Here is a 61,083-nt window from a genome sequence, read left to right on the forward strand (position 1 = left end):
CTTTGTTTTCTTATCTCTTATCTTGTGTTTTCCTTAGTTTTATCCTGTTTTTCCTTTTCCCATCTCTTAAGATGGACAATTAATTCATTAATTTTGAAGCTTTCAATTTTTTCCCTCAATAGTCCTGTTTAAGGCTATAAATTTCCCTCCAATCAATGCTTTTCTTGCATCACATAAATTTTTATATATATTTAAAAAATATTAAATCAGTTCTCTCATTGAACACCACATCAAAAACTAATGATGTACTATATGTTGTTAATTGAACTTAATAAAAAAATAATTAAAAAGTAGACTTATCATGGATAGAACTAGACAGTATTATGCTGAGTGAATTCAGTCAATCAGAGAAAGACAAATACCATATTTCACTCATATGTGGAATTTAAGAAACAATATGATGAACATAGCAGAAAGAAAAAGAGACAAAACAGAAAACAGACTCTTAACTATAGAGAACAAACTGATGGTTATCAGAGGGAGGTGGTTGGGGGGATGGGTTAAATAGGGGATGGGGATTAAGGAGAGCACTTGTGATGAGTACTGGGTGTTGTATATAAGTGATGAATCACCAAATCCTACACCATAAACTAATATTACACTGTATGTTACCTAAATAGATTTTAATAAAAACTTGGAAGAAAAAAAAAAAGATGAAAAAAATAAAAAAAACCTCTATTCAATAAAATGTGTTTGAGATTATTCTGCTAAAAAAAGATAATAAATAAAATAAAATAAAATAAATTTTTTTAAATCAGTTCTAGATATTTTAAAATTTCCATTATGACCTTATTTTAATCCATGAGCCATTTATTAGGGTTTTGAAAAATAAATTTTGAATAAGTGAGAATTAAAAATTTATATTTATAGTATTAATGTCTAATTTAATTGCATACTTTTTTGGGTAAGATTGTTGAGGCTTTATGGCCTAATTCATGATAAATTTTTATAGTCATCTGTACTTGAGAATATTTTTATTCAAAGTGTCAGATGTTCCTTAGGTTACATTTTTTAGTTATGTCATCCAGATCTTGTATATCTTGGCTGTTTTTTTTTTCTCTGTTTGACTTCTCAGTAATTGAGAGAGGTGTGCTAAAATCCCTCACTATGATGCTGGATTTATTACTCTGTCCTTGCAGTTCCTATAAAATTTACTTCATGTACTTTCAGGCAATTTTATTAGTAACCACATATTTAAAACTACTTTATCTTCTTGGATAATTGCATTAAGTAGTGAATTGAATTCTCTATCCTTAATAATATGTTTTACTATGCTATTTATTTTATATATTGTTAGTAATAGCTGTAGCAACTTTGTTTTGGTTATATTTGCTGCATATTTGATTTTCTATCATTTTATTTTTAACTTTTGTGTGTTCTTATGCTTTAGGAATATCTTTTATAAACAGCGTATTTTAGATTTTATAAAATCTAAGCTGTGACTTTATCTCTTAAAATCTAGTTAATATTTATGCTAACTATTAATATATTTGGACCAGTTCAAAATACCTCAACTTATTATTTCTGTGTTTTTTTTCCCTCTATTTCTGTTTATTTTCACCCACTTCATCTCCTTCTCTCCTTTAAATTAATAGCTGTGTCTACTCAAAATGCTCATCTGGGAATTGTTACTTATCCATAATGAGATAAGGACTTCCTGCTAGAATTTATTTATTTATTTATAAAAGATTTTATTTATTTATTTAATTGACAGAGAGAGAGAGAGAGAGAGAGCGTGAGAGGTAACACAAGCAGGGGGAGTGGGAGAGGGAGAAGCCGGCTTCCCGCTGAGCAGGGAGCCCGATGCCAGGCTGGATCCCAGGACCCTGGGATCATGACCTGAGCCAAAGGCAGTCGCTGTAACCAGCTGAGCCACCCAGGCGCCCCTCCTGCTTGAATTTAAAATAAGCATCACTCCCTTCATTGAGAAAGTCTTTATGTAAAAATCATGTTACCTGAACTAAGCAGTGTTTTTAGTGACATGATTGATACACACTTTGGTGCAAGAAACTTGTTAAGAACTGACAAACAGTTTATAGACCAGCAAGCTTGCTGGACCACAGTTTGAGTTCTTCCATACCTTGTGAGAACCTAACTCTCAAAGTACTAAGCTTTTAAATAGGGTTATTATATTTCCTCTTTTATTTTGATAATAGATTTCTTTCTCTCCCTCTCTTTAGTATAGCAACCAACTTTAGCATAGCAACCAAGGTACTTAATCTCTTTTTATTCACATATCACTTGCAGCATCTCGTTTGTCCTTTTATTTATGCATTCTTCCCCCACCCCCCTTGTCATCATGGATTTTTGCATGGTAAATCTTCTGAGGCCTTATATTCCTGAGAATGTGTTTATCAAGCTTTGAGATTTGATTTATATTTGGGCTGGATATACAGTTCTAAATTTAAGTTCTTTTCCTTCAATACTTTTGAAATTCTACTTCCATAGTCTTTAGGGCAGTGTTGCTTCTGAATAATTTGATTCTTATTTCTTTGATGTGATATGCTTTTTCTCTTTTTGTTAACTTTTAGAATTTTTTTCTTTATCTTTCTTATTCTTAAATTTTAATATAATGTGGTGTGGATTTTTCTTTCTTTCTCTTTCTTGTCACTCTACAGACTCTTTCCGTCTTAGGCCTGTTATCTTTAAAAAAAATTGAACATTTATCTGCATTACTTCTTCAAATATTTACCTCTCTTCAAATTTTTTCTCTTTCTGTGATTTGGATTTTAGCACTTCTCTTTCTATTCCTTATGCCTATTGAATTTTTTTTTATTTCTCATTTCTTTACCCTTCTTTTCTGAGCAGTGTTCTTTTTGAAGTGTATCATTTTTATGTTCCTTATTTCAACTATTATAATCTTGTCTTTAAAATATCTGCTTCACTCTTTTAAATAAATTTTTAATCCTATTGATGCATTCTTTCCTTTAAAAAATATTCTGAGAAACAAACAGGGTTTTAGAGTGGAGGGGGGAGGGGGGATTGGTTAGCCCAGTGATGGGTATTAAGGAGGGCACGTACTGCATGGAGCACTGGGTGTTATCCGAAAACAATGGATACTGGATCACCACATCAAAAACTAATGATGTATTGTATGGTGATTAACATAACACAATAAAATTAAAAAAATTAAAAAAAAAGTAACAGCCAAAAAAAAAATTTCAATAAACTGATCTAAAGTTATTGGTGTGTGTATTTTTGCTTCTAATGGAATCTAAAAATCCAGATAGTTGTACTCCTTAAATACCCTATCCTATTGATTTATGGGTCTGTTTTTCCTGGGGTTATTCTGTCAAGCAGAGCATATAGGGGAAGGTCAGACCCCTGCCTCTATCACCTTAAGTAGCTTAGGGGGTGGGAGTGGGGTATATGCATGAGCCCTTGTGTCCAGAGGCTGAGACAGTGAAAAACTGAGTCAATCTCTCCTCACCCTAAAAAAAGAACTTAATGTAGGGCTTTGCTCTTTGCCCCTCAGGAAAGAGCAGCTTTAGGTGGGGGATCTTTCTTAAACATAGCAACTTAACCGGAGTCATTACTTTGCTTTTCACACCATGTCACAGTAGCTCCTGCCATTGATTTTCCTTTGTTTTTGAGATCACTTGGACCAAGTCTGAGTTGCTGTGGGTGTAGGGTGGATATTCTTCATCCCAACAGTACCTTTTCTATTTTATTCTATTTTTCTATCCTCTGTACACTCTACTGGGCCGCCTCTGTGTACCCTGAAGCCAGTCTTTTCCTCTCACATCAGTTCAAAATAGCCCTCTGTCTTCATCTCAGGGATTTCTCATACCTTTCTTGGTGTTTTTGGTTGGTCTTGGGAGAGAGAGTCAAGAACAATCGCCAGTTCACCCTTCCTAGCCTAATAGGATCTGGAAATGGATCCACCTACCCTTTGCTACTATTTTTAGGGACCATGATTTTTTTTTTTCCCAGCACAAAGTAACATATAGTTTTTGTCATGGTTTTATTTTTACAAAAGGTGTTTAGAATATAAATAAAAATGTAGAATGTAAAATATTTTACCCAAACTCTTTGTGTTCTCTTTCCAAACTTTTTGCCACATGCAATCACTTTTTTTTTATGATGCAGGTTTTTTTTTTTTACCATACATTATTTTGAGTGTAGTTATTTTGATTTATTCTTCTTGTTGATTTTTATGGTTCTACAGTATTTTTAACATATTGCATAATATTCTTAAAAATCACATACCAAAATTTACCAAGGCTCTCTTAGGTTTAGGTTATTTTTACTTTTCACTATTAGAGGTGAATATAACATCTTTATAAATATATCTTTTGTCTTTTGATTTACTGGTTTAGATTTGTTTTAAGAATGAGATTACAAGGTCCATGGATATAAAAACTTTATGGCTCTTGATAAGTATTGCCAAATTGCCCTTCAAAGAATGCTGCTATTCTTTGAATGGTTTTCTGTATACTTATTCTGATGTATACTTAATTGCATATGCGCAAACTTGTTGTATATCACTTAAGACAAATCCTCTTCTGTCTTTTTACACTACTCTGATTACATTTTTTAAGGATACATTAAATTAAAATGGTGATAGACCATCTCCTTTTTTTTTTAAAACCACTATTACTTCCAAATAGCCCTGTAAAATCCTCTTAATTCTAATTCTAATTCTAATTTAAGTAATTAGGAATATAAATATAAATTAAGACAATGGGTGACATTTACTCCCTTAGATTCTAGCAATATAGAGAGCATGTATTACTTATACAGTTTGAAGTCTTAGGTCTCCCAGAAAGGTACAAAATATTTTTTGAAATCCATTTACTTCCACAAGTTGTCTGAAAGTCTGGCCCTCCCCCTCTGTTTGGAACCATATAAATCCTGGGGGTTTTATATCATGCAAGAAAGGGATGGGGGATGGAAAAAGGAGAGCTATTAGACTTGTTGCCAACCCTAATGTCTAGTGCTCAAACTAGATATTATTATTATTATTTTTTAAATTTTATTTACTTTTGACAGAGAGAGAGAGCACAAGCAGAGGAAGCCGCAGGTAGAGGCAGAGGAGAAGCAGGCTCCCCGCTGAGCAGGGAGCCTGATGCGGGGCTCCATCCCAGGACCCTGAGATCATGACCTGAGCCGAAGGCAGATGCTAAACCGTCTAAGCCACCCAGGCGCCCCTCAAACTAGATATAATTTGATATAGAAAATGTAAAAATGTAACATTTTTTACATTTTGAAGCCTTGCTATTCATACCTGCTATTATCTTTAAACAAAAACTCTGAATACATTGCTTACATATATTGCTTACATCATGCTATATAATTTACAAGATTCCTGAAATAATTATGGTTAATATGTGCCAAGCACTGTTTTAGATGTATATTTAATTCTTGCAGTAATTTTTGCTACATAATAAATAATGTCAAAATCTTGGGGGTTTACAATAATAAACACTCATTTTCTCCCTCATAGGTCTGTGGGTTGTCTGTGGCTCAGGTGGGCTCCAAGATTGCCTGGTCTTGGCTCTGGGCTGTGGGTTGGGTTCCTGTCTGCTTCTCCAGTGCCAGTGGCTGTCTGGGGCATGGTCTTCCTATTGCAGACAACTGAAGTGTAAGTAGGCAGGCTAAACCACACAAACATATTTAAAACTCCTGTTTGAATCACATCTACTAAAATTCCATTGTCTCATGCAAATCACATGGCTAAGTGCAGGGGCAGTAGGTTGGGATGTATGTACTTTACCCATAGTGGGAGGCACTGCAAAGTCATGTGGGAAAGAGTGTAGATGTGTAACTTTATAAGGAGTGAGTGAAGAACCGAGAACAATAATCTTATGTATCATAATTCTCAGAGCAATTATGCAGATTGTCTCTTGTTAACTCACCATCATCCCCATCCCCTATATGATATTAGAGGTACTGACTACACTTCATTTTAGGAGAGAAGCCTAATGTATTAGCTTGGCTGCCATAACAAAATCTCATAGACTGGGTGGCTTAAACAACAGAAATTTATTTCTCACAAGTTGTGGAGGCTAGGAGCTCAGATTAGAGTGCCGGCATGCTTGGGTTCCGGTGAGAGCTCTCTGTCTGGCTTGCCGCTTTCTCACCGTGCCCTCATGTGACAGGCAGAGAGAAGGAACCAGCTCTCTAGTGCGTTCTTATAAGAGCACATTATGGCATGGGGTCCACTCTGCCTGTCAGCGGGTAGGCAGGTAAAGGGCAATGGCAGACATGAGGTTTACTTTGAGTTGTGGGCATTCTTTATATAGAATCACTTGCTTTGGTGCTGCCAGCAGCTGAGATCATCATCAGACGTTTTCTGTGATTCCTTAAACCTTCTGATCTCTGAAAGCCAGTGGTGGTTTTCCCTTACCTTGGCTCCCCCAGAATTTTGTAAGCACTTGTCATATTTTATTGAATTTAAGATGCCATCAATTGTGTCACTGAGAAAGGAAAAAGAGCTACTAATTAGATTAAAATTTTTTTATCCCTAAGATTTTTGTTCCATACTTTTAGAAAAGGCTATTTTAGACTTAATTAGATAGGTTTTAAAACACCTGCACATACAATTGTACATACATAAAAATGTAAATCTGAGCACAATAAATCCACTGTTATTTCTGAAATCACTTCATATTCAGAATTTTGCTCTTCTGAATCATTTTTTCCACTTAAGAGTTCTCAGTGTGAGTTTTTCCACTCATCAGGAGGCATTGGGAGCATTGGTAATGGGTCATTTCTTAAAAGAGTACTCCATCATTACCTACTGTCTTTTCTTCCAAGCTGCTAACAAACATTCTGCCAGTTTGGCTCGAGTTGTCTTAATTTTATGTCAATTCCTATTCCATTCACAAAGAGTACTTAAATAGTTTGTGGATTCAGTGTGTAAGGATTTACCGTGGTTGAGTCGTGCCAGTGGGAATGACCATGAGGTTCTGCACTTCTCTATGAGCTTATTCTTTATTCTTCTTGATACACATTTCTGTGATGCGTCCAGAATTGATCAGTGGGTTGTGTTAGGGCTCCTAGGTATCTATTCCGAAGACTTTTAGCTGGCTCAGTGGGTATCTATCTGTTTTCTGAGTACATACTATGATATCTTGGGGGTAAGATCTCATTTTTGTATGCCATTTTGTAATTTAAAATTAAATCTAAACCCCATGGAATGTACAACAGCAAGAGTGAAAGTTAATGTGTATATGGACTTTGAGTGATAGAGATGTGTCAGTGTTGATTCATTGATTGCAATAAATATACCACCATGGTGTGAGATATTGGTGGGGGAGGCTGTGCATGTGTGGGGCAAGGGGTATGTGGGCACTCTCTTTTCTGCTCAGTTTTGCTGTGAACCTAAAATCATTCTAAAAAATCTAAAAAAGTCTATTAAAATATTAAATATAAAAATAATCTTGTTACTGGTAATTATTCATAGCTTTACAGAGTTAGGCTACTTTTTATCACCTGTGTCATGATGGTGTTATCTTTAGCATCTTTAGCAGTGACAGTATGGGCACTGGAGTTTCTTTAGCATTTTCTATTTGACCAAACAAACGGTTTTATTAATTTACTCAATTGAGTCACAGGTTACTGGCAATTAAGTAACTTCTATTCATAGTCAGCAAAAAGTTTCTGACAAATTGATACTTAGGGCCTTAAGGATAATCTTGGCTGGTACGTAAATTATTCATAAAAATCTCTTTTTCAGCTCTTCTGGATGACTTGGCAGTTTCTCCTGTCTTGATTGCCCTCTTAGTTTAGTTTCCTCTAAAAGCAGATCCTGAGATAAGGATGTGGGTACAGAGAGAGCATATTTAAAAAGTGCTCTCTGGGGGAGCCTAGGTGGCTCAGTCGGTTAAGTGTCCAACTCTTAATTTTGACTTAGGTCATGATCTCAGGGTCATGAGATCAAGTCCCACTTCAGGCTCTGAGCTCAGCGGGGAGTTTGCTGGAGATTCTCTCTCTCCCTCTCCGTCTGCCCCTCCCCGTTTGCTCTCTCTCTAAAATAAATAAATAAATCTTAAAAAAAAGGGGTGCCTGGGTGGCTTAGTCAGTTAAGCATCTGACTCTTGGTTTCAGCTCAGGTCATGATCTCAGGGTTGTGAGATCGAGCCCTGCATCTTGGGCTCAGCGCGGAGTCTGCTTGAGCTTCTCTCTCTTTCTCCCTCTCTCTTTGCCCCTCCCCATTCTCATGTGTGCACTTTCTCTCGCTCTCAAATAAAATAAATACATAAAATCTTAAAAAAAAGGAAGTGCTCTCTGAAAGCACTTGACCCTCTAGGGCCATTAACTTCACCCTTGGGCCATTTACTGCCCCCACACCCCAATTGCCAGGATTCTCTGAGATAGAAGATCAGAGACACCTTATTGTTTTGAGTAAAGGGAAAGAGCAGTGATGAAAACTGAGAGTTGGCTACTGGGAAGCATATGCTAGTTTTGTTTTTTCCGTATTACTTGCTAGTTGAAAATGCATAAAGTTGAGACATAGCGTGATCTTATGACATTTATTCTCCCAGCCTGTTTGCATTTCTGCCTCTTTAACAGCTGCTTGGGATGGATGCTGTGTAGCCCAAGTGTATCTCCTGTGCTTTCTCTGTTTCCTTCCAAACCCCTATCAGCCCATGGTAGATGAATATGTTGGCAATCTTATTGAAAGTCAGACCCTAGTGTATCTGTTGACATGTGTTCATTTAACAGAGCTTGTTTACTCCTCATCACATTTCTGTACATCAGATTCTGCACTGTGGTCACTCCACCTAGGCGTTGCCATCCCAGGGGGCCCTGCTGAAGCAGCCTGCCAGGACTGGTTTTATCCTTTACTATGTCATAGATGTGTTAGGTGCTGTGGGGAATAAATAAGAAGTCCATGCAATAGTGGCTGATTCTGGGGAGTATAGATGCATGCTCAGAATCGCCCTCCACAGGGGGAAGTTTACCAAGGTGGTAACTCAGACTCGAAGGAGTTGAGACAGAGAAGAGCTTGCATGGACTGGAACCTTTTGAAAAGGCCCCACGAGGGGGCCAGGTCTGAGTAATAAATTTGAATTGGGGGGGCAATTTTGATAAGGGCTCTTAGGACATATTCTTTTTGGAGGCTGGACTCCCCAAGCAAATGTCATTTTATTTTTTTATTTTTTAATATTTTTAGAATTTTTTAATTATGTTAATCCCCATACATTACATCATTAGTTTTAGATGTAGTGTTCCATGATTCATTGTTTGTGCATAACACCCAGTGCTCCATGCAGAACGTGCCCTCTTTAATAATCATCACCAGGCTAACCCATACTCCCAACCCCCTCCCCTCTAGAACCCTCAGTTTGTTTTTCAGAGTCCATCGTCTCTCATGGTTCGTCTACCCCCCCGATTTCCCCCCTTCATTCTTCCCCTCCTGCTATCTTCTTTTTTTTTTCTTAACATATATTGCATTATTTGTTTCAGAGGTACAGATCTGAGATTCAACAGTCTTGCACAATTCACAGCGCTTACCAGAGCACATATCCTCCCCAGTGTCTATCACCCAGTCACCCCATCCCTCCCACCCCACCCCCCACTCCAGCAACCCTCAGTTTGTTTCCTGAGATTAAGAATTCTTCATATCAGTGAGGTCATATGATACATGTCTTTCTCTGTTTGACTTATTTCGCTCAGCATAATACCCTCCAGTTCCATCCACGTCGTTGCAAATGGCAAGATCTTATTCCTTCAGATGGCTGCATAATATTCCATTGTATATATACCACATCTTCTTTATCCATTCATCTGTCGATGGACATCTTGGCTCTTTCCACAGTTTGGCTATTGTGGACATTGCTGCTATAAACATCGGGGTGCACGTACCCTTTCGGATCCCTACTTTTGTATCTTTGGGGTAAATACCCAGTAGTGCAATTGCTGGATCGTATGGTAGCTCTATTTTCAACTTTTTGAGGAACCTCCATACTGTTTTCCAGAGTGGCTGCACCAACTTGCATTCCCACCAACAGTGTAGGAGGGTTCCCCTTTCTCCGCATCCCCACCAACATCTGTCGTTTCCTGACTTGTTAATTTTAGCCATTCTGACTGGTGTGAGATGGTATCTCATTGAGGTTTTGATTTGGATTTCCCTGATGCCGAGCGATGTTGAGCACTTTTTCATGTGTCTGTTGGCCATTTGGATGTCTTCTTTGGAAAAATGTCTGTACTCCTCATGTCTTCTGCCCATTTCTTGATTGGATTATTTGTTCTTTGGGTGTTGAGTTTGATAAGTTCTTTATAGATTTTGGATACTAGCCCTTTATCTGATAATGTCATTTGCAAATATCTTCTCCCATTCTGTCGGTTGTCTTTTGGTTTTGTTGACTGTTTCCTTTGCTTTGCAAAAGCTTTTTATCTTGATGAAGTCCCAATAGTTCATTTTTGCCCTTGCTTCCCTTGCCTTTGGTGATGTTTCTAGGAAGAAGTTGCTGTGGCTGAGGTTGAAGAGGTTGCTGCCTGTGTTCTCCTTTAGGATTTTGATGGACTCCTGTCTCACATTTAGGTCTTTCAACCATTTGGAGTCTATTTTTGTGTGTGGTGTAAGGAAATGGTCCAGTTTCATTCTTCTGCATGTGGCTATCCAATTTTCCCACCACCATTTGTTGAAGAGACTGTCTTTTTTCCATTGGACATTCTTTCTTGCTTTGTCGAAGATGAGTTGACCATAGAGTTGAGGGTCCATTTCTGGGCTCTCTATTCTGTTCCATTGATCTATGTGTCTGTTTTTGTGCCAGTACCATACTGTCTTGATGATGACAGCTCTGTAATAGAGCTTGAAGTCCGGAATTGTGATGCCGCCAGCTTTGCTTTTCTTTTTCCACATGCCTCTGGCTATTCGGGGTCTTTTCTGGTTCCATACAAATTTTAGGATGATTTGTTCCATTTCTTTGAAAAAAGTGGATGGTATTTTGATGGGGATTGCATTGAATGTGTAGATTGCTCTAGGTAGCATTGACATCTTCACAATATTTGTTCTTCCAATCCATGAGCATGGAACGTTTGTCCATTTCTTTGTGTCTTCCTCAATTTCTTTCATGAGTATTTTATAGTTTTCTGCGTACAGATCCTTTGCCTCTGGTTAGATTTATTCCTAGGATCTTATGGTTTTGGGTGCAATTGTAAATGGGATCGACTCCTTAATTTCTCTTTCTTCTGTCTTGTTGTTGGTGTTTAGGAATGCCACTGACTTCTGTGCATTGATTTTCTATCCTGCCACTTTACTGAATTCCTGTATGAGTTCTAGCAGTTTTGGGGTGGAGGCTTTTGGGTTTTCCACATAAAGTATCATATCATCTGCAAAGAGTGAGAGTTTGACTTCTTCTTTGCCAATTTGGATGCTTTTGATTTCTTTTTGTTGTCTGATTGCTGTGGCTAGGACTTCTAATACTATGTTGAATAGCAGTGGTGATAGTGGACATCCCTGCTGTGTTCCTGACCTTAGGGGGAAAGCTCTCAGTTTTTCCCCATTGAGAATGATATTCGCTGTAGGTTTTTCATAGATGGCTTTTATGATATTGAGGTATGTACCCTCTATGCCTATACTCTGAAGAGTTTTGATCAAGAAAGGATGCTGTACTTTGTCAAATGCTTTTTCTGCATCTATTGAGAGGATCCTATGATTCTTGTTCTTTCTTTTGTTAATGTATTGTATCACGTTGATTGATTTGCGGATGTTGAACCAACCTTGCAGCCCAGGGATAAATCCCACTTGGTCGTGGTGAATAATCCTTTTAATGTACTGTTGGATCCTGTTGGCTAGTATTTTGGTGAGAATTTTTGTATCCATATTCATCAGGGATATTGGTCTGTAATTCTCCTTTTTGATGGGGTCTTTGTCTGGTTTTGGGATCAAGGTAATGCTGGCCTCATAAAATGAGTTTGGAAGTTTTCCTTCCATTTCTATTTTTTGGAACAGTTTCAGAAGAATAGGTATTAATTCTTCTTGAAATGTTTGGTAGAATTCCCCTGGGAAGCCATCTGGCTCTGGGCTTTTGTTTTTTGGGAGATTTTTGATGACTGATTCAATTTCCTTAGTGGTTATAGGTCTGTTCAGGTTTTCTATTTCTTCCTGGTTCAGTTTTGGTAGTTGATACATCTCTAGGAATGCATCCATTTCTTCCAGGTTATCTAATTTGCTGGCATAGAGTTGCTCATAATATGTTCTTATAATTGTTTGTATTTCTTTGGTGTTGGTTGTGATCTCTCTTCTTTCATTCATGATTTTGTTGATTTGGGTCATTTCTCTTTTCTTTTTGATGAGTCTGGCCAGGGGTTTATCAATCTTGTTAATTCTTTCAAAGAACCAGCTCCTAGTTTCGTTGATCTGTTCTACTGTTCTTTTAGTTTCTATTTCATTGATTTCTGCTCTGATCTTTATGATTTCTCTTCTCCTGCTGGGTTTAGGCTTTCTTTGCTGTTCTTTCTCAAGCTCCTTTAGGTGGAGGGTTAGGTTGTGTACTTGAGACCTTTCTTGTTTCTTGAGAAAGGCTTGTATTGCTATATACTTTCCTCTTAGGACTGCCTTTGTTGCATCCCAAAGATTTTGAACAGTTGTGTTTTCATTTTCATTGGTTTCCATGAATTTTTAAAATTCTTCTTTAATTTCCTGGTTGACCCATTCATTCTTTAGTAGGATGCTCTTTAGCTTCCACGTATTTGAGTTCTTTCTGACTTTCCTCTTGTGATTGAGTTCTAGTTTCAAAGCATTGTGGTCTGAAAATAGGCAGGGAATGATCCCAATCTTTTGGTATCGGTTGAGACCTGATTTATGACCTGGGATGTGATCGATTCTGGAGAATGTTCCATGGGCACTAGAGAAGAATGTGTATTCTGTTGCTTTGGGATGGAAATGTTCTGAATATGTCTGTGAAGTCCATTTGGTCCAGTGTGTCATTTAAAGTCTTTATTTCCTTGTTGATCTTTTGCTTAGACGATCTGTCCATTTCAGTGAGGGGGGTGTTAAAGTCCCCCACTATTATTGTATTGTTGTTGATGTGTTTCTTTGCTTTTGTTATTAATTGCCTTATATAATTGGCTGCTCCCATGTTAGGGGCATAGATATTTACAACTGTTAGATCTTCTTGTTGGATAGACCCTTTCAGTAGGATATAGTGTCCTTCCTCATCTCTTATTACAGTCTTTGGTTTAAAATCTAACTTGTCTGATATAAGGATTGCCACCCCAGCTTTCTTTTGATGTCCATTAGCATGGTAAATGGTTTTCCACCCCCTCACTTTCAATCTGGGGGTGTCTTTGGTTCTAAAATGAGTCTCTTGCAGACAGCATATCGATGGGTCTTGTTTTTTAATCCAGTCTGATAGCCTGTGTCTTTTGATTGGGGCATTTAGCCCATTTACATTCAGGGTAACTATTGAAAGAGATGAATTTAGTGCCATTGTATTGCCTGTAAGGTGACTGTTCCTGAATATTGTCTGTGTTCCTTTCTGGTCTATGTTGCTTTTAGGGTCTCTCTTTGCTTAGAGGACCCCTTTCAAGATTTCCTGTAGGGCTGGTTTTGTGTTTGCAAATTCCTTTAGTTTTTGTTTGTCCTGGAAGCTCTTTATCTCTCCTTCTATTTTCAATGACAGCCTAGCTGGATAGAGTATTCTTGGCTGCATATTTTTCTCATTTAGTGCTCTGAATATATCCTGCCAGTCCTTTCTGGCCTGCCAGGTCTCTGTGGATAGGTCTGTTGCCAATCTAATGTTTCTACTGTTGTAGGTTACATATCTCTTCTCCCGAGCTGCTTTCAGGATTTTCTCTTTGTCTCTGAGACTCGTAAGTTTTACTATTAGATGTCGGGGTGTTGACCTATTTTTATTGATTTTGAGAGGGGTTCTCTGTGCTTCCTGGATTTTGATGCCTGTTTCTTTCCCAAATTAGGGAAGTTCTCTGCTATAGTTTGCTCCATTATACCTCCTGCCCCTCTCTCTCTTTCTTCTTCTTCTGGGATCCCAATTATTCTAATGTTGTTTCATCTTATGGTATCACTTATCGCTCGAATTCTGCCTTCATGGTCCAGTAGTTGTTTATCTCTCTTTTTCTCAGCTTCTTTATTTTCCATCATTTGGTCTTCTATATCACTGATTCTCTCTTCTGCCTCATTTATCCTAGCAGTTAGCGCCCGCATTTTTGATTGCACCTCATTAATAGCCTTTTTGATTTCGACTTGGTTAGATTTTTGTTCTTTTACTTCTCCAGAAAGTGTTTCTCTAATAACTTCCATGCTTTTTTCAAGCCCAGCTAGTATCTTTAAAGTGATGATTCTGAACTCTAGATCCGACATCATACTAATGTCCGTATTGAGTAGGTCCCTGGCAGTGGGTACTACCTCTTGTTCTTTTTGTTGAGGTGATTTTTTCCATCTTGTCATTTTGTGCAGAGGAGAATAGATTAGTGAGAGAACAAAATGCTAACAGGGTAACAACGTTCCCAGAAAATATACTCTAAACAAATCAGAAAAGACCTGAAGCAGTGGGAAAAGAAAGGGAAAGAGAGGAAAAGAAAAAGAAAAAGAAAAAAGAAAGATAAAAACAAACAAAAACAGAAGAAAACAAAAAAAAAACGGAACATGATCAAATATGCTCAGGCTGGTATATAGATCAGTGCCACACCCTAGATTTTGGGTGTATCTTGGTCTGTTAGAAGAAAGTGCCTCCCAAAATTTTAAAGAAATAAAAACTTATATATGTACAAAACTAATGGTTGATATGATGAAGGGATGGAATATGACTGTAAAGATGGAAATTATAAAAAATTTTATAAAAGGAATTGATAAGAAGTTGTTTGAAAAAAGAAAGAAGAGGATTTAAAAAAAAAAGGGAGAGAATGTGATCAGGCAGGGGAGTAGAAAAAAACCATACACTAGAGATTTAGGGTATATTTTGATCTGTTAGAAGAAACTATCTCAAAATTTTAAAGAGAGAACAACTTATATATATATGCCAAAAATACGGGTAACTACTATGAAGGGATAGAATATGACTCTAAAAATGAAAAATAAAAATGTTTTTTTAAAAAAGGGATTGATAAGATGTTGGTTGAAAAAGGAAAAAAGAAAAATTCAAAAAAAAAAACAGTTAAAAAAAAATTAACTTTGAAAGACTACAGAATCATGGTAAAAAAAGCCATGGATTCTATGTGCAGTATTCCCCTAGCACTGGAGTTCTGCTGTTCTCATTGATCGGTAAACTTTTTCTTGGCTGGCTGTTCTCGCTGATCTTCTGGGGGACAAGCCTGTTGCCATGGTTCCCAAATGTCTCTGCCGGAGGCGGAATTGCCCTGCCCTTGCCGGTCCGGGCTAAGTAATCTGCTCGGGTTTGCTCTCCAGAGCTTTTGTTCCCTGCAAGCTTTCCGTACAGCTTTGGAGGCCGAGAGTGAAAATGGCGGCCTCCCAATCTCCGCCCCGTAGAAGCCGAGAACTCGGGGCCCCACTCCTCAGTGAGCCCCCAGAGAAAAGCCATCAGTCATTCCCATCTCCCCGGTCTCCGGCTGCACTCTGTGCTCACCCGGCCTGTGACCGCGCGTTTCTATCTCTGACACCCAACTCCGGGTGGAGTCTCCAAACCCAGCAGATCCCTGTGGTGCGCTCCTGCGCCTCTCCTCCCGGGGGAGGAAGGTGAGTCTCCCCAGATCTGCCGCTTGTTGGGTCCCTGCTGGAGGAGCAGTGGCCTGACTGTGCCGCGGATCACAGTTTATGACAACCGCAAGCTGAGAGCCCGCCCCTGGGCTCCGTCTCTGCAGCCGGCTTCCCAGCTCCGATCCCTGGGAGCTCTGCCGCACTCAGGCACCCTTGGTCTTTCTGTGACCCCGAGGGTCCTGAGACCACACTGTCCCGCGAGGGTTCCACCCCCAGCTTAGCCACCGGAGTGACGTCCCTCAGCGGATCAGACTTTTAAACGTTCTGATTTTGTGCTCCTCGGCTCTATCACTTGCCAGAAGCGGCTGACGGAGGCCCCTCCCCCGCCGTCTATCCTCCTGAATATCGCCTCGGATTCACTTCTCTGCACGTCCTACCTTCCAGAAAGTGGTCGCTTTTCTGTTTAGAGAGTTGTTGCTCTTCTTTTCTTCGATCTCCTGTTGAGTTCGTAGGTGTTCAGAATGGTTTGATCCTTATCCAGCTGAATTCCTGAGACCAGACGAAATCCAGGTCTCCTACTCCTCCGCCATCTTGCTCTGCCCCCCCGCAAATATCATATTAAAGTGTGATCTTATTCCTCTTTGATCACCAAATGTCTGAGAAGTTGGTTGAAATCTATAAACCTTAAAAGAGGCAACTTGATTGCGGGATTGAGGTTGAATGTAGGTTCAAATGCTATGTTTGCCAAAGAGGTGGGTGACTGACATTTAGCAGTGTCCTTGAAGAGGCTTGCTGGCTTACTTGTGTATGGAAAGGACAGTTTCTGGAATGCCTAGCACCTCTGCATAAGAGCCACAGATGCAGTGGAATCCATAAAGAGGAAAACCTCATGGCTTGCTCTTTGGGGCATCCAGACATACTTAGTTAGGTCCATGCCCTTGGGTCCAAGCCATTGTATCATCTGTGCTGGGGAATTGCTGGGGGGAGATTGCTATCCCTGGCTTGTTGGATGATGCTGACCGACTCCTAGGTGGACTTGCACTTTGAAGAACCATTGCACACCTCCCCTAACACCTTTCATCACTAGGGAAGACTTGTGCCATTTACTTTGGTTACATTTTACCATGGGCTATGGTGGCTTGGAGATAGGGGTCTAAGGTGGCTGTGTGGAATATTAAATCTTCCTTTTGTTTTTTCATTCCTTGTGAGTCTATGCTGTCCCTAAACTGTCAGGTGTTAGATAGGAAACAGTTTACTTTCAGCTCTAGAGGGCTTGAATGATGTACCACCAGGACTTATGGTTGCCTTTGGGAGGCATTGTGCTTGAGTCTCAGACCTGGGTTCAAATCCTGATGCAGCCCCTCTGGTGAAAACCATGGGTGATTCTCTTAGATTCTTTGAGTCTTGGTTTCCTCCTTTATATGGTGGTTAATTATACTTGTTGCATAGCATCATTGGGAGATTAAATAAAATAATGATGAAAGTTCCTGGCATGGAGCTTTAGAAATGTAGTTTCCTTCTAATATAGCCTAATATGTCAGTTGTGATACCTGAAGCTAAAGCCTTAAGGAATTAATTTAAATTTAATGAAAAAATAATATATGCATTATTTAAAAAAAAGTGAGAAAAATCTTTAGATTTAAACTGAGGGATTTTGAAGGTAGAATTATGGTCTTATTTCCTAAATGCATTTGTTTCCAGTGACTATTTTATTCACTTTATATGGAAAAAATTATTTCATATAGAAGAGATAGCCTTGGTATAAAGGCATCTGATGAAATGCAGCTAATTAAACACATAATTTGGTACAGACTGTGTACCCAACATATTTTGGCACATAAAATATTTACTCTGATAAACTGAAGCTGTTATTTTGAACTGGGTCTCAGTTGTTATTGAGACTGAGTGTTTTTAATCTAGCAAATGATAATGACTTCATCACTTCTGACTTTGTGTGTCTGGTTTCAGCCGGGAATGAGATTTTATTGCTGTGCTTTTAGCTTTCAGTAAGAGTGCTTGATAGACTATCACTGCTAAGATCTTGTTTTTGAAAAGAACATTAAATACTTGTTAATTTATATTTATATTCAAAACTCTAAATCTGTGCAAAACATAAGTAAGTCTCCTAATTATGAATTTCCCTCCTATTTTCAGTTTTATGTGAAATCCAGGAACTTGAACAGCACAAAAAGTAGATCAGCTCAAAGTTTCTTTCAAAATGCTTTGATATTTTGGTCTCTGCCCTTCCTGCTTTGTGATACATTTGTATTAGAAAAAAGGGATAGTCTTGGTCGTGTTCTAAGCAGGTATATTTTGAAGAAAACCCTCTAAACCTGTGCTATAAGAAAGCACTGTTTGAGTTTCAGTTTCAAATTTACTTAGTGTGTTTAAATTTACTTCTAGAGATGCAAGTTCTACTTTAGTTCAACTTTAGTTTCCTTCACTAAGTCTCAGGTGATGCTGAGGTTGCTGGTCTGAGTACTACACTGAGTAGAAAGAGCTGTGTGCACATTTGAAAATCTGACTGCTTGGGTTTGAATGCCTGCTCTACTCTTTATTACCCCTATGACCTTGTTGTGTAGGACCTTTAGCTGCTCTGTGTCTCTGTTTTGGCATCTGTCAACATGGGAATGATTAAAATGGCATTTGGCTCTAAGAGTTCATTTAAAGAAAAACTGATATAACCCACATGAAGTATTTAACACCTAACAGCAAAGTGATAACTACTAATAAATTTTAATATATATTTTATCTGGTGATAATGGCTTTCAGAGAATTGGAAGGGGAGAGGGGGCGTCCTAATATTCATTTATTTTTGCTTGAGAAACATTTTAGTGCAACTCAGTGACCAATTGTCCCAGTTTTCCCAGGACTGGGTTTTTCAGTGGTTTTAGTCCTGAAAGTCTCTTGTCCTGGGAAACCCCTCATTTCTGAGCAAACCAGAAGAGTTGGTCACCCTTATATTTAAGGACTTAGGGTCTTTTTAAGTCTTCACAGTAATCTTATGACATGGGTATCATTAACTGAATTTCCCAGATAGGCCATGGCTAGTAAGTGGTGAAGCCTCTATTCAACTCTGCCTTTGAGTGGCTTCATAGTCCTTGGATGCTCCATTACATCTGTTGTACAATCAAATGTTATTGCTGTATTCTTATGTAGTTTTTCAAAATGCATATCAGAAGCATATTTGGTTTAGATTAAGATAAAATAATACAAGATATTCAACCCCCATAAAGTTCATAAAAAATAGGTAAATAGGAATATACTGGACATGCAAGAATCATGAGGCTGCCCTGTTCTAAGGTCTGAGGAAAGGTGACTCATCTAGAAGACTTGCTGTCTCATCTCAGAGTCTGCTTTTTGTAGACTAAATGAAGTGGACAGATTAAGATGAAGCTTAGTGGCAGAATATTTATATAATTCTAGTAGAGGATGGGAATTTGTGGAAGGGGCTAGGGAAAATCTGATTTTATTACTTTTTTTTTCTCGACCCTTTTCTTTCTAGTCTTCTGCCAAAACAACCAGACAGGTGTTCCTTACCTTTCTTCATTTCTCTGCCTTTGTAAAAAATTAGTTGGTGTGGACACAAGTGCACTTTGTCAAGTGGCAACATCAAGGGATGCCTGAACATAAGAAAGTCCTCATATTATCCCATTACCCTGTCTAAGCTTTTTATGTGACAGCCAGAGAACCATATCAGCTGGAATCCTTCCTTTAGTCTTCATGAAACAAATGCTCTTAGCTCCAAAAATACTTCTACAAATACTTCTCACAGAATTTGCTCAGCTCAGTTTTACTATTAAGAAAGCTACTGCTTATTGCCAAAGGAATACTTAACAGTGGTTTCCAAACCAGAGTTTCCTTAGTTGGATGTAGCCCTAGTGAACCTGGGCCTCAGGGGAAATCACATTTTTTTGTTGTTGTTCTAAAAATGGACTTGGGTATGACATTTAACATAAGAACTAAAAACATTTAAAAATTCAATACATTGATATAAAATATAAATATAAATAATACAAAATAAATCAATGCTAGTTATCTTAAAATCTGTAGAATCAACAAAATTTTAATGTAGGGACCCTTTATTATACTTATTTATTTATGTATATATTGTAAAACTGCATTTTAATGTGTAAGTGTATTCAAATGCTTGATTTTGCTATTTACAAACATTTTTATAGAAGATAAGAATTGAAATGGAAATATCCCAATTTCATCTGTTTGGTTTGCCTACAATTTTATTTATTTATTTATTTATTAAAATTTTATTTTATTATGTTATGTTAGTCACCATTCATTACATCGTTAGTTTTTGATTTAGTGTTCCATGATTCATTGTTTGCATATAACACCCAGTGCTCCATTTAATACGTGCCCTCCTTAATACCCATCACCGGGCTAACCCATCCCCCCCACCCCCCTGATTTGCCTACAATTTTAATTGAAGATAAAACCCATGAGTAAATTACTTTTGCAAATAAACTGCACAGTTCAATAAAGATCACTAAAATTATTGAAAAAAATCTCAATCATTGAAAAATAGAAGGGAAATTTAGAATTATTCTTTATCAGTTTCTCAAAGTGTGGCTTCTGGACCAGCAATATCAGCATTACTTGAGAACTTGCTAAAAATGAAAATTGTTCTCTTCCACTCCAAACCTATTGTTTCAGAAACTTTGGTGGAGGGGCCCAGCAGTCTATAATCTTCCTTAGGTGATTCCTGTTCACGTTCAAGTGTGAGAATCTCTGGTCCAGACCATCCAGAAGAGTGTCCAGTGGGTCATTAGGATGATATACCTTTAGCAGAGTTTGAGAATTAGAACCTAAATTGATGACTCAGAAATTAGATAACCTCTTTTTCTCTTTGCCTTCGAGAGAAGTGATGACCATTGGACAGTGTGGTGTAATGAAAAGAATTTGAATTTTGAAGTGTGAAGATCTGGTTTCAGTTTGCAACTTTATATATGCAAATCACTTAAGTACTTTGAGCCATGGTTTCTAATATATAAAATGGGGATAATGATAGCCTGAGTCTCATAGAGTTGCTGTGATCGAATGCAGACATGATTGTGAGGGCAATTTTTAAATTATCCAGTGCTGTGCAAATGTTACTTTTCATACGATCATTACTGCCAGTATGATTGCAGTTCTCAAAACTTACCCTTCTCACTTCCCCTGTCTTTGCCCCATTACAATTTAATTGCCTCGTGAAATTTAAGTTTTGCAAAGCAGAGATTTAAAAAAAAAGAAATTGGAGACTTTTTAAACAAGAAAAAAACCCAGAGTGCTTGCAATTTCTTTTATATATGAAATGATACATATGGATTTTTTCCTTTGTTTCATGAATAGTCTTTTAAGCCTTTAATCCACAATGTAAAATGAATCAATAGCACATTTCAGTGATACCACAGCAATAATAATGCATTTGGAACATTAAGTGTCAAATTTCCCTCACATATTTCAAAAATTGTTTTACATTTTTTTCTGGTTTAACCTCTCTTGACACCAGTGAACTTAAGGCTTGTAATTGAAGGATAAGTGAGCAAAAAAGCAGTTCAAGTGATAATATATCCATTTCAATTCCTATTTTCTGGACGGAGACCTTTTATGCTAAGTTCATGTGAGAATAAATTTTTATGACAAAATTATAACCCTCAGATCAATGTTACTCAGGCAGGCTGAGATCTGTCCTGATATAATGGATTTTGTGACAGTGAAATGCAAGAGAGTCTCCCAAAAGCTTTGCCTAAGGAATTTCTGACAGTAGCCTATATGCTACCAAAATTTTCAAGATGCTATTATGACTCATTTCTACTCATTATAGAAAAATGGCTTGGTATTTTAATCATGAAAATACAGTTGTGTTGAAGAGGAGAAAAGTGTAAAGACATAATCTTTGAAATATTGCCATGTATTCATATTAGCTGCACCATTTAGTAAATGTTGTTGCTTTTATTGTGGTTTTTATTTTTTTATTTTTAAAAAAGATTTATTTATTTGAGAGAGAGAGAAGGAATGAACAGAGGAAGGGGCAGAAGAAGAGGGAGAGAGTGTTTTAAGCATACTCCGTGCAGATGTGGAGCCCAATGTGGGGCTCAATCTCATGACCCTGAGATCGTGACCTGAGTCATAACCAAGAGTGGGATGCTTAACCGACTGCACCACCCAAGTCCCCTTGCTGTGGTTTTTAATTTGGAAGGTTGCATATATTTGTTACGCCTAATTTGACTTCTAATCATAATTTTCTGCATGTCGCTAGTTGAATGAAAAGAGGTGTCTTCTGTAATTAGAGGTAATCTGAACTTCATATAATTTCCTGTAAGTTCTTTCCTCCCTAAGCGATATTGCTTCTTCTCCCATTTCAGTGGGTTCATTTTTTTCAGGGAGAATATGTAAAGATGCCTCAAAATATTGTAACACTGCAGTTGAAAATATCACAGCATCTATAATGGCCTCATAGTTTTTTTCTTTTTTTCCCCCTCAGTTTTATTCAGTTGTAATAACATAAACATTGTGTAAGTTTAAGGCGTACACCCTGCTGATCTGATACATGTATATATTGTGAAATGATTACAATAGAGTTAGTTAACACCTCTATCACCTCACCTAATTACCTTTTTTTTTTTTTTGGTGGTGAGAACATTTAAGATTTACTCTCTTAGCAACTTTCAAGTATATGATACAGTGTTGTTAACTATCGTCATCATGTTCTATATTAGATCCCCAGAATTTATTCATCTTTCAGCTGGAAGTTGTACCTTTTGACCAACATCTCCCCATCTCCCCCACCCTGAGCCTGGCAGCAACTATTCTGCTGTTTCTGTGAGTTTGGCTTTTTTAGATTCCACATGGAAGTAATATCGTACAGTGTTTGTCTCTCTCTGTCTGACTTATTTCACTTAGCGTAATGCCCTCAAGGTCACCTGCGTTGTCACAAATAGTGATTGCCTTTTTTCTCAAGGCTGAATGATATCCCAGTGTATATGTATGTATGTATGTGAATATCATTCCAATGATGTTCATGTGTTACATGCATATATACACATACCTATATACATGTATGTTACACACATATATACACACATATGTATATTATACACACACCCACATTATATGTATCTCACGTCTTCTTTATCTGTTCATCCATAGATGGACACTTAGGTTGTATCCATGTCTTAGCTATTGTGAATAATGCTGCAGTGAACATGGGACTACAGATATCTCTTTGAGATCTTGGTTTCATTTCCTTTGCATATATACCAAGAAGTGGGATTACTGGATTATGTGGTAGCTCTATTTTTATTTTTTTGAGGCCTCTATACTATTCTCCATAGTGGCTGCACCAATTTCCATGAGTAGTGCCCAAGGATTCCCCTTTTTCCATATCCTTGCCAACCCTTGTTATCTTTTGTCTTTTTGGTAGTAGACATTGTAATAGGTATGAAGTAATATGTCACTGTGGTTTCAGTTTGCATTTCCCTGATGATTGGTGATCCTGAACATCTTTTCATTCAGTAGTTAGCCATTTGTATGTCTTTGGAAAATGTCTATTCAGGTTCTCAGTCTAATTGGATTGCTTTTTTTTTTGCTATTGAGTGTATGAGTTCCTTATATATTTGGTTATTAACCCCTTATCAAATAGGTGGTTTGTAAATATTTCCTCCCATTCTATAGGTTGTCTTTTCATTTTGTTGATTATTCCTTTTCCTTTACCTACAGAAGTTTTCTAGTTTGATGTAGTCCCACTTACTTATTTTGCTTTTGTTGCTGTGCTTTTGATGTCATATCCAAAAAATCATTGCCAAGACCAATGTCAGGGAGCCTTTACTTTATATTTTCTTCCAGGAGTTTTATGGTTGCAGGTCTTATGTTTAAGTCATTAATCCATTTTGAGTTAAATGGTTTCCGTTTGCATGGAATAACTGTGTCCATTCCTTTACTTTGAACCTGTGTGTGTCCTTAAAGCTGAGGTGAGTCTCTTATAGGTTAATTTTGTTCTTGTTTTTTATTTTTGTCTATTCTGTGTCTTTCGATTGGAGACTTTACTTCATTTACATTTAGAGTAATTATTGATAGGTAAGTATTTACCAATGCCATCTTATTGTTTTTGGTTTTTTTTTTTTTGGCTGTATTATAGTTTCCTTGTTCCTTTCTTCCTCTCTTGCTGTTTTCCTTTGCAAATTCATGATTTTCCATAGTGGTGTGCCTTGATTCTCTTTCTCTCTCATGTATACTGAAGGATTTTGCTTTGTGGTTACCAGGAAGATTACATAAAATATCTTATAAATATAACAGTCTCTTTTACAGTGATAATATAAATTCAATAGCATACAAAAGCTCTGCTTCCTTTCTCCATTTTATATGTTTTTGATGTCACAATTTGCCTTTTTATATTATATATTCATTAACAAATAACTGTAGCTGTAATTGTTTTTAATACTTTTGTCTTTAACCTTTTTTTATTTTTTATTAAAAAAATTTTTTTTTTTTAAAGATTTTATTCATTTATTTGACAGAGAGAGACACAGCGAGAGAGAGAGCACAAGCAAGGGGAGTGGGAGAGGGAGAAGCAGGCTTCCTGCTGAGCAGGGAGCCTGATGTGGGGCTCAATCCCAGGACCCTGGGATCATGACCTGAGCCTAAGGCAGACGCTTAACGACTGAGCCACCCAGGAGCCCCTTTAACCTTTTTTTAAAAACCAGAGTTAAGTGGTTAATATAACACCATATTAGAGTATTATGAATTTGATTATATACTTACTTTTACCAGTATGTTGTATATTTTTTTATGTTTTCATATTACTGATAGAGTCCTTTCATGTCACCTTCAAGAATCCTTTCAGCATTTCTTATAAGGCAGATCTAGTGGTGATGAACTCCCTCAGCTTTTGTTTTTCTGGGGAAATTTTTATCTCTTCTTTATTTCTGAAGGAAAACTTAATTGGATAAATTTGGTTGGCAGTTTTTTCTTTCAGCATTTTGAATATATCATCCTATTCTCTCCTGGCCTGTAAGTTTTCTGTAGATAGATCTGCTGATAGACTTAGGGGGATTCCCTTATAAATGATAAGCTTCTTTCCTCTTACTACTTTTTAGATTCTATGTTTGTCTTTGATTTCTGCCAGTTTTATTATAATGTGTCTTGGAGAAGATCTTTAGAGTTGTATTTATTTGGGGACCTATGAGCTAACCATGAACTTGGATGGGTAAATCTCTCCCCAGATTTGGGATGTTCTGAGGAATTATTTCTTTAAATAAGTTTTCTGCCTCTTTCTCCCTTTCTTCTTTTGTGACTCCAGTAATTTGCAAATTGCTTCTCTTGATGGTATCCCATAATTCACATTGGCTTTCTTCACTCTTTTCATTCATTAAAAAATCTTTTTCCTCTGTTGAGATAATTTCGAAGTTCTTGTCTTTTATTTTGTGGATTTTTCCTTCTGCTTGATCCATTCTATTGATGCTCTCTATTGCATTTTTCATTTCATTCATTGTTTTCTTCAGCTCCAGAATTTCTGTTAGGTTCTGTTTTTATGATTTCTATCTCTTTGTTAAACTTCTCATTTTGTTCATGTAGTGTTTTCCTGGTTTTTTTTTTTTTGGGGGGGGGGGAATTATCTTCCTGCATTTTCTAATAGCTCATTGAGCTTCCTTAAAATAGCTATTTTGAATTATTGAGTAAATTGCAGGTCTCCATGTCTTTGGGGTCAGCTACTGGAAAATTATTGTTACCCTTTGGTAATGTCATGTTTGTTTGATTTTTCATGTTTCTTGAAGTCTTATGTTTCTGTCTTCACATCTGAAGTAGCAATCACTTCCTCCAGTCTCTATTGACTGACTTTGGGGAAGAAATACCTTCTTTCAGTCCTGCTGGAGATTCTGAGGTTTTCAGACCTTCTGTGGATATGCTTGTTCCACACTTCTTGCTCCCTCTTGTGGCAGAATTCTTAAGCTTGTATGCCTTGTGTTGATCTTGCAATGCACCAGGCTGGGTGCTGTTAGCCTCCCTTTTACTTTTCCAAGGGCAGAGCTAAATGTTCAAGTTTGTGGTTTCTCCTTGGCCAGCAGATTCAGGCCAGCTTTTGGCACATGTTCACTATCTGTCTGCCAAAGCTTGTTCTCACTGCTTTTGGGAGCACACACGGGGAGCCGGCCATGGGGTGTGGGTGTTTGTGTGTGATGAGCATTTAGCACTGTGGTGCTTGTGGCTAGATAGGAGATATGCGGGTGAGGTGTCTCAGTGACTCATCGGTGGGCCTTATGATGGAGTTCCTGATAAGGTTAGTAGCATCCATGTCCCTTAGATATGTTCCAAACCCTGGCTGCTATCCTCCCAACTGCTGATTGCTTTCCAGTCATGCAGCTCATGACTCAGTACTCTGGAGGCAAGAGATAAATTGGCCTCTTCAGCAGCATCCCACACAGCTGTGGAAGCCAGGTGCTCATACACAATCTCTCCCTTTCCTCTGTGGGAAAAAATTACAGGCCAAGAGAGCCCTGTTGGGTTGAGCTGTGCCACCTTGCAGGAGAGGTGATGTGGGTAAAGTAAAATTGTTCCTCTTACCCTCTCCAATGTGTCCAGATTCAAATATTTTTGCTCCAGTGGTGTTCTGGAACTTCTCCACTAGACTCCTGGACTTCCCCATAACAAATAAACTGGCAAGCTTTAATAATTTTGTTAAATTTTAGCATATTTAATTTTCTTGGTTTTGGTAATTAGAAATGTAATAGATATTTTATATATTTTTTCTGAATATTGCTAAGCAAACAGAAAAAAAATCCATAGTAACAAACAACAACAAAAAGAAGCAAATTACTACACAAACTCTGACTTCCCTGAGTTGGAGTTAAAACTTACTTTGATGTATGCAAATATTTTTTCAAATTATGTTGGATTTTGTTTTCTATTGTTTTTAAACATTTGAGGATCAGTGACCCTTAGACTGTAAAAATTTGTTGAAAGCTTTGCATACAGGAAAATGTACATATGCACATGCGCATGTCACTTTGCTTCCCATCATAGCAGAGCCTTGGGGAAGAACCACGCTTGAGAGCAGCAGTTGTGCCATTGTTTTTGTGCCACCCAACGCCTACCTCAATTAGAAACCACCTGACCCAGTTCTCTTTAAGATAAGTGTGCTTTGGGGGCGCCTGGGTGGCTCAGTTGTTAAGCGTCTGCCTTCGGCTCGGGTCATGATCCCAGGGTCCTGGGATCGAGTCCCACATCGGGCTCCCTGCTCGGCGGGAAGCCTGCTTCTCCCTCTCCCACTCCCCCTGCTTGTGTTCCCTCTCTCGCTGTGTCTCTCTCTGTCAAATAAATAAATAAAATCTTTAAAAAAAAAAAGATAAGTGTGCTTTGTCCCAAAAAGAAACAAAATGGAAATTAGTGGCTTACCTTGGTGAGCATTTATTATTTCAGATACTAACAAAAATCTAGAAGATAAGCAGGTCAGACAAGGGTGACTGTGTCTTACTGGATATCAGTTGGTGGTAGATTCAAGATTCTAACCCAAACTCTTTCTGATTTCTAGTCCTGTAATTTTGTATAACACATTACTCTCCAAGGATTTCCACCCAGGACACATCTGGAACTGCTGTGCTAATTGTCATGAGCATAGGCTTCTACTATCATATTTTTTTGCTTCAGTTCTTGAGAGCATTTTATGGTTCAAGATGATTGCTTAGCATCAGTTATCACAATTCTATTTCAGTCTGAAAGAAAGAGGGATGGAGAGGAAGGACCAAAGTGAATATGCCACAGGTCTTTGAAGTTAGCTGCCTAGACTTTGCCGCATGATGTTTGTTCTTCCAACTCACTGGCCAGAACAGTTCAAGAGCCACCTCGTTTTGAAAGGGAGGGGAAGAATGAAGCGGGGGAAATCGGAGGGGTAGACAAACCATGAGAGACGATGGACTCTGAAAAACAAACTGAGGGTTCTAGAGGGGAGGGGGGTGGGAGGATGGGTTAGCCTGGTGGTGGTATTGAGGAGGGCACATTCTGCATGGAGCACTGGGTGTTATGCACAAACAATGAATCATGGAACACTTCATCTAAAACTAAGGATGTAATGTATGGGGATTAACATAAGAATAAAAAAAAAAAAAGGAAGTTTTGAATTTGAGACTTTGAGTGGCCATGTACCAGTTCAGAATTAGGAAACCTATTACTAGGGAAGAAGGAAGAATAGATTTTAGAGGACAACCAGAAGTTTTTAAAGTCAGGCACAGTTTCTGAACCCCATTGTTTCTTATAGATGCTCAAATAAATGAGTGTTCAACTGAGATTGCTTACTGCTACTGCTTTGTATTATTTGTATCTTGGGAAACCAACATCAGTTTAATACTACCACGTTTCATTGCAGATTTTTGGAACCAATACATATTCTTTTTTAGAAAAACTCCCATTTACCTTTTCTATATTAATGGTAAAAGATTAGTTTATAGTACCGAGAGAACCATGTGGTGGAATCAAGAAGAGTTCTCTGTCCATGATCTTTTCCCATGTCCAGGAAAGCCCAACATTTTTTTTTTATAAGAGGCAATGTAATCTCATAACCACTGTTTTGCCTTTTACTTTCTTGACTCTGTCACCTTTCCCCCCTGTACCTGTAAAGCAATTTTGTTAGTTTATATTGGTTTCCTCTAGACAGTTTTGCATGGGAAACTTTTACCTACCTCATAACTATCAGAAATACTCATCACCTTGTAGATTTGATGGCATTCTTTCTTTTATGGACCCCTACAGGATTAATGAGGAATGTCCCAGATTATTTGTTTTCCTGGTTTCTCAGGATCTTTGAGGATCTTCAAAAATTTTGTCCAGTGTTATGAGAAGTCAGTTTATAGGAAGTCAAGGAACTCTTTACTTGTCCCTCAAATTCTGGTCAGGCATCTGTGTTCTGGATTTCTAGAATGTAGGCACTGCTGTAGTCACATGATGAGGCATTGAAAAATCATGGTGCTGGGGGCAGGGTGAGGGGAGATATTTTGTAACTCTGTCTTAAGCAATAGGATTATAAGCAGTATAAAAGTTTAAGTTACTTTGTCCTTGGTCAACATGACTTTCTCTCTTACACTTGTACTACATTTCCAGACTTTTCCCCCCATCTATTATGAGGGCAGGGCTCACATCTGACCAGACTGTCTTGGCTGTGTCAGTAACTACCAAGAGATGTTTTGGCAGGTAGTTTTCTTGGGTTATGGCATGTTAAATTAAACTATTTTGAATTTAATGTATGTTATGTTGATGAGAACTGGATTGATTGTTTGAAGCACTGAGATTCATCTCTGTATGAACCACTTTATTTCCTGCTAGGACATCCTTTTGCTATTGTGAAGATATAAACAATGTCTGCTTCTATTAAAAATAAATATATATGCAGGCAAAATATGTTTTTGAATTGAAGATATTATTTCTTATTAACCGGCTGCATGAGACACATTAATGCTTGATTATTAACGCTAATAGAGAAATGTAGAGAGTATAGTTTATAAAAACACAGAAGATGCATTTTGGAATACAATTTATTTTATTATATTATTACATGAAATGCTGAAGCCACATGGAAAATCTGATTCTGGAGAAGGTTCTCATTTCTTTTCTGTGACCCACTGTATATCTTGTTTCAGAATACTCAAAATATACTTTTTGCTGGGTTCGAACTTTATTTGGAGCAAAGAAAGATAGTTGAAAGCTTTCACTTAACGCTATTTGTTAAGGTGCTATTAAGAGTAAATAAAAGCAAAAAGAATTAACGTAGGACTTAAGTGAGCAAGAGAGGGACCTATTCATGTAATGTGGAAGTTATATCTCGGGATAATTGAAGATTGACTTTCTGGTAAAAGGCACAAAGAAGGATTAATTGTCTTAGTCCAAACTGAGGCCACTTCTTTAGGAAGTATGCTTGAGGATATACTTGGCAATAAACTTAACAGCTAGCAAGGTCTCTTTACAGGTTGGCTTTATCAGAGATTCTGGAAGGAGAAAACCAAATTTGCCTTTATCTCGGAGTTCAAAGGCAAATGTGTGTTTGATGCCCAGGTTGTAAACCCAGTCTAAAGAAGAACCTGATGTTGGGTCTGTAAAACACAAACAATAAATATTTAATTAGAAACAAATGCTAACGTTTTTCTTGAAATGGAAATTCACTGGTGTAAAATTAGCAGTAAAACATAATTATGTGTATAGTTAATTGGAGTAATTAATGGCAGTAGTGATCTACATAGTATAGAGTGTAGAGTACAACATAATCATGGTTTTGGGATCCACCACATATTTTAAATATGTGCTGCATTTTCAAAATTACATTTTGCTTGGGTCAGTACTCTAAATTGATTTTGTTTCCTGGGCACACAGTGTTGCAGATGGAGGTGGTCTGGGCAAGTGCAAGCAGCTGTGGAAACCAACTGAGGCGGGGCCTCTGGTCACTGAAAACTCGACAAAAAAATCATGCATACAGGCTAGGCAAAAGTACGTTCTTTCTAATAGTTCAGGTCTCTTTCTATTCATGTTGCTTGGTTAAACGATTTTTATAGTTAAAAGACCAAGAAAGCTTAAATAAGTTATTTTAAGGATGTATTTAGACCTTTAATCCAACTTTTCAATGTCAGTTTTTATGAGATTTTACTAAGAATGTTATTTGAAAATATAAACAGAATCTATAAATTATGTACATATAAGGTTTATACAAGTACATATATGTATATACTATAAATGCATTTATGTATATTCTGCTTTGCATAATAAGAAACCTACTTTCTTGTACATAGAATCATTTATGTTCTAGGACAGGTAATGAGTTTAACTAATATTAATGTTTTAGGTTTGAATGATGAAAATTCAAAGCTGTGATGCAGAAAGAGGGAAGAAATATTTTGGTAGAAGGAGGGTTGGCTTTTAAACTATTCAACAAACTATAGAAATGATCCCTGAAAGTATAGTCTACAAATATTTATTAAAGCTTTAATATGCACAGTGCACTTTACTTGGCACTGTGGAGGGTGGCTGTGCAGGGTACAAAGATAAAGATGATATTGGTGTCTTTGGGAACTTACTGTTTAGGGGAGAGAATTCAAAGACACAAATCAATAGAGACAGGGTAGCATATGTAAGTACCATAAGAAAGGTACATTCTCTTATGAAGATTTAAAAAAAACATTATGTATGTCTGGTGAGGATGATGACATTTCATGCTCAATGCCTACTAAATACCACCTTCATGATGTAGAGCCTTGAAAGGTATTTTTCCAGATGGACACGGAAGAAGGGCATTCTGGTCAGTGAGCTACAAAGATGGAAAAGCATGGAGGCCTTTTTAGGGACCAGTGAGATCCAGCTAGACTGGAACAAATGGAGCAGTGACAGTTTGTGGGCAAAGCTCAGAAAACCTGATAAATCAGGACAGGTATTTTGTTTGGGAGGCAATAATAATTATTTTAGTGTTGCACTTAGGACAGTTAACCTGAACTGGAATGAGTAGAGACCAGTGAGGAGGTATTGTGAGATGAAAGCCTGAACTTGTGTAGGGTCACCACACTGGGAATATCTTTGGGGGCTTTATGTCAGAAACACTGGAATGGAAGAGTCACAAAATCTGATAAAAATGATTGAGATTTCAGTCTGGGTAGCTGAAAACAATCCACACATTATTAACAGAAATAGGAACTCAGAGAGGATAGTGATGGTGAAAAGAAGAGATAAAGGAGGGAAGACAAAAGGATGTTTAGCATCAGCCACATTTAGGAAGTAGCTTGTCAAAATGAATTTTGAAGGTATTGGCAGAAATATTATAGGTGCAATTGGCTTGCGCACATTCAGGATCATTATATTTTCTTGGTGGATTGATCCTTTTATCTTTATTAATGTCCCTCTTTGTTTCTAGCAAATTTCTTTGGTCTGAAATTTACTTTATCTGATATTTAATATGACCACTTCTCCTTGATTAACATTCACATGGTATATCTCTTTCAGGCCTTTCCATTTCAACCCGTCTTATATTTAAAATGAGTTTATTGCAGACAGTGTATTATTCAGTTGTATTTTTTTAAATCCACTCTGCCAATCTGTCTTTATTTAATATCTTTAGGTAAATTATTGATATGACTTAAATCTGCCATCTTACTGTTTGATTTTTATTTGTTCCATCTGTTTTTCATTCTTCTATTTCTCTTTTATTTACTTTTTCTGGTTAAATGAACGTTTTAAGGATGCCATTTTGATGTATTGATTTATTTTTATTTTATTTTTTAAAAGATTTTATTTATTTATTTGACAGAGAGAGAGCACAAGCAGGGGGAGCTGCAGAGAGAGAGGGAGAAGCAGGCTCCCCACTGAGCAGGGAGCTGGACATGGGGCTTGATCCCAGGACCCTGGGATCATGACTTGAGCCAAAGGCAGATGCTTAACCAACTGAGCCACCCAGGTGCCCCAGTTTTGATGTATTTATAATAACATTTTTGAGTCTATCACTTTGTGGAGTTTTCTTAGTGGTTGCTCCAGATATTACAATATACATATATAATTTACCATCAGCTGATATCAGTGTTTTACCATGTCAAGTGACATATAGAAATCTTACTTGCATTTAGGTTCTTTTTATCTTCCTACTTTTTAAATATAATTGTCTTGAGTACTTCTGTACATGCATTGAAGATCACATCAAATGGAGTTATATTTTGTGACTCCACCATCTTGAAGAGATAGTTATTCATTCACTCACTCATTCATTCATTCATTCGTTATCTAATCCATTGTTCTTGCTTCCTTTCTACAGTTTTAAGGCTTCTCCTGTTATATTTCTTTCTTATTTGGAGAGCCTCCTTTAGCCATTTTTAAAGGGTAGATCTTTGGGTGATGAATTCTCTTAAAGTTTTCCATTGTCTGAGAAGGTCTTCATTTCCTCTTCACTTCTGAAGGATATTTTTGCTGAATATAGAATTTAGGGTTGGTAGTTCTTTTCTTTTAGCACTTGAAAAATATTCTCATTTCCTTTTGGTTTTCCATGGTTTCAATAAGAAATCTGTCCTTTGAATTGTTTTTCCCCTCTAGATTGTTTCTCTCTGGTTGCTTTCAAGAGTTTTTTCTTTGTCTTTAGTTTTCAGAATTTTAATTATGAGGTACTCGATGTGAATTTCTTTGAGTTTATCCTGTTTGGCATTCACTTAGCTCTTTGGTATGTGGGTTTATGTTTTTAGGAAATTTTATAAATTTCAGTCTTTATTTTTTCATATATTTTTTCCATTCTCACTCTCCTTCTCCTCTTCTGAGACTTTGATGATATGAATGTTGGATCTTTTGTTACTACACCTCAGGTCCGTGAAGCTTTGCTTATCTTTTTTTCAATTTGTTTTCTCTCTTCAGATTGACTGAATTCTTATTCTGTCTTTAATTGATTCTTCTGTCCATCATATTCATTCTGCTATTGAGCCCTTCCAGTGAGTTTTTAAGAATTCAAGTTATTGTATTTTCTAGTTCTGTGATTTCCATTTGGTTCCTTTTATATCTTGCATTTTTTTGGTGAAATTTTCTGTGTTTTCATTTGTTTCAAGGCTATCTAATTACTTGTTGAAGCATTTTTTATGATGGTGACTTCAAAATTCTTATCAGATAATTCCAACATGTAAATCATCTCAGTGTTGGTATCTGTTGATTGTCTTTTCTCATTCATGCTGTGATTTTCCTCATTTTTGTTGTGACAAGTGATTTTTCCTTTTATCCTGGACATTTTGTCCATTATGTTAAATTTTAAATCTTAACTGAAATCTACTTTATCAGTCATTCATCCTGTTTAGATTTAGCATGCAGGCCCTGATCTTCTTTTGTGACTTATGGTTCCAGTGACAATATGGTTTTCAAAATCTTTGCATGGCTATTTTGGTCTGGTTGGTTCCCCTGGTGCGGCTGGTTTCCCATTGATTGCTGCAGGTAACTATTGCGTGGGTGGAAGGTGGTCCCCCTAGCTTGGCCACCTGGTGCCCCTAGGTGGCAAATGAGGGCTCTAGCCTGCAGGATAGAGAGTGCTTCCCTGATGAGGAAGAAGCAGTTCTCTCTGAAGAGAGAACTCTGTGTGGTATGTGTGTAGTGTACCTGTGTTTTTTGAAAATGTCTACTTTTAGAAGCAGTCAGTAGAGACAGAGTAGAAAAGAAGAAGGAGGTGGCAATCCAAGAGTTCATTGTTAAGGAAGGCAAAGGAATGGCAAGAAGAAGGGATATCAACAGGGTCCAGTGTTGTAGGGAGTTTGTGGAGCCTGTGAGCTGAGGTAAGTGTATTGGCTTTAGTGATCAAGAAGGCTGTCATTTTTAGTTAGAGTTGGGTTTAAGTTCATTAGAAAAAGGCACATAAAGTAAGAGTTTGGTAGCAATAGAGGTAGGGTAAGTAGGAATTATGTCTTATATGGTGATTTAGAGTGTACTAGGCATTTTAATAAATTTGGTCAATTTCTAGTTGTACTAGCTCCCCATTTGCAGTTAAGTAAACTATTGTGATTTAAAAGAGTTAAAGAGTGTGGCTATTTCACTTTGACAAATTTGCTTTATGTGGAATTTCTCATTAAGATTAATAGTGGTTGTTGAGAATATATACAACTTGTGGTTCTTCATAATTGTGTGATGTTATTGAGTGTAATACATTTTCTTTTTTCTTTTTTTTTTAAAGATTTTATTTATTTATTTATTTGACAGAGAGAGAGAGACACAGCAAGAGAGGGAACACAAGCAGGGGGAGTGGGAGAGGGAGAAGTAGGTTTCCCGCTGAGCAAGGAGCCAGATGCGGGACTTGATCCCAGGACCCCGGGATCATGACCTGAGCTGAAGGCAGATGCTTAACCATCTGAGCCACCCAGGTGCCCCTACATTTTCTTTTTTGATACCACTTTTTGTATCTTCAAAACCTTAACTTTGCAAACAAAAACTATATAAGGCACGAAATAAATGCAACACTGAAAGCTTTTTACTTGTAAGAATACATGTTTATAGAACTTAATATTTTGAACATGATACTTAGCCTTCTATTTATCTACATCTAAACCTACTAAAATATGTGTATATATTTATAAAATATAACCACTTGCTAAATACCAGGTACCCTTTTAAGTGCTTCATGTATATTAACTCATTTCATAAATTCCTATCACGACCTTAGGATTTAAGCACCAATTGCTGTTTTACAGAAGAGGAAATTTAGGCCCAGAGGGATTGAACAGTTTGCTCAAAGACACTAGCTAGTACATGGTTGAGTCAGGAATCAAACCCAAGCTGCATGTCTTTAGAGTTTGTGTTATTAAACATTGTACTATACTACCTACTGTATGTCAATCTATAGTCCTCCCAGTAAAAAGTCTTCTTTGAGTTCTACAAGATAATTTTTTGTTGTCGACAACATTTTCTTAATATATTGTCATTAAAAAAAATTCTACACCTTTCAAGGCACATTAGGTGCAAGGAACTTACTGTAATACAATCAAAACAAGTCAAAATAAAACTGAACCAAACTGGGAATCCGGTTTCAGCCCACAGGAATCTACATAACATAATGCTGGTGGCTTAACATGTGTTTTTCAAAAAAAGCATTATTGACATGCATTAAACATAATGATCGGCACTTTTATGTCAATACTAAGTGAAAGTTTTATTTGAAGCAAGAGCTAAGCTAGAGGTGTGTGGGCATAAATTGAAATATTTTCTCTGCATTTTTGTTGCGCCTTAATATAATCTCAGCTTGAATGTCTTAGTAGATAGAGATTGGGTGTTGTGAGCTACAAATGTGAGGTCTTGATTTTCTGTTTTTCAAAATTCAGAAGTGGTACAGAGTGTGGAAAAGAGTACCGGGTTGAGATACAGGAGCAGATCTAGCAATTTGGTGTGTGGGGAAGGCAACAAGAAAGGCACTTTGAAAGTAACTTCCCCCCCCTCTTCATTTTTCCCTTCCTGCTATCTTTTTTTTTTTTTTTTTAACATATAATGTATTGTTTCAGAGGGGGAAATTGGAGGGGGAGATGAACCATGAGAGACGATGGACTCTGAGGAACAAACTGAGGGTTCTAGAGGGGAGGGGGGTGGGAGGATGGGTTAGCCTGGTGGTGGGTATTGAGGAGGGCATGTACTGCACGGAGCACTGGGTGTTATACGCAAACAATGAATCATGGAACATTACATCAAAAACTAACAATGTAATGTATGCTGATTAACATAACATAATAAAAAAATAAAGCAAAAAAGAGTAGCTTTTTAATTTATGATGTGACTCACAGAGGGATGATATTAATGATGCAAGCAATCTGTTCCTATCAATTCAGTGAAGTGTTCTTACTAACTAGATACTATATTCAGTTATTTCTAAGATGATAAGGATTGGATAGGTCATCAATATACAAATGTAAACATTTCACAATCTTTTACATCAGTTTCTGTGCCATCTAAATATTGCTGCTTTGTGACAAAGTAGTTGGTATACCATTTGATTCTGGTCTGGAATGCCGATCTTTGTTCCTGTTTTTCTCCAAATTGATAAAATCTTTCTGTATCTTATTTTTGTAGTCTATAAATGAGGGATTAAGCTTAGACCAGTGGTTCTCAAACCTAGTTTCATCTTTGAATTACTTTGGGTACTTTAAAAAAATGCAGGTGACTGACCCCCACCACAAACTAATGAAATCAGAATTTCTGTGGGTGGGGCTAAATCATCCACATATTTTAAAAGCTCAGCTGATTCTGATGGGAAGTCAGGCTTGAGAACCATGAATTAGATCATCTCCTAGATTTCCTCCTGGTTTCAAATTTTATGATTTTTATTTATTTGCTATATTTGCTTCTTATGTTCAAATTGCATACTTGTTTTTTCTGGAGGTCAGAGCTCTCTCCATAATTTGGGTTTAAAAATGTTCCCTCAGCCTTTTCTTTGGTCTCCATCAAATCAAAGGGAGAAAACCACTAGCAAATGCTATAGATGCTTTCCCTGCGTCCTGGGACTTGTTAAGTGACAACCAGGGTGTTGGAATGACTAAACTTTAATTGTGGGGTGCCCTTACTTTCTGTTCTTACCAAGTCAGCAACACTTTGTTACCCCCTGCTTCTCATGAGTGTTTGATTCAATCAGATGTTTTATTAAAGCATTCACTCCTAAAAATTTTAAACATCTATCAAGCTGCTGCAGCCCTGTCTGGAAGAGGCAATTCTTTCTAAATCTGCATTTCTTTAAGAAAATCTTTTAATATAATTTAAAAAATTTAAGATACTGCTACAAAGTTGTACGGAATAGTAATTCCTCTTCACCCTATCCTCCCACTTTGAAAGTGATACATGGTGGCTTCCAGCCATGGTATTTTTGGCTATCTCTTTCTCCCAGTTAGAATGTAACTTCTTGAGAGCAGTTATTATGTCTTAATTCTTCTAACCTACCTCTCAAAACTCCAAAGTTCTGGGCTATGATGGAGGCATTCCATAAATTCTTGCTCATTAAATTGACTGTGATACAATGCCAGGCATAGCTTTAGTGTGCTCATAATTTGCATATATATGTAAATATACATTGCATATATATGTGTGGAAAGTGTGAGAACAATAATCCTTCGATGTTCTAGTTGCCATTTGCAAAGTGTGTTCCTGTTTGGAACCCTTTGTTCTTTGCTGCCAAGAGTATCTAGCTTGTCTGGTCCTGCAATTTCTCAATATCCACTAAGTAGGCTGCCATTTTAAACTGCTGTTCTAGTCTGTCCTCTCATTCTTTGCTCACTTTTGGTCCACTTACATAGTTGAGTATATCATCTTTTTAGAAAGCTCATTTTCATCCACTTTGTGTAATGAATCTCTAGCATGGCTGTGTTGCAGCAAGAGATCTGTTTGGATACACGCGATTGATTGTGTCACTATACTTTCTCTTCAGCCTTTTAACAAAGACAGTTGATAGGTGATTGCTGATGAATGTTCTCTGGGAATGGGACTTGTCAGGTTTTTTGGTCATTTTTCTAATTCCACCAAAGGAGCTTCCAATAAGTTGGCTCTGGAAGTTGTATGTGATGATTTTGGCATTTTTGAATTCCATAGCAATTAGCAATTTATTGAGGGTATAGACTTTAGTTCCAAGTTAATACTTTTAGCTTGGGTTGAGGAAGTAGTTTATAAGGTGTGGCCAGGTAGAATTATTGCAAGGAATCCATGGATTCACACATACATATTTCTTTTTTTCAATCTACAAATTTAAAAAGCATAATGGAAATAAGTATATGTGTTTGGTGGTGGTGGGTTGTTCATCAGAAGTTTAAAGGTTAGGGGCGCCTGGGTGGCTCGGTCAGTTAAGTGTCTGCCTTTGGCTCAGGTCATGATCCTAGAGTCCTGGGATTGAGCCCCACATCAGGCTCCCTGCTCAGCAGGGAGTCTGCTTCTCCCCCTGTCCCTCACCCCACTCGTGCTCTCTCTCTCTCACTCTCTATCTCAAATAAATATATAAAATCTTTAAACAAATGTTTAAAAATATTGGATGTCATGGCTCTAGAGAGTGATGCAGGCTAGGTCAAGTCTAGTCTTGTGTTTTCAATCCATATTCACTGTTTTTGGATCAGTCAGGGTGCTATTTTAATTGAGCACGTTTATGGGAATTAATTCTGCTGTTGTTCCATGCCCTGCACTGGGCTATATATTTTGTGGTCTGAGAAGAGATATGAAGTGTAATCCATGCTTTTGAGGAATTAAGTTTTGTTAGAAGTTAAAGTTTTGTAAGCAGTTCATTGGGAATTTTCCATTCTTCAATTCTAAGAATTGAAGCGATTTGGAGAAAAGGCCATTTTTAGTGAAGTATTTCTAAACTAACATCAGTGGGATCTTGCTATAAGGGAAAAAACGATTTCACTTCCCAAGGTCTGAATTAATGGTCTTTGGTGAAAAATCAAATGAATTTCTTTTCATTGCTTAAAAATAGAAAAACCTGGTTATTTTAGCTGCAGAAATCAAATGAGAAAGCATTATATACAGTGGTCAAGATCATGGGTTTTGGTTTTGTTGAACTAAATCCCAGGTTAGCCAGTTACAAGTACAGCCTACCTCATAGGATGTTGTGAGATTAATTGAGATTGTGAAATCAAGGGCCAAGCACAGTGCCTGACTTGTCAGAAATCTGTCAGTAATTAAAAAAAATGCACAAAGAAAGTCTAAAAATAGTGAAGAGTAAGAAGTGGTATTTAGACACTAAAACAAAAGCAACAGAACTAGAACCTTTACATCCTCTTTCTTAATCTGCCACACACATTTTAGTTTAACACAATAGGAAGGGGCTGGTGAGAAGGACATGAAACTGGTTTTACATGACCTAAGTGGCTGAAACTTTTGGCCTGCCCATTTTCCTACCAGGAGCTAGGGAAAACTGTCCAATTCAACACCACCACCACCACCAACAAAAACTGTTGAGTTTGCTCCAACTAATTCTTGTTAGTTCCCGTGAGGATAAATGTTGTTGGGGAACAGGAAGGTGGATGAATTAAACCAAAACTTCATCTTGATTCAACAATTTCTACTGACCTTGTAACCTTGTATAATTTGTTTCTAGAAAAATCTTATCCCCCAAAAGGGCAAAATGTATCCCCTAGATTCACATGTAATTCAGAATCATCCATTAAAACTGAAGTTTAAGTTAGCAATTCTACATGTTCTAATCCTAATTTACAAATCCTGAAATTTCTTTAATATTTATAAAAAGAATTAGGGAAAATAACACAGTAAGTACTAGGAAAAACTTACAGATTGTTGATGCTATTGGACCATAGATGTAGCGGGTTTCATATCGAGTTGCTAGAACATCAGTGCTGATCTTTGCAACTTTGGCCTGGAAAAAAAGGGAAATTATGATGAAACTGTGTAAATGTTATTAATTTGTTGGGAATCAAAAAAAGGAAATTTTACTGGTTATTTGACAACTGAAGATCAAAATAAAATCAATGGTTAAATGAGAAATTTATTTTTGGTAAGATATATTGTCATTGTGAAGAATTCTAAATGTGAAATCAGTTATAAATAGTAATGCCATATCTCATTTTGGATTCTATTCTTTCTTTTCTCTCTCTTCTTTCTTTCTCCCTCATTTTTCTCCCCACCCCACCCACTTCTCTGCTTTCTTCCTTTTGTCCGTCCTTCTAAAAAACATATTCTTTCTACTTCCTCTCATATGCTTTTTGGCTGCAGATACTTGTCTCTTCCAAAATCAGTTTCTTCCATGTTCCTGCTTCCTTTGTTTTATGGGCGCCACATTGCCAGAGAACTTTTTCCACATTGGATTTTAGCATGCTGAGGGAAGAAATGTGGTTGACTCTTCTTTAAAATAGTTGTTAAATTAGAGTTTATCTTCCAGGGTGAATGCATTTCATGACCTTTAATACACATTAGTGTTTCATGCTATGAGAATGATTATTGGAATGAATTTTAATGGAATATAGTCACTAACATATTTGTTCCCTTGATGAAGATTTTTAGTTTGTACGTGTAATGTATATAACAAAAAGATAACTTTTTTCTTAATTAATTTAGTGGCTGTGTAAGAACTCTTTACTCAGAATGGTTTGTTGTGTGTATTTGTATTTTTAATCCATAATACCATTTTCCTAAGGGCAGACTGAAATTGCATTGCTGTAGCTTTTCATGAACTAATCAAACTCATGGGTTCAGAGTCTTAGCTATATTGGCTAAATAAATGACTATGGGCCACGTATTGCTTGTATATTTTCTTTGTTGTATATATACAGGTTTTTTTTTTTTAAAGATTTTATTTATTTATTTGACAGAGAGAGAGAGAGAACAAGTAGGCAGAGGCCGAGCAGGGAGCCCGATGCGGGGCTCGATCCCAGGACCCTGGGATCATGACCTGAGCCGAAGGCAGCTGCTTAACCAACTGAGCCACCCAGGCACCCCTACAGATGGTTTTAATGACTGGTTCACATCTCTGCTGCAACTGAAATTAAATGCTGTCATGCTGAATACAATGGATGGAAATCAAAATGACAATTGTGACTTCTTTTTAAAAAATTATTTTTAAAAATAAGAGGCAGTACTGGAACCATAGTTTTTACTGAATGTATTGTATTTATCAGCCCCTCATGGGATCTCGGACACTGAACTTTATCTGGTTTATTTCTTGTCTTTTACAACAATTAAAAATATCCCTTTTTAATGGATATTCACACTGCGGGTTCTTGTGATGCACTGGAACCCATATGCAGAGGTTTTGTTTGTTTTAATCCAACATGATCAAATTAGTTTTCATACAAAGGAAAAAGGATGCATAGTGGATCTTAGTTCTTGAAAGACAGTGTGTTCTCAGTGAGGAAGCTTCATAAACATTCATAATGTTCTTTCTTCGGATAGTAGCAGAATTAATATTGCTTCCAAATTGATGAGGAGGATAAAAATACTGTGGATCTTCTTAAAAATGGTGTTTTAGGGACAGAAATAGATATCTTTGCTGTTCCTATTAGACTTTTGCTGCATGTGGTTTTACAGGTATGTCTATGGTAAATGTTGATATAACAATCTGTGTAGTAATGGAATTCTAGTCTGGATGGCCTAGATATTGTTTCTTACTGGCTTTATCTTAGAATCAGATTGAAAGATTTTATCTCTTTTTATCACATGAAAAATTAATCTAGGAATTATGACTTTTAAGTCTAAGATAAACTTTAAGGTAAACTTTATTAGTTCTTTCCTTTGGTATTAAAATGTGAAATTCTTTCAACATTATGCAGCTGTTCAAAAAGAACAGTTGTTCGCGAAAGTCAATGGCGCAGTCAGTGCATAACCGTAGATTTTTTTCTACATACCAGGTTCTCATGTTTCCGTGGCAGTTTTGATGTATATCCATAGGGAAACAGTAGCATCTGGGAATAGGAGTGGAAGGTGATATAGGCCTTGATTGATTTCAGGTGGCTTCTAATGAAGTCACTGACAGCTTTGGTCTCTTTCTCGGACTCTGGTTCTGGGCCCTGATAGGTATCTGCACATGGATTCCTGGTGTTTGGAAAAGCTGCAGTGGACATGGATGGATGAGATCATAGTCTGCTCCGCATCAGAAAAGCTCCTGCCTCTTCTGACATGGACTCACAAAATGTTTTAAACATTTTCATCTCCCAGGTTTACAGTGCTGCCTCAGTGTTTCTGGTGTCAAAGTCATTGCAGACCAACTTTGTACACACAACTCAGAATGTGACAGACCCAGCCCACTAGAATATTCTTAGCTTTGTTTATTTTGCCTCTGTTTCCCAGGATTACAGGAATAATACACCAGAAGCAGCCCAGGGCCTGGAGCCAGATAGACCCCAGTTCTAGTTCAGCTCCACTCCAACTTGTTGGGGACTGGTGTGAATTACCCTTTTTGAGTTTGAGTTTCTTCAACCCATTTCATCAGGCAGCTCTCACTTAGGGGTAGCTGATATTATCATAATTACTATGGTAGAATAAAATTAAAAGCTGAGGTGGTATTTTCAACCAAGTTAAGTAAAGAAAAAATTTATGAATTGGGATAGTGGTAATTTCTCCTTGAATGTATGTAACGATGAAGTCAGATTTGTGTAGCAACTACAGTGTCATCTGATGTAGCAGGCCTCTGCTTATCATTGCATTTCCATTAAACCTTTTCACTTTCTTTGCCCCAGCTGTTTCTTTTCACTAAACATCTGAGGAACTATCTGTATGCTGGTTTTAACCACCGGTACTTCTCAGCTTTTATCAGACCAGGAAGAGGAGGGACCTGAGACCTCTCTTCAGATTATCTGAATTTTTGTACATCTGGATTATGCCTGAGTTTTAGCAAGCTAGATATATTAAGTAGGAGATGGTTTGATAAACAACCCCACTTCCTCCCATATAACAAAACATTCATAATATTTCTAAGTAGGGATGATTATCTTTTATTTTTTAGATTAGAAAATTAACACTCAGGAGATATGTATTTTTACTGAAATAAGTCAGTGGTTTAATCTGAACACTCTTTTATAGCTATTTTCCTTGAGATCAAGTGTACTACTCACAGTTCCACGAGACATTAAAATTCCTGTTGAGGTCAGTGCCGATGCATTTGGAGTTTTGGTTCTTGGAACGATTTTTTCTCCACATGCGGTTCTGCAGGATTGAATGATGGAAGTGTTTACACCAGATCAGTTTGCATTTTTCAATTTGATCATTTCAGACCCTCTCTGCAGTGTCTACAGCTTTATTTGAAATCTACCTAGTTAACCTGAGGCTCCTTTTTATAGAGAAAAATATATTGTTTTCCTAGAACTTGTAATATTTTCAGAAACATTGTTTTTTACATTAATATTCTAAGGCCTTGATAAAATAATTTAGTTAGCTTTAAAAACTGTTGATTAGTTCTCGGTACTGGAAAATGATCAATAATGTTCTGAAATTACCTATAATTTAAATTATAACTTCATTACATCCTTCACCATTTATAGATTTCAGATATAAAACAGGCCAAATTGTGTCTGTTGGAGCATAATTTTCAGAAAAGAACTGAATGTGATAGTATCTGTCTGAAAGTTCAGTATTAATCTTATTTAGCAACAATGGGTCAGTAATGCATCCAGTTAAAGGACAGATAGACAGGTAACTGTCACTCATTTATTTATTTTTTGATACATTTATTCCACATCAAATTCTATTACAGATAGATTGGAATATAGTGCCTTTTGCTTTGACATCAGTGTTCAGAATGTCTTTGACTTTTATTTTTAGGTAGAATGTGTTTTTGCCATACTATATAACATACATTTCTTTTATAATTATCGCTCTATTTCATTTTTTTCATTACTAGCTTCAGCAGCAGAAATTTCATATTATTTCAAGGACACCTGCGCAACCAGGAAATCATGCTTGCCTTAGTTTGAAATTGAGATTCTTAAAATTACATTTTTCTGAATTAGAATTAACTGGTTACTCAAACCTTAAACTTAATGCATAATAATCAATGTGCATTAAAGTCAGTAAATACTGTATTGTCCAAATGCAAACAAGAGACTATGGTCTCTTACCCGTGTCCATGACCAAATATATCCATCAACATTGAATACAGGAAGAACATAAAAATTCATTTGGTCCAGGAGTTTGGTCATAATTTTATTTTTTCCATAAGTTTTGGCTGCCTGTAGGAGTAGAAAAAAATTAAGCTATTGGTGTAAAGTTCATCACCATGTGGCAAGCTGTGGCTATAATGGTAATAACTACCATTCCTTTGGTCATTTGCCCAAGATCACATGATTTCAAAGTATTTCCCCTAAATAGCATAAAAATAAGTGACCCATATAAAAGTCACTTTTTCAGACTAGTGAAATTTATTGAACTGACCATTCTTTAAAGGATCATTTAATTGTCAAGACTGTAGCATTCCACATACAGCATGCAAGATATGTTTTATAGGAAGAATGGAGGCCAAGTGAAAAATTAGCTGTACACGTTGCTTTAAATGGATTCGTTCCCTCACATCCTTTAGGTAAATATAGATAGGAATATGTAAATATTGGAGAGGATTCATAAATTAATTATAAATAAGATTAAAGAAAAATGCTCTATTATTAAAAAACTCAAGCATTAGATTGACCAATCAACTCCTTTTCTCCCATCAGATTGAATTTTCTGTAATTATCTATACTTCCTATGGCTACCTAAAATCTCTCTCATTCTTGGAAAATCTCTTCCAGGTACATCTGTTCCAGAGCCAAGGGATTTTTTGTAGTCCTGTCACATGTATTCCTTTATAGGTTGAGTAAGGGGAGCTCTTAGCCCTCAGCTGGAAGAGCTAAAACAATTGCAGGGATAAATCAGTTCTACTGGCAGATTCATTCCTAGTTAAAGCATCCATGCCCAGAAAGGCATTGTCATGCATATTACATCAGCATGTTGTATGCAAAAGCTGGCAGAAAAGAGAAAGTTAAAAGATGGTAGGAGTCAGAATAGGATAGAATGAGAGGAACAACAACTCATAAGCTGGATTTACCTTTTAAAAAACTGAGTTATTTTTCCCTTGGAAAAGAAATGAAGTATGAAAATCCAAGTGCATCATCGGCCAATTAGAGATCTAAACAGGAACTCAAGGTCTGTGCTTTGGGCTCACTGAAGAAAGGCCAAGATTATAGGTTGTAATATGAAGATAGTTTCAGATTGTCCATACTTCACTATAGGAGAAACGATATCATAGCCCCAAAAAATTCTTTTAGTTTTATAAACTGTCAGCTGGAATTCAAGAAGTTTGAAGGAAGGTGTCAATTTTATAAAAACCCCAATGATGAGTAAAATCCAGAGCATTTATTTCCTGACAGCACCAAATGTGGGCCCTTCTAGTTAAGTGGAACTGCACTCATTTGGAAAGGGGTGTTGCCACTCAGTTAAGTGCTGGAGATTTGACAATCAAAGGAGAATTGATTCACTTACCTGATAGACAAACCACTGGCAGAATGCTGGGGAGATCCATTCTCGTGCATGAATGCCACAATCCATAAAAATAGCCTTTCTTCTTTTATCCCTTTTCCCAATCTATTTAAAAATAAACTTGAGATATTATTTTGCATGAGCTCACACATTGATCCTTTGTTGTCCAATAACTCATTCCTATGCTCAAAGCAATTCTTACCCTGTCTTCTGTTGAATAACTGCATATGCACATATTGTTCTCAGGGAGGACCATGGTACATATCCTTAAATGTCTATACATAATTCATAATCTATTACATAGTCTATTTTTAAAAAATATTTTCCTAGTGTCAGAGTTGCTTTTAGGGTTTTTTAAAAAAATCACAATATATTGTTTTTCTTATTTTATTGTTAACATCCTTTGGTCTGAGAAATAGATTATATGCTGTTTCTGTTTCTGCCATTTCCTTCTGTTTTTCTGGCTTCATAAATGGGATGTTTAGCTTCAGGTGGAAAAGATTTTGTAGTTGTTTTTGCAGTGGGGAGGAGGAACAGTGGCTGGATATTTGAAGGGCTGTCCTTTTGAAGAGAATTTAGATTTGTTTTGGGTAGTTGGAGAGAATGAATGGATGGGAATTCAGGGTAAGGAAGGACTTCCCAGTTATTAAGGGCATGCTTTAGGGAACAATGTATTTGGATGTAGAAAAATCCAGCAGCAGCTGAACGGTAATTGTCAGGTCCATTATAGAAGGGAATTCCCCATCAACATAGGGTTGAAATGCTTCATGTACTGTTCCAGGATCCTATGATTCTGTGATACTTAAACTTCTCTTTTCTTCATGACATTTAGTCACCAGCTTCCCTGAATTTTAATGGGTGGAAAACTGTTTTATACACCAGGGACTTCATAAACTCTTCAAATAAAGATATGGGATAAGATATTTGTCTGAGTTTGTCCATTGTGTCCCACAAATGGTTAGTTCAGGGACTTTCTTGGTTCCACCTAAAACCACCTGTCACTTCTATTTTTGAATGGACATTTGGAGCTTATATGTTCTTCAAAAAAATTATAAGGTTTTTATTGTCTCAAAATTCACTAGTTGTGTCACAAAGTAACTTTTAAATTCATATTTTTCCAAAATAATAACAATTAGTAGTTCTTGAATTATTATTACCTTGAGAACATATAGTGGATTATCTTCAATAGTGGTTCCAATTTTAATACGAGAGACCATTTTGGGATGCTTATGCACCATTTTTTCAGTCCAAGCAACAATCTTAAGAACAAAACCAATTTTGAGGAATTAGAATAAAAGAAACTAAATGAGAACAAATGTTAAGGGTTATAGTTTTTTTTTTTGAAGTACAGGCACTTCATACTGTACCTTGTCCCAGTTGTTGTATTTTGCATAGCTGTGCCTGCCTGGGATATCTTCTTTAACATCAAACTGTTTCTCAATCTCTTCTTGTAGATCATGAATCAAGATTCTATTTGACAGGGGAATGATAAAATACACATTTACTGGAGGAAAAGACCCCACAGTTATCTTTCATTTACAGAAATTTTCTTTTCTTCTCTATCTTAGATCAAGTTTGCCCTGTATCATCGTTATTCTACAACCATCTCTTTTAGAAATGTCATGTGTCTGGCTTCCAATCTTCCCATTTATCTAGAGCTGTGCTGTTCAGTATGGTAGTCCAGCCACACATGGCTATAGAGCATTTAAAATAGGGGCTGTCCAAAAAAGAGGTTGCTGTTATGTCAAGTATACACTACATTATGAAGACTTTGTATAAAAAATTATGTAGAACATCTCACTAATGAGTTTTATATTAACTACATGTTGAAATAATATTTTGAAGTCATAATATTGGGTTAAATAAAATATATTGCTAAAATTAATTTGCCTATGGCTTTTTAACTTTTTTAATGTGGCTACTAGAATCTTTAAAATTTTGCATGGGGCTTGCATTATACTACTGTTGGTCAGCATTGATCTATAGTCATTCTCTAACTTTCTGCAAACACACACACATTCACATACACACAACACAGGCAATAGTGGATATTCTTACGCACAAATTTACTGACCATCCCATATCACTTCATACTTTGAGAGCTGGGAGAAACTTGAGTAACAGTAATAGTAGGCACTTACTTAGTACTCACCATGTCCCAGTCATTGATCTAAACCACCTTATGTACATTAACTCATTTAATCTTCACATGAAATTATTATCCTCATTTTATAGATGAGAAAACTGAGACACAAAGTGTTTAAATAACTTGTTTGTAGTTACAGAGCTAGAAAATGCTTAGGCTGATTTGGAGAGGGTGAAATAAGAGGCAGGAAGAATTGTTAGGAGGCTAATTGGGGACTCAGAGCTCTTATGCCTCTACCCTCTTCTCTATTTTCATCTCTATTCCTGAGTTACCGCATCTCATCTCATTGAATTCCATGGCTCTAATCGTTGCCCACATTTGTATTTCCAGTTCTGTACTCTCCCCTGAACCTCCCACGGCCCTAGTTCTTCCCCTACTTCTCCCATGGCTTGTTCATCCAGCCGCCTACCTGACATTTTCACTTGAACATCCATTTGTTTCATATGGGCCAGGTCCTGCTTTACATACCTTATTTTATTTTTATCTTGTTAATATTATCACCATTTTACAGATGGGGACATTGTTGCTTAGAAAGCTTAAATGCCCATAATTAGTGTGTGTTGGGGTTGGGAGTTTGAATGCAACCTTGCTTGACTTTAAGATTTATGTTTCGGAAATGCCATTGTCATCTTATATGTACTCAAATATTTTTGTATATTCTGTCTGTTTGGGGATTTTCTGTTGTGCTCCACTGATCTGTTTTCCTACTCTTGTGTAAGAAGCAAACCATATTTAATTATAGTTTTAATATTTAATGTACTGTCTCCTTATTCTTGCTTCCAAATTTTTGAGTAATTTTACCTGTTCTTAATAAATGTTTGGTCAGAATCATTTTTAGAAATTATGAGAATTATTAGAAAAATATAGGCTTTTCATTAGAATTGTACTAAATTAGGAATAAATTTGAGAAGAACCTTATTAATAATGGACCATAATAAAGCTTTTTGATTCTTCAGTAAAATTTTGTATATTTTGTTTATTCATATATTTTTATTAGTATTGTGAGTGGCTTTTTTTCTCACTGGGCATTTGAACTGGTTATTCATATATTAAAAAAACTTATTGCTTTGGTTACACTTATCTATTAGCCATCTTATTAGTTAAAAAATGATCTTTTCACGTCTAAGAATTTTTTAGTTATGCCTTTAGGGTTTTTTTTGGGGGGGTTTTAGGGTAGTTATTTTTTCTGTAAAAATTATACTTTCTACTTTTTTTCCAATAACTATTTTTTCCCCTTTATTGCATTGGTTAAACTCTCTGAACAATGGAAAATAATAGTGTTGAAAGAGGGCATTCTATTTTTTTTCTGCTTTTAATAAGAAAACCTGTCTTTCACCACTACATATAATGTTGATTGTCATTTGAGATTAATATGGTGGTATCTATTGATATGATCAAATTATTATTGTCCATTGGTGTCTAGTTGCATTGAATTTTATTTATAGATTCCTTAATATGTTAAATATAATGTTGCAGCCATCGGAGATTAACAAACACCCTCACAAAAAGCTTCATTCATCATAAGGAATACATTGGACATAGGTAAAATGACATGTAAAAAAGCAAGCGTGCTATCAGTAGGTGGTAGCTAACAGCAAAAAAAAGGAAAATAAACTACATCGACAGAAGGATTTAGCAAACACAGGGGTCATGTGACCCAGCATATTTTAATAATGTGAATAGCCCTTAAGGATATCCTTCTTTTATAGCACAGTGTGAAAATTCATGTTGGTCATAGTAATTCCTCAACCAAATTAAACTATAGTATTCACTATACTTTATTTTTCAGGATAGAGATCAATGGCTTATAATAGAAACATTTCAGTGAAATATTTAAAATCAAGAATTGTTTGAAGTTGTATTTGAATAGTTTCCTTATTTGGATTATCATAGTTCCAACTGACTTCTTATAAAAAAAGGCATTACTATCATTGATGAAATGCATATGTATTTTCCTTCTGTTAGCAGTAAGTCCTATGTAGGAAGATACTGTCTATTTTTTATCATGCATTCTAATCATTTAGGACAGTATCATGTACTCTTTCACCTCCATGAACCCAATCATAAAAGGAAGTAGTGACCTGGTGGGAAGAGACTCTGTGGCCATTATTGGATTCCAACCCCATTTTGTCTTAATACTTTATGTGATCTTGGATGGATTAACTGTCTCTCTGAGCCTCAGTTTACTCACTTTTACAGTGGAACCAAACATGTCAGTCAGGATTTTGGTGAGGATGAAATGAATTGAAATGTGGGAAGTGATTGGCAAGCCATAGGTACCCAGTGAAGCTCAGTATGACAGTGAAGTTGAGTCACAAAATTGACAACCCCTTCACAGACTTAACATGTCTTTAGCCCAGGCTGGGGAGGTATGTAGTTGTTTGATTCTGATATCTTCAATTTCTTACGATAATGAACTGTGACACTGTAGCACCCACTCTACTTGTCGGTTTTTTCTTGCTGATTGACTGACTGATCTGAGTTTGGAGACAGAAGATAAATGAGGTATACTTCTAATTAGAGTTTATTTAGCACATGACACCAAGCACTACTCATGAATATTGATTCCCATTAACATTACTGACAAACACATTATTATGCACATTATATCTAATTCACTGTATGCTTGGCTTTTTGATTTATAATGAATCTGTGATTTCTCAGAAGAAAAGTTATGACACCAGATTTGGAATCAGGTGTGGCATGTTGCACTAAAACTCACGAAGCCTGAGAGGATTAGAAATTATATTTTGGGTGGTCACTATAGACATAATGAATTGCTTTAATTAATTGTTTTAAGTTCTAAAGAGGGTATGAAGCTTTTGCTCTACGTGCATTTATAGAAGAACCAAGCAAAAAAGAAATTTTATGGTCCCGGAGGTTGATTTGTAAAATAAGGCAGTATTAATTAGTCACAGGAAGCTTGTATCTAAGAATATTTTTAGACTTACACATATCAATTTAGCTCTTGTGATAATAGCAGCAAAAGAAAATTGTGTGAGCTAAAATACGACCTTTCCATAAAGCAGCTGCATGAGGACATCAGAATGGTGCCAGATTGTTGCTGATAGGGACTAGAAATTAAGCCTAAGGCTGGAAATTAAGAACTAGGGCCAGATGTTATTTTTTTTTTAAAGATTTTATTTATTTATTTGACAGAGAGGGAGGCAGCGGGAGAGGGAACACAAGCAAGGGGAGTGTGAGAGGGAGGAGCAGGCTTCCCGCGGAGCAGGGAGCCCGACCAGGGCTCGATCCCAGGACCCCAGGATCACGACCTGAGCCTAAGGCAGACGCTTAACGACTGAGCCACCCAGGCGCCCCTAGGGCCAGACGTTATTTTCGTGAGCCCTTCCACTAACCAGCAGCCAGGCTTAAGCAGATGAAACCAAATTACTTTCTTCCAAATATTATTTTAGCGCTCCAAGATATGCTTAATTTGTTAAAGAAATTCCTAAATGTAGATGAAAGGATAAATAATTATCATTGAAGATTTAATGATATAAATGGCTAATGTTTATTGAACCTTTCTTATGTACCAGGCATTCAGCTCAGCATGGTATTTACATTTTATCACTTAATCTTCACATCATCACTATTAATTGGGTACCGTTATCACCCCCAAAGGTTAGGTAGAGGTTGCCAAAGTTGACACAACTGTAAAAATGCAGAAGGTGGGATTTGAACCTAGAGGTGTCTGACTTCAGTTTTCCAGCTGTGAGCCATTATACAACAGTGCTTCCAGTGACAAGGAGTGAAATCCATGGGTATTGCCCTCAGACCTGTCGTCTTCTTAGTCTACTGAGTATTGTGCAAAGTTCGCCCAGTTGACCAGCTCTCCTAGAAGGCTGTGTCCCAAGGTCAGGAAGTAGATAAGAAGTTCAGAGAAGAGATAAGATGAATCCTTTTCTGACAATTTCAGGGCTCCCTCCATCTGTTGCTTTTAAAGAGTAACAAATGGAGAATGGAGGCCAATGTATGTGACTGCCATAGGCTCTGGGGTGTGTGTGTGTGTGTGTGTGAGAGAGAGAGAGAGAGAGAGAGAAAGAGAGAGAGAGATGGGGAAGCATATCCCAGGGATGCAGAGTCATTGTTATGGTGTCTTATAAACTAGAGGTCTGGATTGCCTCCCCTCTTCTATGCCCACATTCCAGCAGGATAGGGGCTACTCAAAAAGCATGATTTCAAGTTTCCACAAGATCCCATTTGTCTCCAGTAACTCCCTAATTGGGTTACTGTGTATGCAACTTGGCATTTACTGACATGGATTTCCCAACATTTGAGGCACACTTCTGTGTTGGATAATAAACTTTAAGGCACTAATTTATTCACTAAGAGGGGAAGGGAGCATCTAGTGATAGCCCCTAGTTATCCTCTGTTGTAGAGTGTGTATGTGTTCATATGTGTGTGTGCACTCATGTAAACACACGCATAAGTGGTCTTTCCCTCACTTGCATTAGTAGAAGTAAAGGAACCAGGCAAAGGGCGATTTTATGTTCCCAGTCAATCTTCATGAAACCTCTATGAAACACCCTTTAGAGATGAAGAAAATGAGGTGAAGAGAAGTTAAGTAAATTGTCAATGTTTAAATACCTAACATGTAGTTTAAACGGGACTGGACCCAGACAGCCTCACTGAGAATTCACATTCTTATTTACCACACTTGTCTGCTTTCCACCATGACCAACATCTCTTTGCAGTTTGTAGCAGGTTATCAGCATACCTGTTTTACTCTTGGGCAAGTAATATATAAAAATGTAGAGCAAAAGGAGAAATGAATGGGACAAGACATTAGAATGATTTATTTGATTGGAATACTTATCTGATAGGTCTGTGTGTACACTTGGAATATGAATTTGTGTCTGATCATTATTAGGTAATTAGACATTAATATGAAGTGTCGAGGAGTTGGTTTGGTATAGATTGGTCAGTTTGGTATAGATTTCTTTTGTACTTCCCATATAATCTTATGTGCATCTTACTAAGATTTCACTTAATTGTATCATTTGTTTTGCTTTATTAGTGTTATACCATATATATTAGTAGTTGTTTTCTGAATTACCTTTCATTAATAATTCTTTATTTTCTGATTTTAACTTTTGATCAAAGAAAAGATAATCTAAAATGTATCTGAAATACAAATACCTAAAATGTAAAAAATTTAGTAAAAACACTAGGGTTTTTAACTACTGAATCTAAATATGGTGTCTGCTCCTATAGACTCAGTCCAATAGGTGTGCTTTTCTTTCTTTCTTTCTTCCTTCCTTCCTTTCTTTCTTTCTTCTTTCTTTCTTTCTTTCTTTCTTTCTTTCTTTCTTTCTTTCAGATTTTATTTATTTATTTGACAAGGAGAGCGAGTGAGCACAAGCAGGGGGAGCAGCAGGCAGAGGGATAGGGAGAAGCAGGCTCCCCAGAGAGCAGGGGGAGCCCGATGTGGAGCTCAATGTCAGGACCCCGGGATCATGACCAGAGTGAAGGCAGTCACCTAACCAACTGAGCCACCCAGGCATCCCTTGGGTGTGCTTTTCTTTAGACATTTATTCATCAGTCTGTTCAGGTTTGTTGGTATGTAGGTGTTATTTGTTTTTCAGACTTGGTCTTTTATGATTTTGTAAAAGAGTAAATAAAAATGGAGCAAACATGCTACTTTAAAATCAAATCTGTCTTAGTAATTTAATTTTCTAAAAATTAAAAAAAAGTCACACACAGATACTTTAAACTAAATAGTGGTTTATATGTACTGTCTAATGAAGGGTGTCTAAGTAAATCATTGTGTCAAACCAGCCTCTTAATGTGGTTTTGTTCAGACTGGTGCCTGGGTCCACCAGATGTTTCTGTTCTTAGAACACTCTTCTACTACTGACTGACACCAAGTAACACATATAATTAATATGCAAATAAAATTATCTATATAATTAGTACTTGGAGACAAGATTTAAATAGTCCTTGTCTGCACAGATCACTTTACATATTTATATTTCTGAGGAAGGTAACTATCTAATTATGTGGCTTTCCCACAACGTGGCTAATTTGGACCAATTTCTAGAAATCATGTCCTAATTAGATAAAACTAATTTTTATTTGTATTTTAACACTTTGGTTCTTGATGTAGGTAACAAGGAAGTATTTTGGCATAAGACAAAGTGAAAAACACACTGTATTTGTGAAGTTCTGGATTTACACCTCTGTTTGAGTCAGAATTGTTTCAGCCTAAGAGAGACCTAGAGGTCCAAAGAGGAGAGAGAGGTGCCACCTGCCTAGATATCTTCTGTCACAGTGATTAATTCCATTGTCCACACTCATGTCAAGCAACTAGCTTTTTGTCTACATTACCAGGATATTAAGGAAAACTTAATACTTTATTTTTCTGTTGCTGTTCAGATCAAATTAAACAAAATTGACCAGCTAAAATTTATTTTAGCTTGGGCTGGATACTTTGTAAGAATTAGTTGATCACAGGAATTTGGGTCAGGTCTATACTAATGACGTAAAATAAAGAGTATAATACTTGAGGCACACATTTAAGAAGACTGGCTGTGAAGAAAATCAAGAGACACAGGCACCAGAGGATATATAGGGGGAGGAGTGAGTTCTTTTAGATGAAAGAATCAAGACCATTTGAACCTTAGTGTAAGTAGAGAATCTCTAATGCACTCTAGTTTCTGAGATCTTGGAGGTCCATTTATAAAGTGTCTTTCTAATTTTAATAATACAGTTTGTAAGAACATAGAAAAGCACATATTGATATATTAATTAGAAAGGGTTAAATCTTGATAGAAATTAATTTTGAATATGTGCTCCTCAATTATTAATTTCTACATTTGTTTCATAACCCTCTTGAAATGACAGCAAAAACAAAGACAATCATTAACAACAATCACAAGTAATAGCCTGCTACTTTTTAAGCCATTAAGTCACGAATAAGAATTTTTTACTTCTCTTATATTTGTCTTTCCTTAATTTCAATAGAGTTTATATTTATAAAGGGTATTGTAGCAATAAGAACACAATCAAGTCATGATAAGCAGCAGTAAATCCTGCTCTGCAATATGACATGATATGTTTCAGGCAGAATACGAAGGCTTTTTTAGTTGTAGCTCTATGTTGGGTAGCAGAGGCATGAAATAGCAAGTCAGAAAGAAAGAACTAGTGCTTAGCAGTGTTTTGAATGGTGAAGGTCTCAGTAAAGGGTATTGCTGGAATGACAAGGGCTGGTAGAGTTAAAACAGGACCCCTCAGTACATCAAACACATTTTGTTTTCTATGTTATATGTGGATTTGTGATATTCATCACTGGGCTCCCTTGTTCACTGCCCCAGGGCCCAGACTGTGCATGGCCCATGGTTGGTTCTCAGTGAGTTCTAATTTTCCCTTATTTCTCTGTGGGACCACAATGACTCATTTCTCCATCTTTGGCCATTTGAGAATTTTCTCCTGTTGGATTTAAGTCTTACTCTATTGCATTGCTTTTGCTTTCTCTGAGGAAGAATTTCTTTCATAAAGAATTATTTATTATATATCTTATATTCCCACATCTCTGACTCAAGATGAGCACAGTTATTTGGGTCTCCTTTTATGCAGCAGGAGAATTCAAATTCTCAAGAATTTGGTGCTAGTAGCCACCAGTAGTTCTTGAGCTCTGTGGTGATTATCTGTCAGAGGTGATGAGTGTGGCTAAATTATCCATGCCTGCACAAGTGCACAATGTCCTTCCTAGGAGCTGATTTTTGGAGAGGGCAGCATGGGTGATTGCCCTTCTTGCAGATCAGAACAAAAAGAGATGGAGTTGAGTAGCTCAGTTTGATCTCATCACCCCTGTAAGCAGGCCTCAATAGCCTATTCAAAAGTAACTGTAAATGTTTATCTCATAGAGCTTTCATTTTTTTGGCCCAATTAAAGAATAGTACTTCCCTCTCAATTTCAAGATACTCCAAACTTTGAGTGTCTAACACATTTGAATATTTCATAGGACTTACTCATAGTGCATTTTATTTTGATCCAAGGTAGACTGGATGAACTGGGATTCCTTTTCACTAACTCGGAAATCTACCGTCATATTAACAGCTACGTGGTGGATGGCATCTGGATACCAGAAGTCAAGCTGCGGAGATGAGTTCAATGTTAGTCACAGTTATTTGTTCACCCAACACATATTTCTTAAGAAACACATGTGTCATACACTACAAAAGGAATTTGGGGTTCAATGTAGTTAAGGTATGGATCCTTCTCTCAATAAGCTTATGAGAGTGTGCAAATATACTGTTGAATATTAGGGAGTGGGAGAGATCATTTGTACTGATCACTCTTTCAGGACATAGATAGTATCTATAAATGCAAAAAAAAAAGTAGTTTTTAGTTAATCTGTTTGCTTTTACCATCTTGGGGTTGATTGGGGCTGTTTCACAATTCATTTAGCCATAGACTCTGTCTCTAATTGGGAATATAGATTAAAAATATGGTTCCCCTCACCCTGCCCCTGAGTCAGGCCTCAAAACCAGTTTCCCCTGTAAACTCTGGAATTCCTGGAAGGTTTGTGTCCAACAGAAGGCATAATAATCTCCAGCCCTATTATTTTTCTAGTAGTATGTCCTTGGGCGATACTAAAACTCCTTGAGTTTTAGTCCTTTTCCCTAAGGTATAGGGTTAAGAGGACTCCATTTGGAGTGTTGTAAAGAATGTGAAATGGATATGAACTCTGGGACCTGCAGGCATTTAAAGCTGCTGATTCCCTCCTCTTTTTCTTCCTCTAGCTGAGAATTTCAGAAATTTGGTGAATGGGTCTAGAAGGATAGCATTCAGGTTAAAATAACTTTTAGAAGATTCCAATTCTTGTTGTTCTTCAAAATCATACTCCATCGTGAAATCAAATGAAGTACAGTTCCCCAACCTGGGAAATGTGAAGGAAATGCTCAATTCCTACCTACCATTCCAAGCTTGTAGACATGTCTAAGTCCACCTGGGTATTTTGTGGTTGAATCCCACTCTACCTCTGGGTCAGTCCGTTATGTGCTTATATGAGGCTGCTGTGAGCCAACCAATATTTATTGGTTTATTTTGATCAGAAAGCTACAGCATAAATTGGACATATGAGAGATGTAGTGTGATTTAAAGACATTTTGGTGCTCATGGAGCTTGAACAGTGAGAGAGAGGTTTGGACGAGTGGGAGACAGTAGAGATTGGCAGCTCGGCAGATCATGAAGGACTTCAAATGTCACTCCAATACCAATAGAAAACACTTCTACAGTGCTTATTACGGCCAGGCCTCCTTCTGAGCGTCACCCAATTATTAGCTTACTTAGTCTTTATAACAACCTTAGGAAGTAGGTATGATTATTATCCTCACTTTTTTTTTTTTTTTTAAAAGATTTTATTTATTTATTTGAGAGAGCGAGAATGAGAGAGAGTACATGAGAGGGGGGAGGGTCAGAGAGAGAAGCAGGCTCCTCGCCGAGCAGGGAGCCCGATGCGGGACTCGATCCGGGACCCCAGGATCATGACCTGAGCCGAAGGCAGTCGCTTAACCAACTGAGCCACCCAGGCGCCCCTATTATCCTCACTTTACAGAGGAAACAGATCCAGAGAGGTTACGTAACTTGCCTAAGGCCACAGAGCTAGTTAGAGCTAGTATTTGAAACTTTGAAGACCATGCTCTTTCCATACCAGGCTGCCTCTCACTAAAAACCTTCACATGGAGGAATATGATCATCAAGCTTTAGAGCAGCCAGGCTGTAGTGCAGACCTGGCTTTGTGGGAGGCAGGACTAGAACCTGAACCCTGGATAAAGGGCTACTGAAATAGTCCTGGCATAAGGTAGGGCAGACATAATTTTGGCAGTGGCACGGGAATGAAGAGGAAAGCATGGATTTGAAAAACATTTGGGAAATTAGAAGAGCAGAGCTTTCAATTAGTTTGATATGATGCGGGGGTGCGTGACTAGAATAAATCTCAGATTCAGTTCTGGATTTAAGTCTGCTGTGTCATCTTGGTCATTTAATTTACTGTCTTGGAACTTTGATTCTTTTGTTTTAAGTGGGTTTAATTATGCCACTCACCCTGAAAATCTGTTGGAGAGTTTGATATGATACCTATAAGGTGGCTGACACAGTGTGCCTTGTGTATGGGAGCAGCTGAATAAATGATAAAATGATTACATTAGCTCACTGGGTTTTAAAAGAGGGATCAAACTTCAAGAGTTTCCTTTTAAAATGGACCTACTCTTGGGAAGGGTCACATCTTGGTATTATAAACCATTACTTTGATGTTACCAGTTAACCAATACCTTGATGTTATTGTAATTTTAAGAGAAACTATGCCACTGGTGGAGATCTGGGTGGGAGAGAGGAGAATGGAGAAGGCAAGGCACTAGCAGGGAGGGGAAAGAGGCCCCCAGAAAGGTGTCAAGAAAGCCCACTTCCTTATTTCACAATTTCCCATAGAAAAAGCTGTTGTTTGCAAAGCTTTTGGGAGGGAAAACAGGAGTGGTAATTTGGGGGAAAAAATTAAACAAAAACAAGGGAAGCCCTATAGTGGCAATTGGCTGATTTACCCAAGTAGCTTCTGCCACTTGCCCCTTCTTTGTCTTTGGAAGCTCCGCGTGCATTAAAAGTAAAATTCATAAGAGGCAGCTTTTAGAGAACAGAAAGAAAAGATAAAATAACCGTCTAAGTGCTTTACCTGGTTGGTTTTGGCCAAGTCCTTTATGATGTTTGCTTGTTTTTCATCCTGGGGCTTCACGCGGAGCACCTTCTCCCTTTAAGAATGTAAAAAGATGAAACATGTGAACTGTAAAGAAGCATGCCTTCATCCTCTTTCTGTACAGAGACTGGAACGCAGGGTGGTGAGGTTTACCTGTCAAAGTGGACAGGAGCCACTGCAAGGGTGGTAGCGATCAAACCCAAAGGCAGGATGAACCGCATGGTTCTTCTCTGCCTGCCCCAAGACCTCTGCCAGCTTTATGCCTCAGCTCTTATCTGGAGGAGCAGCTGATTTCCTCTTAGGGTTCTGGTGGATGAAATGTTTTTCTAGTTGGGGTGGGAGGGGTAGGATGGCAACACTAACACTGAATGCCCATTTTGTGGCAGATCCAACCTCACGCTACCCTTTTGCAATTGGGAATACCCATTTTACAGATGCCAGGCAAACTCATTTTTTAGGAAATAACTTGCCCAAGGTAGCAGAGCTAGTATGTTCACAGAGTTGAGATCTGAGCCCAGTTCTTTGTCCTAAAACGCAGCTTTGGGCGCCTGGGTGGCTCAGTCGTTAAGCGTCTGCCTTCGGCTCAGGTCATGATCCCAGGGTCCTGGCATCGAGTCCCACATTGGGCTCCCTGCTTGGCGGGAAGCCCGCTTCTCCCTCTCCCACTACCCCTGCTTGAGTTCCTGCTCTCGCTATCTCTCTGTCAAATAAATAAATAAAAAATCTTAAAAAAAAAAATAAAACGCAGCTTTTCCATATGTTTGAATTGAATGATGGAAGAAATCACTTTAAATTTGCGCTTGGAACCGGAGATGAATTTGGGTATCTGACTACAGAACCTTGATGGATGGTCCTTAATAATGTAAAATATGTTTTTGAAGCTACATTGTAACTTAGTAAATTACAAAATATTTTGAATATGCTAAAAATACTGTAATCTCAAAAATATTGATGTATTTACTACCTAGATTTTATACTTTTGCCATATTTTCTCTGTACCTCTCTGTAAAGAAGTTACAGAATGTTACAGAAAGAGCTAAAGCAGGGCGCCTGGGTGGCTCAGTTGGTTAAGCGCCTGCCTTCGGCTCAGGTCATGATCCTGGAGTCCCGGGATCGAGTCCCGCATTGGGCTCCCTGCTCGACAGGGAGTCTGCTTCTCCCTCTGACCCTCCCCCCTCTCATGTGCTCTCTCTCATTCTCTCTCTCTCAAATAAATAAATAAAATCTTTAAAAAAAAAAAAAAAAAGAAGGAGCTAAAGCAATCACATCCCCACTCCTTTCTCCTTCTCCTGCCTCTGTTCTCGGAGATAACCCCTATTTCTAAAGCATGTTGAGGACTCCTAGAAGGCACAATTTTATGGTTGCTCAAGTGTTTGTTCATTGGCTGTTCTCTTTAGGGTCTGGATGCAGGGTTCAGTAAATGCTTTCAGAAAGCTGAATTAATGAAAGTCATTGATAGAGCATTCTAAATAGTCTCTTGAGGGGTCTTTAATTTTGAACATGGATCATTTGGGAGAAGGCATCACCTCTACTCAGAATTAAGGTAATCTAACAGAGTGAGTAAGTTTAGCTAATCAGATAACTTACTAGAATTTCCTTTTAAAAACTACTTCTTCACATTGACAAATGTATATAGATCGTCCTATAGGAAGCTTCTCAGAGTCATGGTTATATATTTTTATTATCAAAATAATAGTGTTGGGGAGATGCCCATGTTACATGTACAGCAGCAATAGCTTCATTCCTCTCTCTGTGTTACGTGTGCACTAGAACATATCCCCAGGGGCTCCCCTTACCCCAACCCTGCAGGTAAGGGAGAGGAGGGTTTTACAAATGCCTTCATGTTCTTGACATTGGATAAGCTCATCAGCACTAGAAACTCCCTAAGCAAATGTTTGCTCCACTCCTTCTGAGGATGTATTTGGTAGAGGTACAGAGGAAAAGGAAGAGCTTGACGTTGCAGTTAGAAACATGTAACCTTAGAGTGGCTCCTTCACCCTGAGCAGGCTGCTTAGTCATTCTGGGCCTTGGTTTCCTCATCTGAAAAATGGAGATGCAAATTGGACTCTGGCAAGTGCTGTGAGGGCTAAATGAGATAGCATATGTGAAGGACTTGGTGGATGGTAGGTGCTAAAATACATGCTCACGCCCTCTAAGCACTTAATAAAATTGCCAGGTTCTGTAAACAGACTTATAGTTGACCACTGTCAACTGGAGTATCAGCATGTATCATGTGGTAGATTAAAGCAGTGGCTGTGGGGGTGCCTAGGTAGCTCAGTCTGTTAAGTGTCTGCCTTCGGCTCGGGTCATGATCCCAGAGTCCTGGGATCGAGGCCCGCATCAGGCTGCCTGCTCAGCGGGGAGTCTGCTTCTCCCTCTGCCTCTGTCCCACCCCCTTCATGTGCCTGCTCATTCTCTCTCTCTTTCTCTGACAAATAAATAAATAAAGTGGTGGCTGTATCCTTTAGGGGTGAAATATCTTTCTGTATTTGTTTTAATGTGGACTACTTCAGGAAAAATTTTTTGTGTTACAGCTTTTCTTTTTGGAGTTTTATTTTCTGATTCTTCAAGTAATAAATGCCTACTGGAAATAATTTAGCAAAACAAAATTTGAAAGAAGAAAATAGAAATCACCTTTAATTCTAACATTCTTATATGTTTTCTTAAAGCCTTTTTCTGTGTGACTAGTTTTAAAACTGTGGAGAAGTCTTGTATGTCTATTTTTCAGTGCCTTTCAAGTATGAAGGGCACTTCTGTTTTATTTGGGGATCTAGGTAAATGTGTGAGATCCTGGTATCTCTCAGGGATAAGACTCTGATTATAAATAATCTTGGACTTCTTAATATCTGTTACATATTTCAGTTCCCTGTTTCTGGAATAGGATATCGACATGGGATGCTTTTAAGATTTCCTACTCCTCCCCAATTTATTTAGCTTCTGAAGAACAGATACAATAGATGGATTTCAAGAGTATTCTGAAGCTTTTTCTCAGAACAAATGGTTTCTTGGCAGGCATAGTTCTGAGCCATCTTATATTATTGCATCAGAATTTATAAAAGATCTTGGCATATGTATAGAATAGGATGAATGGCTATTGAACAACATATCATTTTAGGATTGACTTTGTAAGGTGGTGTGATATTTCATAGGTCAAATTAATCTCTTTAAAAAGAAATTTAAAGTTGAATGCCTCACACAGCAATAATTTTCGATCCTTCTGGATCTTTGTACTCCTAGGAGTTTTGTAGTAGTATATGTCTAGCCACAGTTTAAAATATTGCTTTA

At 37.2% G+C, this 61,083-nt stretch overlaps 1 protein-coding gene across 1 annotated transcript; it reads right to left on the reverse strand.

The window, feature by feature from the left end:
- Nucleotides 1-29,184: 29,184 nt before the first annotated feature.
- CPA3 (carboxypeptidase A3) lies at nt 29,185-58,019 on the reverse strand. Its single transcript, XM_021685989.1, has 11 exons — nt 57,952-58,019; nt 57,778-57,853; nt 55,079-55,203; nt 46,327-46,429; nt 46,117-46,218; nt 44,959-45,064; nt 43,567-43,673; nt 42,565-42,655; nt 41,359-41,561; nt 39,290-39,374; nt 29,185-29,643 (listed from the first exon to the last, which is right to left on the reverse strand). The coding sequence occupies exons 1-11, from the start codon at nt 58,017-58,019 to the stop codon at nt 29,456-29,458; spliced, it is 1,254 nt and encodes a 417-aa protein (XP_021541664.1). The 3' UTR covers nt 29,185-29,455.
- Between the last annotated feature and the right edge of the window lie 3,064 nt (nt 58,020-61,083).

Source organism: Neomonachus schauinslandi, chromosome 1 (genome assembly GCF_002201575.2).
Source record: "Neomonachus schauinslandi chromosome 1, ASM220157v2, whole genome shotgun sequence".
NCBI lineage: Eukaryota > Metazoa > Chordata > Mammalia > Carnivora > Phocidae > Neomonachus > Neomonachus schauinslandi.

What these genes read in the sequence shown, in the direction of transcription:
- CPA3 (XM_021685989.1), bottom strand. Translation starts at nt 58,019, where the DNA reads ATGCGGTTCATCCTGCCTTTGGGTTTGATCGCTACCACCCTTGCAGTG. An exon ending in GCTCCTGTCCACTTTGACAG is followed by an intron (nt 57,854 to 57,951) that starts GTAAACCTCACC and finishes ACATTCTTAAAG; the next exon opens with GGAGAAGGTGCTCCGCGTGA. An exon ending in ATATTTGGTCATGGACACGG is followed by an intron (nt 42,656 to 43,566) that starts GTAAGAGACCAT and finishes TCAATCCTGCAG; the next exon opens with AACCGCATGTGGAGAAAAAA.